The sequence below is a fragment of the Ricinus communis genome, chromosome 10, assembly GCF_019578655.1.
Source record: "Ricinus communis isolate WT05 ecotype wild-type chromosome 10, ASM1957865v1, whole genome shotgun sequence".
In the NCBI taxonomy this organism is placed as follows: Eukaryota; Viridiplantae; Streptophyta; class Magnoliopsida; order Malpighiales; family Euphorbiaceae; genus Ricinus; species Ricinus communis.
The window spans coordinates 4,884,749-4,955,930 of NC_063265.1; the positions used below are offsets into that span (position 1 = coordinate 4,884,749).

General features: G+C 33.5%; 7 protein-coding genes and 1 non-coding gene across 12 annotated transcripts; 5 read left to right on the forward strand and 3 right to left on the reverse strand.

The window, feature by feature from the left end:
- Positions 1–15,233: 15,233 nt before the first annotated feature.
- Positions 15,234–19,968, reverse strand: LOC8283901 (PRA1 family protein A1). Of its 2 annotated transcripts, none has more exons than XM_015725774.3 (8): positions 19,652–19,968; positions 19,467–19,507; positions 19,273–19,351; positions 17,581–17,667; positions 17,418–17,506; positions 17,244–17,315; positions 17,017–17,145; positions 15,234–15,678 (listed from the first exon to the last, which is right to left on the reverse strand). In XM_015725774.3, the coding sequence occupies exons 1-7, from the start codon at positions 19,807–19,809 to the stop codon at positions 17,042–17,044; spliced, it is 630 nt and encodes a 209-aa protein (XP_015581260.1). In that variant the 5' UTR covers positions 19,810–19,968; the 3' UTR covers positions 15,234–15,678; positions 17,017–17,041. The 2 variants fall into 2 exon arrangements, with proteins under 2 accessions (XP_015581260.1, XP_015581259.1); XM_015725773.3 differs by having other exon boundaries at positions 17,021–17,145; positions 19,652–19,966.
- Positions 19,969–20,022: 54 nt separating this feature from the next.
- On the reverse strand, positions 20,023–20,098 carry TRNAV-CAC. The gene has a single exon. It is a non-coding gene; the product is annotated as a tRNA-Val (tRNA).
- Positions 20,099–28,672: 8,574 nt separating this feature from the next.
- LOC8283884 (serine/threonine-protein kinase ATG1c) lies at positions 28,673–35,874 on the forward strand. 2 transcript variants are annotated; one of them, XM_015725785.3, is made up of 13 exons: positions 28,673–29,303; positions 29,901–30,018; positions 30,112–30,170; positions 30,503–30,567; positions 31,394–31,487; positions 31,567–31,647; positions 31,841–31,949; positions 32,690–32,762; positions 32,841–33,223; positions 33,345–33,694; positions 34,220–34,502; positions 35,030–35,130; positions 35,298–35,439. In XM_015725785.3, the coding sequence occupies exons 1-12, from the start codon at positions 29,061–29,063 to the stop codon at positions 35,125–35,127; spliced, it is 1,956 nt and encodes a 651-aa protein (XP_015581271.2). In that variant the 5' UTR covers positions 28,673–29,060; the 3' UTR covers positions 35,128–35,130; positions 35,298–35,439. The 2 variants fall into 2 exon arrangements, with proteins under 2 accessions (XP_015581271.2, XP_015581270.2); XM_015725784.3 differs by having other exon boundaries at positions 28,678–29,303; positions 35,030–35,100; positions 35,298–35,874.
- Positions 35,875–36,025: 151 nt separating this feature from the next.
- Positions 36,026–39,397, forward strand: LOC8283883 (putative receptor protein kinase ZmPK1). The gene has a single exon (XM_002529815.4). The coding sequence runs from the start codon at positions 36,797–36,799 to the stop codon at positions 39,212–39,214; it is 2,418 nt and encodes an 805-aa protein (XP_002529861.2). The 5' UTR covers positions 36,026–36,796; the 3' UTR covers positions 39,215–39,397.
- Positions 39,398–49,414: 10,017 nt separating this feature from the next.
- Positions 49,415–54,195, forward strand: LOC8283882 (protein RETICULATA, chloroplastic). Of its 3 annotated transcripts, XM_025159222.2 has the most exons (9): positions 49,416–49,616; positions 49,715–49,976; positions 50,052–50,326; positions 50,437–50,535; positions 51,364–51,584; positions 51,796–51,865; positions 51,949–52,028; positions 52,784–52,848; positions 53,685–54,195. In XM_025159222.2, the coding sequence occupies exons 2-9, from the start codon at positions 49,793–49,795 to the stop codon at positions 53,876–53,878; spliced, it is 1,188 nt and encodes a 395-aa protein (XP_025014990.1). In that variant the 5' UTR covers positions 49,416–49,616; positions 49,715–49,792; the 3' UTR covers positions 53,879–54,195. The 3 variants fall into 3 exon arrangements, with proteins under 3 accessions (XP_015581272.1, XP_025014990.1, XP_002529860.1); XM_015725786.3 differs by having other exon boundaries at positions 49,415–49,616; positions 49,735–50,326; XM_002529814.4 differs by having other exon boundaries at positions 49,715–50,326.
- A 5,281-nt stretch (positions 54,196–59,476) lies between these two features.
- Positions 59,477–61,458, forward strand: LOC8283881 (protein MIZU-KUSSEI 1). The gene has a single exon (XM_015725780.3). It carries the CDS (start codon positions 60,334–60,336, stop codon positions 61,069–61,071), a length of 738 nt encoding a protein of 245 aa, XP_015581266.1. The 5' UTR covers positions 59,477–60,333; the 3' UTR covers positions 61,072–61,458.
- An 800-nt stretch (positions 61,459–62,258) lies between these two features.
- Positions 62,259–64,274, forward strand: LOC8283880 (dynein light chain 1, cytoplasmic). The gene is made up of 2 exons (XM_015725779.3): positions 62,259–62,536; positions 63,938–64,274. The coding sequence occupies exons 1-2, from the start codon at positions 62,336–62,338 to the stop codon at positions 64,139–64,141; spliced, it is 405 nt and encodes a 134-aa protein (XP_015581265.1). The 5' UTR covers positions 62,259–62,335; the 3' UTR covers positions 64,142–64,274.
- A 3,175-nt stretch (positions 64,275–67,449) lies between these two features.
- Positions 67,450–71,091, reverse strand: LOC8283878 (mitochondrial substrate carrier family protein B-like). Its single transcript, XM_048370037.1, has 7 exons — positions 70,638–71,091; positions 69,903–70,079; positions 69,649–69,798; positions 69,397–69,498; positions 69,216–69,286; positions 69,038–69,105; positions 67,450–68,110 (listed from the first exon to the last, which is right to left on the reverse strand). Exons 1-7 carry the CDS (start codon positions 70,896–70,898, stop codon positions 67,872–67,874), a joined length of 1,068 nt encoding a protein of 355 aa, XP_048225994.1. The 5' UTR covers positions 70,899–71,091; the 3' UTR covers positions 67,450–67,871.
- Positions 71,092–71,182: the final 91 nt, after the last annotated feature.

Genomic DNA, 71,182 nt, shown 5'->3' on the forward strand with positions numbered 1-71,182 from the left:
AGTTTCAACAATTTTGAATGCAGATGGATCAGCTAGGTGTAAACATGGTATTTCAAAAACTTGCTTTTTAATGCTTTGGACAATCTTTATATGCTCATCGGTCCATGCATGGGGGTTTTTCTTTAACCTATCATGGAGGGGCTTTGCTAGACAGTTCAAATTTGGATAAAAATCCATTACATAATTCAAACTACTAAGGAATCTTTGTAATTGAGTTTTTTCCAAAATTTTGTTTGGAAATTTTGAAGTAAAGGCTAGAGATCTTTCAATTAGGGTGATAGTTCCCCGGGAGATATAGTGACCAAGAAATCTAATTTTTGTTTGGAACAAAGATATCTTGGATTTTGAAACCACTAAACCATTTTTCTTAACAACATAGAAAAATGTCTCCAAGTGTTTGAAATGTTGCTCTAGAGAATTTGAAAATATTAACACATCATCGATATAGACAATGCAAAACTTTGAATAAGGATTGAGAATGTCATTCATGATTTTTTGAAATTCAGAAGGAGCATTTTTTAATCCGAAGGGCATTACATTCTATTCGTACTGGCCAAATGGAACTGTAAAAGCAGTTTTGTACCTGTCTTTTGGATGAATTTGGATTTGCTAAAATCCTGATTTCATATCAAACTTTGATAAAATAAAAGCAGAATGAAGCTTTTGAAGAATATCTTTTTTGTTTGGAATTGGGTATCTAATCCACTTTAGGGCTTTATTTAAAGGTTTGTAATTAATCACCAACCTAGGTGTTCCTCTTTCTATTTCACTATTTTTATTGACATAGAAAGCTGCACATGACCAGGGGGATCTGGATTTGGTAATCAAACCCTTTTGCTCTAAATTTTTTATTTCTATTCTACAATGGCTTTCTAGGGTTTCATTCATTTGGATGGGTCTTGCTTTGGTAGGAATTTATTTATCAGAAAAATCTTTTTTATATGGTAGATCTACCATATGTTGTTTTCGTCTCCAAAAGGCATTAGGAATATCAGAACAAACTTCATTTTCAATCTTCTTTTGCAAATCAGAGATTTTTCTTTGGATAAAATCATTTTGCATTTGACTTTAGATCCTTTTCAAACCCATATCCTGTTTCAAGTGGAAAAGCTGGGTTTGTTTTCCTTTAATCAAAGCATTTATCTCAAAATTATAAGATTGAGATTTCTCTTCTTGGGTTTTTTTATAAAAGGAAAAACAATCTTTGAATCTTTAGCTTTAAAAATAATACCAGCAGTAGTTACTTTGAAAGGAGTTCCCAAGATAACTATTTGCTGTAAATCCTTTGTAAGAATAAAAATATTTTTTAAAGAAATATTATTATTTAGAATTGCAGCTTCAGTTTTACCCGCAATCCTAATCTTTGAACTATTGGCTGAAGTAAGCCTTTCTTTTATTTCTTGGTGATACCTTTTAGGAACCAGCTCATAATTGATACAGTTGAGGTCTGCTCCTGTATCAAATAAAGCGATAGTTTCTATTTAGAAATCACCAGGGAAAATGAGTTTTATTTGGATCAAATATTTTCTTGAGGTAATTTCTTTTAAAACATTAATGAAGTTTTCTGGAACATTTTCAGAAACCTCAAGATTTTGAAAATCATTTTCTTCGTCAGAATCAGAATCACTATTCTGTTTGAGAATCAAGCTTTGGAGTAAAACAGAATCATTTTGTTATTTTTCTTTCAAATCTTTGAGCTCTGTTTTGATGGCTTTGATTTCTTTCTGAAGTTCTTGGACAGTAGGAAGAGGGTTTTTTTGCTTTTTCCCTTTATCCAAGATCACAGTAAGATCATAAGTGTTCTTACTAGAAGAGGGGACAAGGGCTTCAGTTTTTAATATTTCTTTCAAAACTTGTTTTTGGATTTGAGGGTGATTAATATGTTTAACGGCTTCAAGAAGAGCTTTTTGTTGCCTAGTAAGCATATTAATATTCTTTGAAATATCTTTAGAATTTGATTCAGAATAATCAGATGAGGTTTTGATTTCATCAATTTGAAACTCTTCCTCACTATTCGAAAATTCTGATTCAGAGGAATCAATAAGAAGAGCTGAAATTTTGCTCAAAATTTTATCTTCTATTTGGAGCTCATGGAGTTTTTTAGAAAACTTACAATACTTTGAAGTATGACCCTTTTTGCCACACTTATAGCAAGTAATTTTGCTAAAATCTTTTTTGAAATTTTGTTTTGGAAATTTAAAAGAGGATGGCTTTTTATAGAAATTATCCTTGTTTTTTGGGAGTCTCCTATTTTTGAAAAATCATTTTTTCTTAAAAGATTTGGAAAAATCTTCTTTGCATTTTCCTTTGCAGGTAGGGGAAGGCTCTATGGGATTATACTCAAACTGGTTACAAAAACTACCTAGTTCTTGCCTAGTCTTCTTCATTTCCCATTTGAGTTGTCTTTGGAGTTTAAGGTCATGGGAAATCTTCAATCCTTCTTTCTGGGTAAGGCTTACTAATTCACCATAAGTATAGAAATCATAAGGGATCTGGCCATTATGGGCTTCTCTTATGGTATTCCTAACTCTTTCACCTAGTATGTTAGGTAAACCAGCTAAGAATTTTTCTTTCCAGAAAGGTTGGTTTGAATCTTCTCTAAGCATGGCTCTGGTCAGGAAGGTATCTTTATAAGCTTGAAAATTGCTAAGCTTTTTACAGGTTAGATTGCTAAGAAGCTCAGCATTCTTATCTTTTAGAAGAAAAGGGTCTCCTATGAAGTGGAGGGAAATCGTCAGGATTAAGGTTGACACAGCATCCTCAATAGGATTTCCTAGCTTATCTAAGATGGGGGTTCCTTCTATTGTGGTTTAGATAGCACCTAGAATTTGGAGCTGTTGTGCTTGTGTGAGATGGTAATCCCACCATCCTTTAAGCTGGCCAGAAAATCCAACTATAGGGAGTTCAGCAATGGCTCTATCAGAGGTACCACTTTGGGTTTTGTAAGCATTGGCTGCCATGGTCATCTGTTGTAGGAGAACAAGAATGTTATATTCTGACATTCCATCTATATTCCATTCATAGACGGAAGAGGCATTGAATCTAGATTGGGTAGGATATTATTCCTATTTTCTAATCCTAGATCTGGAGCAATATTCCTAGAAGTATGCCAGGTCAATCTAGGGGCTTGCCATCCCAATCTGTTGATGTTGGAGGATTTTTCAGTGACACTTTCAAGCTCTGAATCATTGGATTCATCGCATTGGGCTTGATCTATAACACTGATATTCCTACTGCTTTGAGGAGTATCTAGTACTAGGTTTTTGGAAGACTCATAAGTGGCTAATTTGCTAAGTTGTTCACTAACTGCTCTAGCAAACTCAGTTTGCTTCTGAAATTGATCTTGGCTAGGCTTTGAGATTTGGTAGGGTTTGAAAACTGGATTTTTGAGCTTTTCTGATTGGCTTATCTCTTTTGGATGATCAGTGTTGGAGATTGGAGAGGTGAAGACTATAGGAGGTTTTTGGATCTGGCTTTCTATCCTAACAAGCTGTTTTCCTATTGTGTTAAGATAGGTATTCAAGAAATTGTTCTGCTGAACAATATTCTTGACATTTTTTTCAAGATCTTCTCCTATCAATTTGTAAGGTGTAGCCTCTATTTCATTCTCTCCATAAGGAATGATTATTTTCCTAAGGGGAGGATGTTCGGACTGGATGGTTTGGTTTTCCCCGACCTTCCACTCTGGAGTCTTGTTCCTTATAGTAACAGGACTAATAAGTTTTTCTTTGAAAGGGTAAAAAAATACTATTTTCTTTGCAATAAATCTGAAACCAATCAAAAAATTTAATTTGGATCTTGTTTTGAATGCAAAATTGATAGTATCTTTCTTGAATACTGTCTTTTTCTTGTAAAAATGTTTAAAAAACTAAAGTTTTTAGAGTGGTTTTTCTTTGAATAGAAATCTTCATGTAAAAGCTTTTTATTGATTTGAAAATCTTTTGAAATCATGTTGATTTCTGCTTCTAGATTTTGTTTTATTGCAGATGGTGATGATGAAGAGGGGGTAGAGACGGTCTCTATTTCCTCATCTTCTTTCTTTGGTTCATTGTAGACGGGTCTGGGGATATTGCTTTGATAATCAACATTCTATAATATAGTATTTGAGCTTGGTATGTCAGATGTTGAAAATCTGGGTTGTGTTTGAGATAAAGTTGGTTCTTTGTAAGGAGTATAAATAAGAGAAGGTATTTTTGATACCCTTCCAATATCTATAGTTGATGTTGAAGAATCATCATCAGAAAATCTAGAAGACGTTGATTTCCTGTTGAATGTAAGCTTTACTTTTCCATCTGGAAACTGGGTTATATTTTTGAGATTTGTATTTGGCTTTGTTTGCTTTGGTGATTCAGGTTGGGTTGCACCTTCAAGGATCCATTCTTCTGAAAGAATGATATCTTTCCATTGAATGGTTTTTGGAACAGTTGTGTTGGATTTGGAAAGATCTGTTTGTAGGAATAAGGTTTCTCCTTTTGGTGAATGGAGTTTGTGTTTTGAACCAAAAGCAGAAATCATGGCTTTGTAATGTATTTTGAAAATCAATGCTATCGGAATAGATCCTTCAAGCATTTTGTAATTATGTGTCTTTATTTGAAGAACAATGCTTTTTAAAATATTTTTATCATTTAATGAAATTGTAATGTTTGGAAAACAATTGAAAGAAATTGGTCCTTTATTAAGGCTTGACTTAACAGTACATAACAAAGAATCATAAAAATTTGTAAACCTAGTATCTCTAAGGACTGCTAAGATGGAAGTATCTAAACCTTCTCTGGTAAGGGGTTTTATTCCTACCTGGACAAGGCCTATATGGATATACTTATAGTCTTTTTCTTTATGCTTCTGGAGGGTCTTTGGATTCAAAAGATAAATTTCTTCAAAAGGTTTTGAAATCTGAATATCTCTTTCTTCAGTTTTGATAGTAAAATCAGTTTTGAAGAGAGGAAACTTTAAAAACTCATAAATTTATTTCTTTTGAACTTTGGGTATTTCCCAATCATCAATATGCTTTGAAAAATCTTCAATAGTGATTTCCTCACTATTTACTAAACCTTTGTACCTTGAAGACTTAGAAGCAGAGGAGTTTGAGAAAGAAGAAGATCTACAGAAAAAAGGTTCTAAATTCATTTTAAAATAAACCAAGAAAACTTTCTAAACAAACATGAACCAAGCCACCAGTTTTACTGCCCTTACACCAAACAGGACTTACTACTGTGCATAAATGAACAAGTTTGTTTATCAGTGATATGATGCAGATTAAAATGATTTTAAATTCTTCTTTATGCAAATGATGTTTCTTTTCCGGAACCCAAATGGCTCTGATACCAATATGACTAATAAGTTTCTGGTGTGTAGGATCCTCAGATGAGGCAAGCACAGAGCATACGCTTGTTAAATCTTAAACAAGAATGGAAGATAAGATGATAAATTTTATTAATGGATGAACAAATTTGAACAAATTTATAAATTTTGGAATAAGAACTTTAAACAAAGAAAGCTTTAAACAAATAAATATAACTTACAAGAGGAAGGTGGTTTTCTCACTATATATATATATACATAGAAAGCTACACATAACCATAGGGATCTAGATTTGGTAATCAAACCTTTTTGTTCTAAATCTTTTATTTATATTCTACAATGGCTTTATAGGGTTTCATTCATTTGGATGGGTCTTGCTTTGGTAGGGATTTGTTTATCAAAAAAATCTTTTTGCAGTTTAAATTATGTAATGGATTTTTATCCAAATTTGAACTGTCTTGCAAAGCCCCTTCATGATAGGTTAAAGAAAAACCCCCATGCATGGACCGATGAGCATACAAAGATTGTCCAAAGCATAAAAAAATAAGTTTCTGAAATACCATGTTACAATATCCTTGGTCTCTTGCAACAGATGACCATGGCAGCCAATGCTTACAAAACCCAAAGTGGTACCTCTGATAGAGCCATTGCTGTATATATATATATATATATATATATATATAAATTTGGATTCAATCCAAATTTTTAATTAAATTAAGATTTTGCTGAAAGAAACTATATGGTCCAAAACCGACATTCTACTCTATTGACTCCAATACTCGGATTAGACAAATATGAGATATCTAAGAACTGAAAAGCATGGGATCAAAAAGAAAACACTATATATTAGGTTAAGATATATATAAGATTTCACAATAATGACAATACAACTGACTATATTCATTTAGACACTATGTTTAACTTTTTTCTTTCTACGCTAGTGCCTAGTTAGTCATTATCTATTATATACTAATTAGTATTTTAATAATAAATTTTTTTTTATTAAATTAGTATAATTAGAGGATCCATTTAGTAGAATAAAAACTGTAATAATGGGTTTGTTTTATTTTATCTATCTCGTAAAATGCTCATTTATTAAATTATTATATAATATATTTATTTATTATTTATTATTTTGTTGTAATTCTTACCGATAATAATAGCTTTATTTAAATGTTATAGTTATTATAATAATATTATTAATGTTATTATTATTATCATTATTATTATTATTATTATTATTATTATTATTATTATTATTATTATTAATTTCAATGTGAGCTTGAGCCTGTAAACGAGCTTGCTCACGAGCCTGCTTATCGAGCTTATAAATGAGCGTGTTTACGAATTTTATAAATGAGTCAAATTTCGAACCTATTTGCGAGCTTTATACACGAGCTTTATAAATTACTAATATAAAAAATGATTGGCCTGAGCGGAAAGATGCAATCCAGATAGAATTAAATTCATTAGAAATCTACCAAGTCTACGGACCCATTGTTTTAATACTTGAAGATATTAAGCCAATGGGCTATAAATAGATTTTTGTACATAAACGTAATGAGAAAAATAAAATTGTGAGATACAAAGCACGACTTATAGCACAAGGATACTTGCAAAGACTTGGCATTGATACGAAGAAACTTATTCCCCAATTGTGAATGCAATTATGTTTAGATTTTTAATTAGCGTGGCAAGTTTAGAAGGACTTTATATGCATCCTATGGATGTCGTTACAGCTTATTTATATGGATCACGTGATAATGATATTTATATGAAAGTTTTTGACGGACTAAAATGCCTGAAGCGTGTAGCTCAAAATCTCGAGAAATATATTCAATTAAACTATAAAAATCTTTGTATGGACTAAAATAGTCTGGACGAATATGGTATAACCGTCTAAATGAATATCTTTTGAACGAATAATATAATAACAATTCAATTTGTCCATGTGTTTTCATTGAGAAAAGAAATTTTAATTTTGCTATAATTGCAGTTTATGTTGATGATTTAAACATCATTGGAACTCCTGAAGAGTTGATAGAAATAATAACTTATTTAAAAAATGAATTTGAAATGAAAGATTTGGGACGAACAAAATTTTGTCTTGGCATGCAAATCAAACATTTATTTGGAGAATTTTTATTCATCAGTCAACTTATATTGAAAAAATATTAAAAATTTTAATATGGATAAATCTCATCCAATGAGTTCTCCCATGATTGTTAGACACCTAGTTGTTTCATCATCGAGAAGATGATGAAGAAATATTTGATGCATAAGTATCATATCTTAGTGCTATTGGAGCATCAATGTATCTTGCTAATTGTACAAGACCTGATACAACATTTTCTATGAATTTGCTAGCAAGATATAGTTCATCACCAAGTCGAAGATATGGAACTATGTGAAATAAGTTTTTCGTTATTTATGTGGTACATTAGATATAGGCTTATTTTATCCACAAGACTCGAAGTTAGAATTTATTGGATATACAAATGTTGGATATTTATTTGATCCACATAAAGCTCGATCTTTAATGGGTTACTTGTTTACATATGGTGGCACTTGTAACACCCCGAATTTTTATATATATAATAATGAGTTTTTATTTAAGTTAATTTCAACTTTATTTTTATTCGGTTTAATTTGAATGATTTAAATACAAATTTTGAATGTTAATGTTAGACAAATAAATGAATTATTTTTCCCTATCCAATTAGTTTGATTTTTAAGGAGTTAATTAAATAAATTATTTGAGGAATAAATTATATTTTTTTATTTAGTTATTCAAAATTTTCCCAAATGTATATTTATATAAGTAAAATTATATATTGGAAAATTATGGTAGAAATTGTAAGGGATGTTTTTATAAAAGAATTTTGGAAAAATTTGTATTATAATTGATAAGTAGTATTAAATTTTAAGTTGAAAATTGATTATTTAATTTAATTTAATTGTGTGTAGGATTTAATTGAAAATTTATTTTGGAATAAGGATTGACAGTATAATGTTATTTTTATGAGGGTTTAATGGAAATTTGTGAGCTTGGTATTTTTGTAAATAAATATGTCGGTCAGGGGTATTTATGTAATTATATATTTTCAATAATTCGGATTTGGCCCAAATTAATTAGTTAAGGGCTTAATTGAAAGGCTAAAGGAAAGTTTGGGGGTTAAATTGGAATTCTGCAAGATGAGATTGTAAGTAATTAAGGAAGTTGAGGGACCAAGTTGTAATAAGGAAAAGTTCGGGGGCCTAATGTCGATATTGAAAGGAATGGAAGTCGAGGAAGAAGAAGAGAGGAAGAGAGATGTCGGGGGAGAGAGAGGAGCGCGCGGAGGAAGGAGCTACGGCGTCGGGGCCATCTGTCCGGCGCGGCCGGCCGGGCGTCAGGCCACGGCAATGCAGACCAATGGAAGCTTCCTTGCCGGCTTCCGGCGTGGTCGCCGATCTGGTGCCGATCGACTCCTCTCTCGGCTTTGTTTTGGCGGCGGTGTCGATGGTGGCCGGAAACGGAAGATTCGGTGGAGAGAGAAAATGGAGGCAACCGAGGTTTTGGGTTTTTTCGGCGAGCTCCGGTGAGCTATGGAAGATCGGAGGACGTATCCCGACTCTCCTCAGCTCAAGCTTTGAAATGGCACCGATTTCGTGGCGATCGGGCTTCGTTTGCGAATCGACGGTCGAGATCGTCCGTAAATCTCTCCGGATGATCGGGTGTCAGATCGGAAAATCGAAGCTAGGGATCGCTCGCGTCGTTGTAAGTTCGATGGTGTGTTCGGATCGTCGATCGGACTCCGGCGGCCGGAGGCGAGTCGACCGAGCGATCGAGCGTCTCGGTAATTATCTTTGGCCCATTAATTTTGGAATTCTTGGTTTAATTGTGTCTATTGGATTATATTGAGTATTTGATGATTTTGTGAGTAAAAAATAATTGTCTGTCAGTTTGCATGCCTCGTATTTTGTGCTGTGTGGCGGAGTCGGGAAATAGTGAAGTTTGGGGACCCGACTCCCATTGTTTAAATTGTTGAATATTTGGAGTGTTTTTCTGGCAGATCCTGGACCCGTGTTTACGAGGGGTAATGTTCGTGTTGTAAGGGAGGTTCTACCGGATTTTCGGTAGAATTCTCCTGAGTCGAGATTCTTAGACAGTCAGTCCTAGGAATCTAGACCTAGGATCTATTGTAATTGTTTCATCGTTTTGATAAATTATTTTCCGTGACTAGATTGTCAGTTCGTTCGGCTCGCTCCTACCGAGGCACTGGAGCAGAGCTAGGAGGTCGCCAAACCTGTGAGTTAAAGTCATTTAATCTTTGCGCTATTGCTAGTCTGATTTTAATATGCTATTTAGAATTTGTGCTTAATATGATTATTAGTATCGCAAAATAAATGATTTCACTTGATTATTAATATTTGAAATAATATAAATATTATTATTAGTATGTTATAATAAAATAAACGTTATTATTTTTCTCCTCACAAATTGCACGTTGTTTTACCTTAAATCTTTAATCTTTATTTCGATATGTGTTGGTTGAATTCATCAGATAATGATATTTATTATATGTGATGATTGCGAATTGGGAAATGTGGCTTGTAGAACATGTCGCCTGATGGGTTACATCAGGACCGTGTGCGCACCGGTAATGATCATGGACATGTAATAAGATATTTATGGGTTTGCCCTGGTCGAGCATGGCTCTCTGGGCTGATTTGTGTAAATTGCCGGAGGTAAGGTCCCTGGTCGAGCATTGCTCTCGGGGCGCCAGTCTTATTGGATTAAGAGAGCCAAAATGGCTGTTAGAATTTGGGGTTAGGGTTCTACTGAGCCACTCGTCCCGTAAAAGTAAATATATATTTTTATTTATTTATTTATTATGGTATGATTATAATGTGGATTGTATTTATGTGCATGGTTTGATATACTGATTTGAATAATCTATATTTTCTGAGAAGAAGCAATAGTCTCTAGATTATTTGATTTTAACTCACTCTCGAGACGGACAGTCTCATTTTTACTGTTTTTCAGATTCGTGACTGTTAGTCCTCTCGTGGCTCTTATTCAGTAACCCGACTCCTTCATCATCGGGTGATGTATTTGATTTGGTATGTAAATTGGTAAATCTTAGATTCTCCGCAGTAGTAATTAGTAGATGTATCAGTTGTAAATTTTATGAGTTTCGGGTCTCGCCTAATTTTTCTGGCAGACCGAAATATTTATGTAGAATGTAACTATTAAGATAAATTGTGGCTTTAATAATATTAATTTGAGATGAGATTTGTTTAAATCAGTGAGTGTCAGGCTTACTACGGGTTTCGGTGGTCTTAAGCCTACCCATTCCCTAGTGCCGGTCACGGGCCCACGGGTGGGGTCGTGACAGCACTGCTATATCTTATCGTTATACTAAGCAAACTCTAATTGCCACATCATCTAATCATGCTGAAATATTGTCAATGCACAAGGTTAGTACATAATGCATATGGTTGAGATCTATGATCCAGCATATCAAAAAAATATGTGATCTCCCATTTGATAAAGAAAGCTCAATAGTGCTATATGAAAATAATGTCGATTGTATTGTCCAACTCAAAAGAGGATATATTAAAGGAGATAGAACCAAGCACATTTTGTCAAAGTTCTTTTTCACACATGAGCTTCAAAAGCAAGAAGTTTTAAATGATCATCAAATTTGATCTATTGATAATTTGGTATATTTGTTTACAAAAGGGTTCCTTACAACAACATTTGAGAAGTTGGTGAACAAAATTGGCATGCGTCGACTAAGAGATCTTTATTAAAAGTCAAGTTTTCATGAGGGTGAGATTTTGATGCACTGTACTCTTTTTCTCTTAGCTTAGGTTTTGTCCCATTGGATTTTCCTAGTAAGGTTTTTAACGAGGCATTGTTATGGCGACAATTTTACATGAATAATGTACTACTTTTCCTTTACTAAGATTTTTTTTTATAGAATTTTTCTTAGTAAAATTTTAACGAGGCATATTCATTATAATAGACATCCAAAGGGGAGTATTATGATAATATTAACGTATTTAGATTATATTGGATGTCTATCAATTATGTTTATAGATAGATTTTTATATGTAAATAGAAACTCTATCTCTCTAACTATTTACACCTATAAATATGTGTTACAATTAATGGAAGGCATATACATATATATACATATACAAATACAGAAAAATTACTTCCTCTTCTCTCTTTTATACTCCTTGTTCTTGATCTTTATTTTACAACATTATTTGTTCTTATTCTTTATTTTACCACAACTTTATATTTATTTTTAAAAATATTTTTTTGATAACAATTTTTAAAATTTTAAAATAAAAAAGATGAACTGGAAAGTCAATTATGCTTATTAAAAAATAACAATTATGAATCAGCAAAAATAATTTATTTAGACTTAATAATAAGACCATTAAAAATCTCATATATGTGCATTCTATTACACATTTATATCTAAATGTAATAAAAAATTTATTGACTCACAAATTTTTATATTAAATGGACTTGCTACATCATTTTTCTCGTTGTAAAATCTTAATAATTGTTATCGAAAAATATTTTTGAACATAAATTGAAACCATAAATATTTATTTTAAAATTTTAAAATAATTAGATAAAATTATAAAAAGTGTAAAGTTCATGATTTAATTAGTAATTAGGCTTTAAATTAAAAAATATTTTTGTTATATAATTTTATATTGATATTAGTAAAAATATAAAAAAAAATTCAAAAATTTCTTTTATAATTATTAAGTATTAATAATATTTTTTAATATTAAAACATTACTGAAATCTATAATATATATATATATATATATATATAAAGAAGGCCAAATTTTTCCATAAGACTCCATACAAAATTCTATGAAGCCATGTCATATTGTTTTTCAATAAAAAAAAATGATAAATGGCACATTCATAAAACATTATAAATTTTTATAAAAAAATTAAATGTGATCTTAAATGCTAATAATGAATATGGTATTTATGACTTATTTAAATATAAAATTATTATATAATATAATAATTATTATAGCTATTACAAATTAATAATAGATCTTATTATCTTTTTATAATATATATATATATATATATATATATAAAGAAAATAAAAAAATTAATAAAATTGTAAAGAATAGAAGTTTTAAAGTTGGATCATAAAATAGTGACATGTTAAAGAATTTATTAGTCTAATATAATAAATAGAAAAAATAATTTATATATATGTGATATTAAAAATAAAAGTAATAAAAATAAATAGCAAAATTTTGATAATTTTATTTATTAAAACTAATTATTATTTAGATGTACAAAAATTTAATAGTGCAATAAAATAAATAAAAAATTAAAATTAATAATTATATATACTTCTTATATTTATTTATCTTAGCATATAAAATAGAAATATTTCATAAGAATATATTATATATTATAAAATAAAAATAAAATTTATTTTTATTAAATATAATTTAAATTGAATTATATAATATATAAAAATTTATTTTTTAAAGATAAAATTAATAAAATAATCATATAATAGCATGAAGAAAAGGGTAATTTTATTATATTATCATAGTGATAGTTTCTATAAAATGAAATTTATGAAATTCTTTTATAATATGTTACTTAAATCTCAATATTATTTATCTCTAGTGTTTTTTATATAAAATTTATTTAACTTAGAATTTATTTTCGACATTATTTTTAATAAAAAATCAATTTTTACAAGTTCTATTTTTAGATATGAATATAATATTTACATTAAAAAAAATTTGAGAAAAGATTTATACAGCTTGTTTTTGCATAAAGAACGCAATAGAGGAACAGTATTATTAAACATAATAAAACAAGCAATGACCGGTAAAAATAGTATTTCTTTTGGTACTTGTAATAATTTTACAAACCTTTTCTGGTTTATATTATTAGGTCTACTTTTCTGGTTTATAGATCAATATTCATTTATTGTTTGGATCTATTTGGTCTATGCACATTTCAAGTGTAAAGTTGGTAAAAGTTATAAAAAAGAAATTGCAGAAACTATAAAATTATAAGACAAATGATTTTATAAATAACATGAATTATAAATAAATAAATAAAAGTGCGATGCATGGAAGCCAGCAATGCAAGTTTCCACAGAGCTGAATTTTTATTAAAAATTACATTTTAGACTTTGGCAGATAAAAACATATATAGGGAAATATTTTACATTAGATTATAGTTTTGGGCGGATCATCTCAGATGATTTAAATTAATTGGAGATGGTCGATGATCTATTATATTTCTTTTATATATATAAATAATTAGAACTCATGGTTTTAATGAGATAATTTTCGAGATAAGAGAGGCTTGAAGTTAACACTGATGATTAATTCTATAAGAAATTGCAATAAAAAGAATAACCCCAGTTCTACATATACACGCTTCTGCAAAACCTCCTACCAGAAAGATCAAAAAGCAATAAAAGAAAGAAAGAAAGAGGCAAAAGTTGTTGTATAAGAATGGAAATATAAAAACCAATGGCATCAGGCGCCAGCATAACCGCCATCACAGGAGCAGCTACCGGTGCCGGAGTTGATATCTCCATGCTGGCGAGGTTTAGTGCTGAGACAGCAACAAACAAGACCTACCAATAACATGAACCCCCAAGCCGATGCTATAGCTTGTGCCCAGTTCTTGTAGTGCTCCATTTTCTCTTATCACTCTTTTTACTTCCTTTTCTCTCTTCATCATCATTGCTGATCAAGAACAGGAAAGTTTATGGCTGGTCGGTCATCACTGAATATAAAAATGGTATTAAAAGTATCAGGCATGAGATATATATACCAGAAATGAGAAAGAGAAAGAGAAAGACAGAGAAACTGCGGTGCACATGGGCTTAGCTTGAAAGAGGCCTAACCAACATGGTCCAGCCTGTTATTTTAACTGTTACAGTGAAGTGGAGGTCTCTCTCTCTCTCTTTCTCCTTTCTGAAATGCTACTAATCAATACTTTGATTTTAATTTTGGGTTAGCAACTGATAAACGTAATTGAGTAGGGCTTCTTCTGTTTGCATTGCTTTGTGACAGTTGGTGGGTGATATTAATTAGGTAAATAAACATACTGAACCAATGAAATGAAACACTTCAAAACTAGTGACTCAAGAATCATCTTTTTAAAGTTTGAATGAACATCCCCAATTTCCCCATATAAGAAAATGGTTTTGAGATTAAATATGTTAGATAGCAGATGCTAGGCCAAAAAGTTGTCATTTGATTTTATTCTGGCAGCAAGTTTTGGCGACCCCACCCATGTCAAGGAAGATAATCATCTAAAATTAAATGAATTACACTTCATACATTTGGCTGGCATTAACTAACAGCCCTCACTTGTCCTGACAGTTATCCTCCTTAAGGAATCAGAATCTGTTGTGCGTCATTTTTGTAGATCTGCAAATGGGGTAGCTAATTGGTATTGCTGAAGCCACGCTCCCCAATTCCTCTAGTTTGAACTGGATTACCCTATCTGCTCCTCCTCTTATGAGGCTGCCCTGCCAGGATGCCTTTATTTCTAATGATAATAGTTCTAATCACTTTCAGCCTTGATAACATACCAACCAACCAGTGTTAACTTGCAGAAAGCCACAATGGAGTTATCATATATTTGCATAAACAGTAGTGAAAATACATAAGAAAAATGGCTTATGTAAAGAAGAAACCATCAAGGGTTGTGCTTACAGGCACAGAAATAATACTACATAAAAGAGTGCACGAATCGTTGTGCACCCCTTCCCACAATACCCAAGATTTTTATGCAAGTTCTTTTTTTTTTCTCCCATCTACAAATGCAGCAGTTAGATGATGAACTGAATGAAAGCAGCACACTCATATAGCTATCATACTCGATAGTGGCCATGTATAGCATTTAAAGATATCTTAAAGTTATTAAAATGCTTCATTTCACACAAATGAACATTTGATAGATATTGAGCACATCGAAACAACAACAAACTCAACTCTTTTACATCAGTAACTCATGCAAGAGGAATTACATGGTGCCATTTCTGAAGTAACAGAATCCTTGAGACCAAGAAGGGCTATTAATAACTCGCCCATAATTCTAAGAATGTTTTCTCCAATTACTTCCGTAGGTTTCTTCAGATATGAATATAAATGGCAACAGTTTGCTTTACAGAAAGAAGAGAATCTGACAATTTACATCATGTTGGACATCTATGAAGATTGGCAGCCTTCGCCTGAGAATTCCGGTCCAGTCATTGGGAGTTAAATTCTGTAGCAGCAAAACTATAAAACCAGCAGCTAAACCCAAGCTGAGAACAAGCAGCTATACTGAGCATCCCAATCATCAAAGCATCCCTATGAAAAAAACAGAGACCGCTCTTATGTTTAGAAGTTTTCGAAATTAAGATAACATATTAGCTTCTGCACGGCCAATTACTGGTAAATCTTAATAACAATAAGATTCTTTTGAAAAAATTTAGTTAGTTTATTCAAGAAAAATTATGCTTTTATAGACCATAAGATTTCAAGTTCCAAATATGCAAAATAGAAGTCAATATTATTATTTCACTTCACCAAGAACCAAACATAAAATGCCACTGATTTTGACAGATTTGAATATTTGATGGACAACATAATTCTGAATGCATGGAAACATACCAAGAATGAACCATGGAAAATATAAATGCTTCTGTACAACACAAATATTCAAAATAAAAAATGCACTAGTTTTTCTAATACAGATTTGTGCCACAGCATTAATGTAAATCTTATCATAAAGACCATAAGTCACTTTGTTCTTTATCTTAAACAGGGGAGCTTCATGATTTTGCATAAATGTCCTAGCTTACTAGTTTCTAAATCCTAGGAAATTTTCATAAACCTCTGGCTTAGAATGCATACAATAAATAAATCAAACGTGTAAAATCGAACTACAATCTCCATCCATAGAAGAGGCTATTGCAACAGATATGTCAATGACGACAGGAAGAGAAAAGAGAATGAAACTAAATAATTAGAATAATCATAACTATTGAGAGTATAGATGGAGGCCAAGGACATTAGATGTAAAAAAAATTGAGAAAAGACAGAAATATTAGAGAAACACATGAACACGCACACATATAGGGCTCAGAGAGGGAGGGAGGGAGGGAGGGAGAGAGAGGAGCATTCCTTGAGTTGAAATATGGACTCGCTAGCGTAATCGTAATCAATATTTCCATTTCCTACATTTCATCTGTCAAAGGCACACATTTCTTACCCTAAAGCCCCAAGTCTGGTGTGCACCTCATGTGCCCCTGAATAAATGCTGCAAGCTTTAAGGTCTAAGACTTTAAAGCACTTTGACCCCAGGGCATGTCTTGCAATTTACTAAATGATCAAATATTATAGAAATGTGTTCTTTCCTACTTTTGAACAACTAATGGTACTACCAGTCATGCAACCACAATGCCTTAAAACATATAGCATCCTAATCATGATAAAATATGAAAAGAAATTTCAAATGCAAAAATGTAAATACAAATATTGACTTCATAGTTGCATGTACATATCCCAAAGGCAAGAGTAATAAGCAGTAAATTCCCAAACAAGGGAAAAAGATGAATATTCACACCTGCTGCATATATGCAATGAAATAGAAGGCATAACTTTATATACATCCCCAGATTCCATAAAAAGTCAACCTGGACTTACTTACATGCTGTAAGTTCCATCAAAGCTACAGCTCACTGTAATTACGCCAAACAGTACGAAATTCCTCCCGGAATGTATTCAGACGTGCTTTCAGATTAGGTGTTCTAAAACTTGCATGTAGGATTGTAGCTAAGAGAGAGAGAGAGAGACAGGGAATAAGTCAGATTTGATTGAGAAAGCTCTCCTAATTATAAAGGAAAAACATGAAGCATAAGAAAGAAACAAACCAAGAAGACCGATAGCAAGCGCCCACAGAACAGTCAACAGGCCGCAAGATGCATACCAAAGGATGAAACTCACTACAATATGAGGAAAGAACAGGGAAAAAATTATCTAACCATTCAAAAACGATATACACTACTTTAAAAGAGAATAATCTGGACTCTCAAGATATGGATTACCAATAGAGAATATCAAAACAAACACCCAACGGGGCCGACCACATATATGAATCGCTCGTTTAGCTGATGGACGTCCACGGATAACAGGTCTGCCAATTAACATATAGTGAGTAAAGCAGCATCACAGCTGATCCTTACGAATAATGGCGACAAATATACTTACGTAAGAGGAGGTCTCATCTTAGCAGCTAAATGTGGAGAAAATTGCCTCACAGTTCTTGTCGCCTTTTCACTAAAAGTACCTGCAAAGCTGTAGGGGAAATTCTCAGCAACCATAAGTCAATAATCAAGGGATAAGCAGAATGAAGAAAAAACATTTCATGTTCCAAATGACCCCCAAACCAAAGTAAAGGAAGAAAGAAAAAGAATACATCACAATAAGAATAGTGAAGAAAATTTCCATGCAAATATGCACAAGACATCAGATGCAGATCATGCTTAATAATTTTTCTTCTAAACAACTTTTTAAGGCCAATCTCTCATTATATATGTCTGCATTAACATACGCAGATAATTAGGATAAAAATACATAAGATATAAGTGAATTACAAACCCTTCAAGTTTCCTAGTCTACTCTGAATTACAACATCATACAAATACGACTAATCCACCAGGTCACACTGCACCTAATTCTCCCAGCAATCGTCAATGACCTAAAGAAGATAACTGGGACACAATGAGTAGAAAAGAAAAGGCTAATTACACACATCTGTGGTAGGACAAAAGGTTGGAGAAAATATTTCAAATGAAAGACAAGATGAACAAACATGTCAAGCACTCACGGATTGACATACATATAGGAATTGGCCATGATTTTTCTTTGCACCCCACTTATTAGAAATTGAATTAATTAAGTTAGGAGTGAAGTGAATTGGTGAAATATAGAGCTCACTAATAGAATTGAGCTTGGGTCCAACCAATACCAAAATGACTAGTATTAGTCACTTGGTTAGTTAGCATATACAAGTTGTTTGTATATCTTATTCTTTAGCAATGTGGAATCTCTGACACCGCTCCACCCTAGTGCCTCATTATAGAAGGGAATGGCAACTGAATGTCTCTAGTGGCAGAGGAATCAAACTTAGGTAGGATCACCTACTCTGACTTTGCTCTATTTTAAATATAAATTCCTCAATTTTATTGGGTCCAACCAATACCAAAATGACTAAAGCTAGTCGTTCGGTTGGTTAGCATATATAAGTTTTTATATATCTTATTCTTTAGCAATGTGAGATCTCTAACGCCACTCCACCCTAGTGCCCCATTGCAAGAGGGAATGGGAACTTAATGTCTCCAATGGTAGAGAAAGCAAACTTAGGTAAGATCTCATGCTCTGATTTCGCTCTATTTTAAATATAAATTCCTCAAAATGTCCTAGTCTTGAAAATCAGCATTTTAGTCCTGTTTGTAAAAAATTTCTGCAGCAGCACAACCTACCAGTTTCTCCGTTTATTCTTCCTTCTCACAAACATGGGGACGCAACTATGCATGTGCTGTGCAAGAAGGAGCAATCAGCTGGAAAAACTTCATCAGTTTTCTTGTCCTTCACAATCATGAGTTTCTCTCTCCCTCTATGCACAATACCAACTTTATCGAAAGACCACATGCAGTTTTGATTCTTTTCTCTTCGTGGATCATTAGAACCCACAAACTTATCTAGATACTCTTGCTTTCTTAATTAACTTCTTTAACTCTAAGAAATACAAATAAACAAACAACATACGCTGCAAATGTAGCCTCACTAATAAAAAAACTTAACAGAAGTAAATTCTAAACCTTTCTCAACAATAAAATGCAGTATGACTTCACTATAACCAATAAAAATGTTAATGAAGTAAATTCAAAAAGAGGTTACCTATCATTAAGAAAGGCAATAGTAAGTGCTGTTAAAAGAGCAGCAACTATAGCAAGTGGCCGCCTAAGAAAGCCAATACCTGTAAGTTCAAAGAAAACATCATTAAGAAACTAATTAATCAATACTGATGGACCTCTAGAAAACATTCAAAATTCAAAAAAAAAAAAAAAGGAAAACGAAACAAAACTCTTTACCTAGAATGAAAATGATCATAATGAAGTAGTTGGTCCGATAGCTGTGCAAACAATATAATCGAGTTTAATAATTTTCAACAGAAATGGAAAAATCCCTTTAAAAAAAAAAAAAAAAAAAAAAAAAACAGAAATGAAAAAATCAAAAATTTGAAAAATGATAAGGATAGAGAGAAACGCAACGCAACTAGTAAAGATTGCACTTGAGGCGGCTATTCCATTTAGAAGAAGATTTAGGAAAAGTGAATCTGGAAAAGAATTCAGAGAGAGGACGTGGTGGAGATGACCAATCTACCTCCCTAAGTGCATCCATCAGATCTTCTGCTGTTACGTTTCCCCAATCCATCTCTGCCTCCTAACGCGAAACCCGAGATGCAGCAAAAACGATGAAGAAGAGCAAGAACAAGAAGAGAGCACAGAATCTATATAAGTTTTAGGCAAATGGAGCGAGCGATCGTGTGTGTGTGTTTTGGCTGTTTGCGTATATCAGCCAATCAAAACTGGAAACTGATTGCTTTTTAGGTAACGGAACGTGGAAAAAATAATAATGTTATTAAAATGTCTGAGCCCGGGTTCGAACCGGGGACCTCTAGTGTGTGAGACTAGCGTGATAACCAACTACACCACCCATTAACAATTTATTTGTAATCCTAGACGTGCATTTCACGTTAATCATTATATAAACTTGTAAATACTAGAACTTAAAAAAAAAAAAAAAAAAAAAATTGTAGATATTTTTCTATTATATTAATTTGATAATTGTAGTGTCTAGCATATTACATTGTTGTTTATACAGTAAATACGTAAAATTTTAAGTTACGTATCATTAATAAATTTTTGTATTAATCTATTGATAAATTAGTTTTCTAATTAAGTTATAATTACAATTTTAGAAAAATAAATATTTAATTATGTTTTGAATATAAAATTAAATAACAGAATGGTTTCTTATTATATGTTATAATTCCAAAGAATAGTATATTAATAATATTTCTATTATTAATTTTATATATAAAAATATTTTTTATTTATTACAGTAATTAAGTCTTAAGATATTATAAATTTGTTAAGAAAGGTATTTAAAAATATTTCAATTTATTGTTATTTAAAATGAGTTAAATAATTATAAAATACTTATAACATAAAATTATTTTTCATCTAAAAGATAATTTTATATCATTACTTGTAATTAAAATAATACTAGTAATATGCACTAGTGTTTTTTGTTTATAGTAATGAGTTATTATGTAGGGTGAGAGTTATGAATTTAGTAATTTAAGCTAGAGAAGTAGATTTACCTTAATATAACATGTTACTTGTTCTTTAGCCAATAATTTAAAGTAGGATAACGGAAGCACAAATAAATATTTATCAAGAAAATTAAAGGAAAATTATTTAGGAAATTTTGACTTTCCCATTTAATTTTTTATATCAAAGGAGAAAATGACAAATCTTTCCTGTTATTGTTTTTTACTAAATATTTTTTTTAAAATTATCGGTAACTTTTTATTTATTTATTTTAATCAATATATATAGATTTTTAATATTTATATTGTTTTATTTATTGTTATTATAATTTTCTAATTTTTCTTTTTATAGGGTCTTTTATAATTTCTATTAAATAAAAAAAAAAACAAGGAAGTCATCTCACTAAAGCATATTAAAAAAGAACAACGTTTGCTACTGCTGAAAGACAAGTACTTTGGGAATTATATTCAATTTTGGCTCCTAAATTCATCATTAAATATCAAATCGACCTTTTAACTTTATTTGAATCTATTTAGCACAAAACTTTATTTTCTTACTTAAATAAGAAAGAAGGAAAGAAGATAAAAAATAAAAAATAAACTTCACTCTCCATAAAAAAGGGTATGAATTAATAACGTCTTCTTACCTTTTCTCTCTCCTCTCGGCTCATCCTTCTTTTCTCTTCTTCATTATCATTTTCTTTTTGACTTTTTACCCTCTGTTTATGCTCTCACAAGAAATTCTCTTACGTATCTTTTATCTTCTTTTTTGTTTTGAGTTTAAGAGCATGGATTTGATAAATACGAAGTTCACTACTTTAGTACGTTTCATCCTCTAATAGCTCATATACTTTATGCATTAATAATTATGAAATATTAAAAGCATTCACTTATTAAGTTTATTGATTGTATCTAAATTAATAAGTTATTACATAAAAATAAATTTACATTCTAACCAAATTTATTTTGCAATTCAATAAGTGATTATTCAACAAGTGATTACAAAAATATATATATATATACTCTAAAGGAATTTTAATATCCTTCTATATTAATAGTAGAATTATTTCTACTTACTCAAATTTTAGTGCTCTTTGAATTATCTTCTTTAATAATTAATAATTATATATATTTAATATTGAAATTATATGATTTTCCAGAGTGAAAAAGAGTTGGTTTTTTCAAAATTTATAAATTAATATAGGTAAGAGGGTCAACTGTAGCTCTACATTTTATCTTTTTTTGGCTTGCTCTTTTATTTCTTGACATAGAACTTGTGTTTGCCTCATGATTTGGGATCTTTTATGGCTGGTAATATTGTTGCAGCAATGGTGACAGCCATTGGGGTGCAATGGTGGTGTAGTGGGAAGCATCTGTACAATTTCACTGTTTTCCATTGCAAAAGAACCACTAAATAGCGATGAAAATTAGTGACGGATACAATTCCTTACTAATTTGTGACAGAATAGCAACAAATTGATGACAAAACTAGAAAGTAAATTTCTTTGCACTACTTACAATAGAACACGAACGGATTAGTGATAGAAAATTAGTAACGTAAAGAATCTATCACTACATCGTAGGCATTACTTACGCCAAAAAATGGCACCATGGCTACCGAGGAAATGCCGACGGCCTGGTGATAGATGCTTAGCAACGGAAGATAGTTTGTTGTTATATTTGGCGACAACTTGGTGCTAAAGGTTAGATCCTTGTATCGATGGATTATGACGTTGCTTATTAGCAACAGACATCATGTCCATTGGCATTTAGCGACGGTGTTGATCCATCACTATGTTATTTTAACTCAATAACTTTTGTGATGCCATTTTGAATAAAGTTAGCGACAGACTAATTGTCGCTATACTTGTTCGTTAAACGATAAGCTTAGTTGCTATTTGTATCTACTAAATAGTGATAGATTGTATCCATTGATAGTATTTTAATTTAAATGCTAACTTATTTTTATCTCTCTCTCCCCTTCTTTATACAGACTCTTCCTTTATCACCTTTTCTCTAGCTCGCTTGCCCTCTCTCTCTCTCTCCAACCTCACTATCTTTAGCTCTTTTTCTCGAGTCTCTCTCGCTCATTCTTTTTCTCACACACCATCTCTCTCATTCACCCTCGCTATGTTCTACGTCTCCGATCCACAAGTAAGATTTGTTTCCTTTCTTTTTTTAATTGGTGTTTACATTTTACTTTTTTTATAATCATTTCTTCTTATTTAATCATTTTTTTTGTAATTGTTTAATTCTAAAATTTACACGGATGTAGGATTATAAGTAGATAATATTTACTTAAATCATTTTAAAAATATTTAGAATTACTTGAATAAATTAAAAAAACTTTAGAACTTAGTTCACATACTTTCAAGTTGGTTGCCTTTACTCAAAGTATTGTCTCTCTCTTTTTTTTTTGATAATATATAATCAAATATATAAACTTGACAAAGAGAGCTTAAAAAAAAATTCATTTAATAGGAATATAAAGGTGTTTTATTGGTTTATTATAATATTTAATTAACATATTTGTGAAAAATATTGCTAAAGGGGTCCACGGATAATAAAGGAAGAAAAGGTAGCACTAAGGAAAAATAAATTAATTGCATGACTTGAAAAAGAGAAGAAAGAAATATAGGGTTAGAATGGCTAAAAATTCAATTGTAGAAAGTAAGCAAGTGATATGGCTTCGATAGTATTGCAAGTGAGATGTTAAAAAGAATAAGTATTTATTTATTTTAATCTCCATTAAAATTGATGAACACGAATTAGTAGACTTTATTTTATAAACTTTGACGATTTAATATATAAAAAATTTATTTTGAGTCATCATTAAGAAAAAAAAAAGTATCTTATGACACTTTTAAAACAAAATATTCTTATTTTTAAACAAGATAAAGAGCCGTTAATAGTCAAGTAAGCCAATCTAATATCAAATAAAATCAGCAAATAAAAATAATAATTCTAGAGTAATAAAAGAAAGTTGCATTCACTAAAGTATGTATATTGGTTAGTTTGGCATTTAGTTGGCCATTTTTAGTTGAATGTAATTTATAATTTATTGATTATTTTGCATTTAAAATATTTCTTGTACTTTGTCGGATATTTGATGACTCAAGAAGAACTGGAGGCGAAGGATGCGAGGGAGATATGTGTAGAAGTGCTTATTTATGCTATTGTTAGTGTATATTATTATTTGATGTATATGAAATTAGATTGTTTATTAGGAAATGGACCTATTTTACGAGGAGAATATACGTGTGTATAAGGAAAGTTCGGTCGAATTTTTGGTAGAACACTTATCTTAATTTATTTAAAACTGAATTATTTATTAGGAAAGGACCCATTTTATGGGGGAAATATGTGTGTGCATAGGGGAGGTTCTGCCATTTGAGAGAACACTTACATTAATTTATTTAAAATTGAATTGTTTATTAGGAAATGAAGTCTTTTTACAGGGAGAATACGGAATGAATATATGCGTGCATAAGAAAAATGAACGTAATATAAGTAAAATGAAAATGAATACAACTATACACTATTTATTGATTTTTAGTACAATATTTTGTTTGTATATTTGCCTTATATAGTTTGATCATAGTTAGTATAAGGGGCCGAGATGGGTCTATACTTTTTGGCCATAGGACAGACAGGTAGGGGTGAGGGACGGACAACAAGGGCAATCCGAACGAGGATTAAATGGCCGAGGCTGAAGCTGAGGTGGAAGAAGGTCAGAGGCGTCACCACCATTATCAATTCCTCTTTGCTAGCTCTGTCGTCATTTTTTTGTGTGACCCCCTATATCTCCTTCTACATAATCCCACATGTAGCATCCTCCTGATCACAGTCACCCACACTATCTCCCACAACTTTTGATGCGGCATGCCACTCATAATTCTTGGCCTTAGTAGTAGAGTCAAGTGCTACTAGGCAGTCACTCGAGCTCCATTATGGGAGGTACACTTATATAGTTTATGATTTATTTATTTAGTGTTTGTTTATTTTTATTATTATGTATAACTTTTGTTTGTTTTGAAAAAGAAAAGTTTTGTTTAATCAAACGCTTGTTCATCCACCATATCGAAGATTTTTCTACACAAAATGCATCCTGCTGCCATTCATAGAAGAAAGTGCCACCAGCTATCAGAGAGTATTATTGGTAGGAGTTTCAAGTTTAAATTTTTTTAACTAATACTTATATTATTATTGTATTTATTAAATTATTTTAATAGGACATGGACCCGTTCTACGGTAGTATACATTTATTATATAAGAGAGATTCTACCGAATTTTCGTTAGTTTTGTCCATACTTTCAAGTAATTTTCACCTAATGTGTTTTTTTATAGAAACACTTTACGTGGCAGCCACATGTCGAGACCCAAATTCATAGGAGGTGGAAATTGCAGGCAGCTATCCAAATACACCAATAATCTATCAAGGTGGAGGAGATCCGGCAAGAGACTGTTGGTTGTCTTGCAGAATATTTAGGATAGTTAGCAACAAGAATGGTCCAAGCTTGAGTTTAAAGCCAAGTTTGTTATAATATTAAAGAACCAGCTGAGAGAGACAAGCAGCCTTGGATCTGGGCTTTCATGCCCTATTAGAGGTTCTATCTCTATAGTAAAGCATACTAGATGTATAGTGAGAATCAAATCTTAAATTGCATTTTTAATATTTATTTAAGTTTATTTATTTAATGTATAATATTTTATTTGGCAGGCTAAAGAATTAGGTTGAGAGCTAAACTGCATCGAGCTTTTCAAGGCTACGCACACAAGCAAGAAAAATAAAGACTGGATTGATAAGAGGTTTAAGAAAGTAGTTGTAAATTTATTAATAATTAATATTTAAGGTTAATATTTCTAATAAATTTTTAATAATTTTATTCTATTAATACTTTTTTTAAACTAATTGCATAATCGTTATCATGAGCTGAAGAAGAAAGCTAGTCAGATCCAAGACAGTTCGATAGAGACGCAAGAGCCAGATTCGAAGCAATTGTTCTTACAAGCGTTTGGTGGAGAGAAGAAGCATCATGTGTACGACATGGGTGCCAGAGCTCCAGACTTCTACAACAATTCCTCCTCCATCACTACTGTATCTCCAGATTTTGATGTCCAACATATGCGAGACGCTATTCACTAGGAACTACAGCATGAGCAGTGGGTAGTAACACTGGAGGAGCAGCAGGCAGCTGTGGAGGCTTAACAGGTCGCATTGAAGTAACAGATTCAAGAGCAGATATAGAAGCAAATGAAGGACATACGATGCCTCATTGTAGAGATAACACGTTTCGACTTGCTTGCACCTCCACAGGATCCTACTTCATCTGCCTATAATCTTGATCATTGACTATTTTTATTCTTTTCATAGTTTTATACATTCTATATACTTTATGATATCATATTTTGTATTTAAATTTGTTTATTAATTTATATATAATTTATCTTATTTTTTTATATAGTTTCTCTATATTATGTGTTTTATTAACACTAATAATAAATAAATAATATTTTTATATTCATAAAACCAACAATGTAGAGACGGACCAAAATTAAATATTATTAAATATTACCAACGGATAAATAATCTGTCGCTAATAGAAGCAAAAAGTGAGGGACATGTTTGTTGTATATTAGTGACGGACCAAATTCGTCGCTGAATCATTTCCGAGTTAGCAACAGATTCTGTTTGTTGCCATATTAAGGAATTAGCGATAGACAATATTTGTGGCTAAACGACAAGGACTTAACTAGGGACATTCTACTGCCACATTAGCGAGAGACTCAATCCATCGTTAAATGGATTTTCTTAGCGATGACTTCTCTCTCGCTAAGTTATTGCTACTCTCCCTAATTCCATCGCCAAGTTTACCTCTTTCTCACCATTTGCCGACTACAATCTGTTGCTTGATCAGTCGCTATATTAGCAATACACTTAAAATTTCAATTGGTATATGATTAGCACGACTTGCTTTCCTGACGAATATTATCCATCATAAGTCTGTCCTACATTGCCTTACCGATGGATTTAACCTCTTTAGAGACGGTTTCCATCTGTCGCTATTTCCTTATTTTTTATAGTGTGCTTTCCATGAGATTTAAGAATTTCAGTAATCAAGGTTACCGCAGCAAGGTTACCAACTGATGATCTTTTAAGAATTTGGGCAATTTAGATTACTATTGATTGACATAATATAATTGTTTTTAGTTGAATGAGAAGCAAGAGCATATGGAAGTTAGAAGTTTATGCATAGATGATGTATGTAGAAGTTGAGTCAAAAAGTTTTTGAATAAGTGGACCAGTAATTTTATTTTGCACGAGTTAGATTATTATCCTAAGAAATTAAAAGAAAAAAAGTGAGGGATAAATCTATTACTAGAGTGTTTTGTTTTCATACAAAGAGTTTAATTCACCCACTCTATTTAATGTAAATGAGGGATTATTAAAAGAAATAGACAAATGGTTAAATATATATAATTTAAATTTTTTAATAAATAGTCTCTGAACTTATGTCACAAAATTAAATACATCCAATTTAAATTTTCTCAATAAATAGCCCATGAACTTGTATTTAATGGTCAAATACATCCAATTTAATTTTTAAAAGGTAAGATAATATTAAATTTTTAGAATTTGATGAATTATAAAAATTAAAAATAATATTTATTTTATATATTTACTAATACAATATCTAGTAATGCGCTATATAAGAGTATATTTGACAAAATTTAAAATTTAAATTTAATAACCTGAAAATAATAAATATTATATAAGTTAAATTTCAAATTTTTAATAAATTGGCCTATTAAAATTATTATTTTTAGTTCAATTAAATTCAAATTTTAGATTTTCTCAAACACGTTCTTGTATAATGCGTTATTAAATATTGTCAGTAAATTAGTGATAAATATTATTTTTAGATTGAATATATTGATCATTGAACCAAATTTAAAAGACTATTTATTGAAAAAGTTCAAATTGGATGTCTTTAATCTTTAAATTTAAATTCATAAGGCAATTGACCTTTTATCCAAAAAGAATTATGCGCTAAATTGATCTAATAAGGTTAAAAGTGTTGATTTTATTTTTATGGATAATTTTGAAGCCAAATTGAATCTTATTCCTTTTAACCAGGCTAAAGAAGGTACAAATAATTAAATGTAACAAATAATTAAATGTAACAAACATCATATAATAATGCCTTATGTAAAATTTCTTAAGAAATAAAATATTGTTATTATTTTAATTCTGCATAATAATGTAAAATGAGTTTATTAAAATTTTATAATTATTTTTTATATTTTTAAATAATTTAATTTAAAATATCTAAAATGCTTAGTAATTTTTTAGTATTTTACTATTAATAATAATTTATTAAATATATATAAAATGCTATTTTTAGGACTAGAAATCATGATAAATTAAAAAAATTAACTTATTAATTACTATAATATTAAAATACAATTAAGATCATATTTGTTAGAGTAATCACTTTCAGTTATTAAAATAATATAAATATTAATTAGACAATAAATATAAATCTATAAAAATATGTAGATAAATATATATTTATGAATTGATTTATTTATTTAAGAACATATTATTATAAAATATAACTTTTTAATATTCAATAGGTTTTAAGGCATTACAATTTTTGGATGTTTATTTATTTGTGACCGGTAAAATTTAAATTGATATATAATTTTATAATTTTTATTAATTTAGTAATTATAATTTATTTTCTTTATAAAGATAATTTATAAATCAAAAGAATGACATTTTAATTATTTTTTTAATATTACATTTTAGAATTGAGTCTTATTTGAATTATTAAGTAATTTTTAACTTTAATATGTAGTTATTAAATGAAACATAATATTGGGGAAGCAACTATCCCAAGCAAGTAAACAATTTTTACCCAAACAATTTTCTCAAGTAAAAAGATACGTTTGAGCTGGCTCGCCTACTCTCCTTGGAATTTCGTTCCCCTTTTCGGCTTTCGTTGCTGTTCACCCTCTCAGCTTCCTAGAAAAGGAAGAAAGAAACACTCAATCATGCTTCATTAATCCCAATCACAAACAATATTTTAATAACCGAATTCTTGTATTTAATTCATAGTTGAAAAAAGAAAAAAGAAAAAAGAAAAAGCTAATTTAATTCTAATCATGATAATACAATAAAACCACATAATACATACAGACCAAACATTATACATGAAAAACCTACTTTGACCCTCTCTCCCTCTGTCTCTCTCCATCTCTCTCTCTCTCTTATAATTTATCTTAATTAGGCCAGTCCAATCCGATCTCCGGTTCGATTTTAGGGTTTACTAATTCTGACAATATTATGGCTCAGGCACCGGGAAGGGGCAGGGTTGTTGGAGAGTACCTGGTAGGTAGGCAAATCGGGTCGGGTTCCTTCTCGGTGGTTTGGCATGCTAGGCACCGAGTTCATGGAACTGAGGTGGCGATAAAAGAGATAGCCACGAGTCGACTCAATAAGAAGTTGCAAGAGAGTTTAATGTCTGAGATCTTTATTCTGAAGAGGATTAATCATCCTAATATTATTTGCTTGCATGATATCATTGAGGTTTGTTTTACTTTTTATGTTTCTTTTAATTTAATTTTGAAGGTGCGTTTGGGTGTTGATTATTCTTTCCAATAATTGGCCTCAAGAGTTTTTTTTTTTTTTTTTTTTTAATGGGACCTTTTGTTTATTGTAAAAAGCATTTGGAATGTTCGTTTATGAATATACTGATTTTGGGCTTTTTGGTAGTTGCTAAATTTACTAGCAAATGTTTTGACATAGCTAATAGGTATAGTTTTAAATCAGCTAAATTAACCTGCAAATGCTTGTCTTTTCCTAAAATTGACCAGGTATCATGCTCAGGAGTCTAACTGTATTTACTTTAGTTTGAAGCTTTTACTTTTCTTCTTGTTTGGAAAGTCTCAAAATGCAAGAATTCAATTTAATGGATTTCTATTTAGTCAATTCTCATGTTTGGAAAGCTCATAGTTGCTATAATTCAATTGCTTCAAATTAAAAAAGTCAGGTAATTTGAAGAAATTCTAAAAGAAATAAATTATGCAAAAGTGAAATGATTTTGCAAGAGTTCACTTCAATTCAATTGAGCTATTTCACATGATTTATTTATTTATTTATTTATTTTTTGTTAATGTGAAATAGGTCCCGGGGAGAATAAATATTATATTGGAATATTGCAAGGGAGGTGATCTTTCTATGTATATTCAACGGCATGGAAAAGTTCCTGAAGCAATTGCTAAGAACTTCATGCAGCAACTAGGTATCTTCTTAACATTTCCCTGTTTGCTTTCCAATTTAAGCATCTTTAGTGGCTAAATCGGATTGTATGAATTGAAACTATTTTATTTTACAGCGGCTGGTTTACAAATCCTCCGGGATAATAATCTTATACATCGGGATCTGAAGCCACAGGTTTGCCTGATTCTTATTCTCGTAAAGTTTGAATTTGAATTGGTAAAACTGCAGCCAGAAGTTTGCTTCCCGGATATTATGTTCTCTATTTGATTGATCTGGTTAATCATAATATGCAAATTAGAGCTTAAATATAGGAAATAGTATTGGGTAATTAAGTTTCTATTTATAAGGCTAACAATGGCTTGTGAAATTGGTGAAAAGAAGTAATTTTGGTATCTATTGCTGGAAGATAGATTGGGACGTTATTTGGTGTCTATTACTTGTGTCCAAGTGGACTGGTTTTGTATCTAGTGTATTACATACGTGATTTATACTGGTTTTTGGAACAGAATCTCCTCCTTTCCACCACTGACAGCAATGCAGTACTGAAAATTGCTGATTTTGGATTTGCTAGGTAAATTATTGACATTAAACATTATTTTATTGTTCCTATTTAAATTTTTTTTTAAACAATTTATCTTAAATCTTACTTCTGATCAGCTATTCTTGTGAATTGAGATGGCTTGCTGCTCTCTCCATCCTGTATCTGTGTGTGTTGCATACTGTCCCACATAATTAAGCTACCTATATTAGGTTCCTCTCTTCGCCACTACAATTAGATAAATCACGACTCTCAATAATTTTAGGTTACGGACCTTTTGTATATAAAATGAATTCTTAGTCACCAATTAAAGTTCTCAGAAATCTCAATGTGCATAGTATCATAAATACTAATTTAACTTTAAAATCTTAAAAGTAATGTTGATTATAGCTGTTATCTGGAACTGATTTACTTGAGGTGATTCTAAATGGGTCTGAATGTGTGGCATATGAGAAAAAGAGGAGGATCAGGGTGTTGGGGTGGATAGCCAGGTAAGGACTGGGGAATAAATAAAGCAGCTATGGTACAGTATCTAGTCATCCCTTAAATAATGCCATACTACAAGTTTTTCGAATTAATACCATGGTATTTCCTCTAAATAATTTTCTAAACTTTTACCTCTAAATTCCAGTACTGATGTCTTGATTCGATAAAAAAATGTTGGCATCTGTTTCTACCAACCTTTTACTTTGTTCATTTACTATGATCATTGTTATTCCCTTTGAACGGCTAATGACTTCACTAAGATATTTCAACAATACTGATTTCCCATACAATGATGGTTTAATACTTTTTGGCTGTGTAATTTTTTCTTCTTTAACTTATATTTTAAAATTTCGATGTCATACTTTGGGGTCAGATCTCTGCAACCTAGAGGCCTTGCAGAAACCTTGTGTGGTTCACCCCTTTACATGGCTCCAGAGATAATGCAACTTCAGAAGTATGATGCTAAGGTGATATTTGCTCCACTGTATGAAATAATCATGATAATTTCGTGAAGTACTTCCTGTTAATCCTGAACTGTATACGCAGGCAGATCTCTGGAGTGTTGGTGCCATTTTATTCCAGCTTGTAACTGGAAAAACACCATTCACTGGAAACAATCAAATACAGGTTTGACTAGCTTCCTTTACATACATAACTAATTTGCTTCTATACTTCTATAGACTGCGCTGTACTAGGGACTTCTGACTCTATGGCTTTGAATCTAATTCTCATTTCTTAGTTAGACTAGTATTTTTTTGTTTTATTTTTTAATTGTTTTATGGTTACCTTAACCAATGCGTTTTTTTTATTGTGATTGTAGTTGCTCCAAAATATTGTGAAGTCCACTGAACTGCAATTTCCTTCTGATAGTAAAGATTTGAGTGCTGAATGCAAAGATTTGTGCCAAAAATTGCTGCGTCGTAATCCAGGTATTGCATAAAATATGGCTTGCACTTAAAGATGTATATGTTTCACAATGTAAAAAGCTGCAAGGAACTGAGAAAAGAAACATATTTGTGCCAGTAGATCTATGTGGTTTGATTGTGTTTTTTATAAGCTAATTGTATAAACATAAATCTATAATGTCTTACTATGCAAATAGCAAATTGCTAAATATTTGATGCATAGGTTTTATCTTTCTACAACTGAAAGAAAATGCATTTCTGAGTTACTTTTAGAAATTTTGGTAGCCTAATCAGTATTTTTTTTGAGGTTAAAAGATTTGTACTTCATGTTAGAACATTGTCCCAACTCTAATTGAAGACACAACATTTATTAAAAAGATTAATCTATGGTTACCCTCTCCACCTTGGGTTCAATTGGGGTTGAATGGTTGTGTATTTCTTTGAATTATGGCAGGCAGTCAAGCTTCTTGGTACTTTATAGTTAAATAACTGGTATGTGTGCTTAGAACAGTTGGCAATTTTAAACTTAACTTTCCCGCTTATAAAGGTCATGTTGGCATGATCATACTAATTGACTGCTTGCATAGCATTTAGTATTGTCATTATTTCCTGTTATCTGGGAATGTGATGCAAGGATAAAGCATTCTCCATTTTTTAAAGATTATGTGCAATGGATAATGTAAGAGAACCGTAACAACTTTTACATGCGAAAAGACTTTTTACAAATACTTAATTTAGTCTCCATCTTTGTGACTTTTGTCCAGTGGAAAGGCTGACATTTGATGAGTTTTTTAACCACTCATTCCTTTCCCAGAAGAATGTGGATGAATCATTGAGGTAAATAAGACAAATAATTGGTCTTCTTGATGTAATGTATGTTATCTCTCTGTTTATAAAGTATCATGTGACATGCAGGAATAGGAGGTTTGCAAAATCAGTTGAAAGTTTTCCATTGTGTGAAAGCAATTCTGAAAGGAATATGGAGGACATTTCTCCAGAGGATTGTTTACCGTTCTTCCTGGATGATGATTCTAGTGGTCCTGATGGTAGCCCTTCCTTTTCTAGGAGGAGGTCCTCAATGAAGTCCACCTATGGATTTTCTTTAGATACAAGAGTTGATGGAAAGGAAGCTAAATCAAATGTTTTGAATAACACAGTTTTTGCTCATACATATTCTAGTACCAGAAACAATTTGGAAAATACTAGTCTTAAGCCTGAAATCAGTAAATTTCCTGATGATAATCTACATGAACCTCCAAAATTCATGAACCAAAGGTCAATAAATGCCCGATCTAGAGGTACTGAGAGTTCCATCTATTATCTTCTTTTTTTATAGTTATGTGTATAAATGGGAATCGGAAAGAAAATTTACCATTATTTGTAGTCTTTTTCTTTTCACATGGATTTTGGGGTGTGCAGTTGTGGATTCATTAGAGTTGATAGATCAAGATTATGTTCTTGTATCGGGTCCACCTTTGGATGGGTCTTCTTCGTCAGCAAGTGCTTCCAAACCAAGCCATATACCGTCGAAGTTGCCCAGTCCTCAAGCAACTATCAATTTAAATACTGCCCCCATGCCTATAACTTGCACTGTTAACAGTAATATGTGCCATGTTGGAAGCTTGGACAGTCCAAGCTCTGCTCCCGGGACTTCTCATGGATCAACAGATATTGGAGATGTTTTGGAGCAGCCATCAACTCATTGCATGACTAGGATTAAATCATTACAACAGTGTGCAGCTGCCATCTCTGAACTAGTTCATGAAAAGGTGAGTTGCTGCTTTTCATGACCAACGTGTAATTGGTCATTTTATAAAATCTAGGGCAGTTTGATAGTTATTGTTTATATTAGTGCAAGGTATGTATCTTTGATGAAAACATTATATGCTTCTGTTGGCGACCAATTGAGTGGCGGTTCATTGATTAATCATGTGGTTGGTTTATTCTTACCTTGGGTTTTCTGTGTCCAAGTTATTTGGCTGGTTTTCCACTCTGTCGCTTTGACTAAATATGAAGAATAATGTAATTTCAGTTGTTTTGATGGTTGAGAAAATGCTAGATTTTTCTCTATCACCACCTTATAATTGGGCTCTGATAGGTTCACTGTAGCGAAATAGTTAAATGGTGAGACAGATGTGCTAGTTAATGGTCTCTGCTTGTGTTTAGTGCTGCACAGCTATCCTCTCTACTTTGTGATTTATAATTTACTGCAACATTTCTTTGCTGCCTGGAGTTTAATTCATAATGGTCCTTTGTATTCTCAAATCAATTCATCATCATTGTTCATGGATTAGGTTGAGTCAGGTAAGCAACTGGAAGCATTCTCGATACAACTTGTTATTCTCGCAATTTGGAAGCAAGCACTGCATATTTGCCATACTCGAGCTGCCTCAGCTATTGAAGACAGCTCAAGCCAAGAAAGCACAAGGTTAAGAAGAAGTGGCAGCAAGAAGCATGGGACTCCAGATATAGAAGATTGTCCAGATAGTGTGACAGAAAATATATCCACTCAGATTGAAAGGGAATTTTTACGGGAAGTTGAGCATGCAGAAGAACTTGCCAAGGCCATCAAACCTGGTATGAGTCCATATTTTTATTTTACTTTGTGCATTGAGCTTAGTGTTCTGATTTCCTTTTGCCTTGATGGTTGACCGTGCATGAGCAATTCACATCTATATAAAGATATTTTCTCTTCTCTGTAATGCCTCTTTCTAGCTGAATTTATAAAGCAATGAATTTCTTCAACCGCTTATTCCTGATACAATTTGTTAATGCCTGATTACTTGTTGATCAGTACCAGTTTCCTCCACTTGTCATATAATGGTACCGTTTGTTGGTTGTAGTATTAACTGCAGGATTGGAAACTTATTGTTTGGTGATTGAATTAGGAGTCCTCATAAAGAAGCTCTTTGGCTTGATAGTTAATATTTAAGAAGCACGCCAGGATCTATGAAGCTACTTGTGCATAATTATCTCTAAAAGATGTTAGGGACTTCATATGTTACTAGGCACCTATTAGCTGGAATTTCTTTTATATTATAAATTCAATAAGTTCATCTGATGTTTGATATTCTGAATGAGGAATTTTTCCATAATCATTGCAGGAAATATCGAGATGCCTGATGCAATGGAGACAATATTTCAATCTGCCCTTGCTGTGGGAAGACATGGGGGAGTGAGTGTTCAAATCTATTGCATTTGAATGGTTTGTCTTTTGTATCAGTTAACCAAATTTAAAGTGTTTTTCTTGGATATATTCTAGCTGAGCTTACCAATTAATTAGGCACTAATCAAGTGCTAGAATTTCAAAGTAGATTGATAGAATATGTTAGTATGAGTAAACTAACTGAATTTTTTGTTCAAACCTGGCAGGTTGAAGAGCTGATGGGTGACATGGAAGGTGCATCTTTTTTATATTCAAAAGCAGTACGTTTATTAGTCTTTCTTCTGGTGGAAGCGCCTTCCCTCATTCTTAACCCGCCCTTTTCTCTCACAAACTCAGACCGGTATAGGCTCCGAACATACATTGATTTTCTCAATAATAGGCAGAGCCATTCGAGGTGTCAAAGGATGGCACTTCTCAAATGCGAGGAACAATGCCCACCGTAGGAAAGACAAAATTCTTGCACTCTTCCTGGTGACTTGCTCTTGTTTACCATGTAAAATTATTTGTTTGTACAGCTATTCTTTGACTGGCTGGGGTTGGGTTGTTGTTAAAAGGTCGATCTGTGCAATTGGGGGAAGGTTGTTGTAATGTTTTCATTTATGCGATTTAAGGAATGAACTGACCAAGAAACAAAAAGCAGAAGAGGAAGAAGGAAAAGGCCAAAAATAAAAAAGAGGGGGAAAAAGAGGATATGGAAAATGACGCACTGTACATATGTTGTGCGTCAATTTGTTTGCTATTTGGCACAGTAGTTATAAAGATAAAAAATTCTATCTTATCATATATTAGTTAAAATCCGAATAGCTAGCATTCTGGTCATTGATTCAATTTAATGGAACTTGGTAAAATTGTTCAACAATCTAATTTTTGGGATGAATGGGGAGCCTAGAGGCAAGGAGCAAGATACCTGAAATAGAGTCAGGATGCCAAGTCAGGACACGTTGCATTTGTAAAAGAATATGGGTGCACTTGTTCTTAGCATTGTTAGCTGTGCAATTTGTTTGCAGATATCTTTTAGCTTTTTTGGATGAGTAAGTTATTAGCTCATCCCAGCATGCAAATTTGTTTTTAAATCCCTTTGCTCACAAAGTCATGGGTTTTCTGCATGGTTTTCTTTTATTTTCCTTCTGCATCTTTTACCCTTCTTGAAACCATCCACCTTTATTCTCTTCTATTCAATTCAGTGGTGACGTTTTTGGGTCACAAGTCACAGGTCTGCCTTGTGTCGTGTTTTCTTTTGCATTATTCTGTTGGCGTTGTTGCCTCCACAAACAAAATTTCAAGAAAAAGCAACTGTTTATAATCATCTTCTCTCATTCACACATAAATTCTAAAAGAATCCTTTTCAAGCATAGAATTTTATGGAACCAAGTGCCCGACTTAGACTTTTGTCAATAGAACCGTTTGACGCAAGGCAGGGATGTGTTATCGCGGTCGCTCTCGAGCCAGTGTGAACAAGGGTTAAATATTCGGTAATAAGGATTTCTGGAAAAAACTAAAGCATCAGGCACCACATGTACATAATCATTTTCCAAGACTCCAATTTGCAATTTTTCTTTCAATGGAGATGTCATAGGAAATGCAAGAAGGAACTCTGACTATTCTTTCCATATAGAATACAAACCTACAGCCACAGCTAAGTTTTAATACTGGATGTACTCATGTACTAATATTACCAACCAACAGATGCAATCCCTTTGCAACTATGACTTCTCCCCATTTCTTTTCTTTCTTCATTATTATATTCCCTGTACTCTTTTCTTCATTATCTTCGAAGACGCAGAATTTTCTGCCCAGAGGCTTCTCCTTATCAGTTGAACATGATTTGGACTTCTTAAACTCACCAGATAACACTTTCACTTGTGGGTTCTATGGCATGGGACAAAATGCTTATTGGTTCTCAATTTGGTTTACCAACTCTAAAGAAAGAACTGTTGTTTGGACGGCTAACAGAGACAAACCTGTCAATGGCCAAGGTTCAAGAATTTCTTTGCAGCGAGATGGCGCCATGGTCTTGACTGATGTTGATGGCACCATCATATGGGAGACTAATACCACCTTCGTTGCGGTTAGCAGAGCTGAGCTTCTGGATACTGGCAATCTTGTTCTTAAAAATGCTAAAGGTAAAATTTTGTGGCAAAGCTTTGATTTTCCTACTGATACGCTTCTTCCAAATCAATTCTTTACTAAGAGCACAAAGTTGGTTTCTAGATTAGGCAGGGGGATGTATGGTTCTGGTTACTTTAGTCTCTTTTTTTATAATAATAACGTGTTAACTTTGTTGTATGATGGGCCAGATATTTCTAGCATTTACTGGCCTAATCCTGATAATAATGTGTTTGCAAGTGGTAGAACAAACTATAATAGTAGCAGAATTGCTGTTTTTGATGAAATGGGTTACTTTTTATCAAGTGATAAGTTGGAATTTAGTGCTACTGACGCGGGTTTTGGGATCAAAAGAAGATTAACTATGGATGATGATGGGAATCTTAGGCTTTATAGCCTCAACAATAAGACAGGTTTGTGGGTGATTGCATGGAAAGCTATGCTGGAGCAATGTAAAGTGCATGGAATTTGTGGGAGAAATGGGATCTGTATGTATGCACCTGAGCCTAAGTGTTCGTGTCCTCCTGGCTATGAGGTCGTTGAGCAAGGTGATTGGAGCCAAGGCTGCAAACCCAAGTTTAACCAATCCTGTTCACAGTACCAGCAGCAGGTGAACTTTGTGGAGGTCTCTCAAGTAGATTTCTACGGATTCGATCTTAATTATAGTCAATCCATTTCAAGAGATTCTTGCTTGAAAATCTGCTTGGATGATTGCCGGTGCGCAGCATTTAGTTACAGGCTATCAGGGGAAGGTCTTTGTTTCACAAAAAGTGCACTTTTCAATGGTTTCAGGTCTCCAAATTTTCCAGGCAGTATATATCTAAAACTACCAGCAAGTTTGGCAAATTATGGACCCGCTATTGCCAATGGAACTGATCTCAGATGCGCGTCCACTGAATCAATCCTCATGTTAGGCTCTCCTTCTATGTATAACAATGCTAGTAGGAGAGTGAAATGGGCATATCTTTATTGGTTTGCTGCTGCCATTGGTCTTATTGAAGTAGTCTTTGTAGCAGCAGCTTGGTGGTTTCTTTTCAGAAGGCGAGGAGTGGAAGATCCTGCGAAGGAAGGGTATCATGCTTTAACAAGTCAATTCAGGAAGTTCAGTTATGCTGAACTTAAAAGAGCAACCAGGAATTTCAAAGAAGAGTTGGGGAGAGGAGCATCCGGAGTGGTATATAAAGGCGTCTTGATAGATGGAAGAGTGGTGGCTATGAAAAGATTAGGAGAATCATATCAAGGGGAAGATGTGTTTTGGGCAGAAGTGAGCACCATTGGCAGAATCAATCAAATGAACCTAGTGAGAATGTGGGGTTTCTGTTCAGAAAAGAGCCACAAGCTCTTAGTGTACGAGTACTTGGAATATCAATCGCTAGACAAGCATCTATTCTCTCCAACTCAAAACTTCCTTGGCTGGAAAGAAAGATTTAATGTGGCCTTAGGTACAGCTAAAGGTCTAGCATATCTTCACCATGAATGTTTAGAATGGGTTATACATTGCGATGTGAAGCCTGAGAATATTCTTCTCAACACTGAATTTGAACCCAAGATTTCAGATTTCGGGCTGGCAAAGCTGTTTCAAAGGGGTGGAAGTAATTCTGAATTCTCTAGGATTCGAGGAACAAAGGGTTATATGGCTCCAGAATGGGCTTTAAATCTTCCCATCACTGCCAAAGTTGATGTTTACAGTTACGGAGTATTGATTCTTGAGATGGTGAAAGGAATTAGGCTTTCGAATTGGATTACAGAGGACGGAGAGGAGCAGGAATCAGAGCTCAGAAGGTTTGTCAGAGTGGCTAAAAGGAACCTCGTATGTGGAGAGGAGTCCTGGATAGAGGAATTAGTGGATGCCAGATTGAATGGGCAATTTAGCAGAAAACAGGCAGTAAAAATAGTTGAAGTCGGGATATCTTGTGTTGAGGAAGATAGAAACGTGAGACCATCAATGGATTCAGTAGTGCAAGCTTTACTGGAATGTCAAGATGAATCTAGACTTCACTCTCCACAATCTAATTAGTCAAGAATTGCACTTACATGCTAATGTTAACATATATGTTTGTTTACAGTAGAGTAATGTTACTGCTATGTAGTTTGGTCAGGTGAAAAAATCTGATTCTAATGTCAAGTGGAACTGTGCTGTGGCTAGAATCTAAACCACTTCTTGGAACTTATGAATTCTTACATTTTACATATTTTGGTATAGAGGTGTTTGATTACATGTATCAAAATCATAATAGACCCAGACTATAGCACCCCACTATCCTCAACTTTATGATTCGATTAAATCTAAGGTAATAACAAATGTTTTGGAAGTCATCATGCGTCTTAGATGAATACTTGATAATTTAAGGTCATTTAACCTCTTTTATGAAAGACCTAACTTAAGTGGTAAGAACAATTGATTTTGAAATGTGAAAATCTTAAATTTAAACTTTCATCATGAATTCGCTTTTTATGATGAGTATAAATAGATGGCTAACCTTACCTTTATAACGAGTGTAGCGATGGTTATCTTGTTGTGTAGCTCGAAATTATTGAGCCTTCTATGGATAAAGAAAAAGAAACATAAATAAAATAATATCTGTAACAATAACATAATAATTGTTTGATTATTCTATATTTAATTTCTGTTTTATTATACACTGAGTTAGTTAATTAAGAAGAAATCCTAAATCTAGCTTAAAGAGAAAAAATTCACTCCTACTCAGATGCCGCAATACTAACGAACTCTAAACCACAGCTCTTTAACAAAACTCTATTGGAAAAAGAAATTCTGCAACATCGTTACTAAATCCACCCTTTTAATATTATTGCTGGAAAATAGGAAAAAGAAAGTAGATCTAAGGCAGGGTTTAAAGCTTTGATTTAATCAAAAGGCAAAAACACTGAGGTTTAATTATTACAAATGACAACATCGAAGCAAGAAGAACCTATAATGACAATTGATTTTGTTGTTGGTGGTTGATGATGAGCATATGCATTTAAAATTTTTTATTTTGAGAAAAAATAACAAGTAAGAAAAGATTGATGAAATGGGTACCTACATTGTAAATTTGAGAATATGGTTGTGCTGGAGTTGATAGGTTGATGGAAGATGAAAGTTTGATTTTTCTTTTCTTTTATCTTTTTGTGTTTTGTGGGTTAGATTTGATAAATTCATCAAATTTGTACAATGGTTAGTAATGATATAGAGATTTACTGCTGTATTTTTGTTTTATTAATATGAATTCAAGATAAAGACAATTAAAATGAGAAGTCTAATTACTAATTAATTCTTAAATATTATATTTTTTTAATAATTTTATTTAATTATTTTATTATTTTAAAATTTTAAGCTAAATATTCATATTTTTAAAATTATTTTTAATAATAATTTTTAAAATTTTATAATAAAATAACGACGTTGAAAGTCAGTTTTAATATAAAAATTAATGAATCAATTAAAGATTTGTTACACTAATGTAAGATATAGAAAACATTCATGTATGTGAAAGTCTTAATAGTTTAGGATAAATTATTTTTTCTTATTCATAGTCGTTATTCTTTTAATAAGTATAATCTACTTTCTACATTATTTTTCTTTATTTTGAAAGTTTAAAAATTATTATCAAAAATTATTTTTAAAAATAAATTAAAAATAAGTATTTATTTTAAAATTTTAAATAATTAAATAAAATTATTAAAATATATAAAATTTAAAATTTAATTTGCAATTAGACCAAAATAAAATGTAATGTTTGTTTACTCTTTATCATATACACACAAAGGTGGAACTAATTTGGGAATGGAGTGGGCCCTACTCCGAAAAAGATTATTTATTTTTAAGTCTGTCAATTTATTCTAATTTAAAAATAATTTAGAAAAAAATGTAAAAGTAATCATCATATTTATGTATTAAATACAATATTTTAATAGCATGGAGTTCCAATAAAACATGCCATTATCCTCATTGGCTCTGTGATTATAAAAAAAGCTGATTAATTCACCATATATATACAAGTAGGATTGACCCCATCAAAAATTATCATATATATATATATACATATATGTTATTGTGGAATCCACACCATCTCCTACTTCACCTTAGTAACCAAATTTACAGAATTATGAACTGTATTCCAAGACATTAGAGCCAACTAAAGAGTCGAGCAGACAGCATGGAAAGAAAAGCATCTCCGTATTTTGACTCTGTTAATAATAGGACAGGTTTGAAAAGACAGAATAAAGTTCTTAAACAGGTGTTAACAACTCACCTTGTAGGAGCACAGACCATATCTGTCTCTAATTGCCTAATCATTTAGTATAATAGAAGTCTTGATATATTAATCATAATCAAGATCCCCAAACACTGTTTGAGATTGTAATATTAAAATTTTGGAATTCTTTTATTCAATAAAATAATTTTTCTAATAAAAAAACATTGATTTTGAAATTTTTCTCAGGAAAAAGAAAAAATAGAAAGGACTAACTGATTTTCTGGTTATAATTAGAATACACGCACTATCGGATTAAATGACCTCAAATTAGTAAGTATTTGTATTAAAATGCTCCCAAAAAGTTTGAAAGGGCTTATTTGATCTCACGCCTAGAGTTCAATGGCTAAACCGGACTTTATTCAAAAAAATATATATTATATTATGGAGTTGTAGCCGTGGGATATGATGGATTGTTGTTTTATTTTATTTTATTTGTTTGCTTCATTGCAACAAAAGGCATGGGAGATGAACAAAACAACACACAAAATTGCTCAAATTAAGAATATTGTGATTTAAATTTTAAGCATAAAGAAAGAAAAACAGAACTTATAATTATAATATTATGACTTTTACCCTTTAAATTGGGATCAAGATTTTTCAATACTATAATATAAAACTCACCACTAATTACTGGAGCTAACCAAGTGATTGATGCTCACTCTCCGCAACCCTGCACCACTAAATTATTTACAGACTCCAAGATCATGCATTCAATTTATAAATCCCAAGCTTCCAAGCCACTTCTGATGCCTTATTTATTATGGCAGATTCTGGCCAAATCCTTACAATAGTTCAAGCCCCAAGGCAACTGGGAAGAGAAGATCTACAGAAGCTAATTTCAACTAAATGGGTGACAAATTACGAGAAACTCCATGCATCTCAAGCCAAGCCTGTTCAGGCTATTGATCCTCTTTTTGTCACATAAAAAGATGGTACTGTGAAAATAATTTTTACAAAAACAGAAGAATCTTCTTCTGCTTCCTCTATTTTCCAGGCTTCGATGATTCAACCTGTGTCCAGACCTAGAGAGAAGATTCCCATTCATTCTTTCCAATCTTTTGCACATCATATCTACACAACAAGGATTAAGGGATATTTCATCTGGGATATTGACCCAGAAATGTGTGAACCAGGCTGCACCTGCAAAGATGACCTTGATTTTGCTGAACCATATTATCAACACCCCAGGAAAACCTCAAGAGCCATGTCTCCAGGGACTCCGTGTTCAATCAAGAAACTCAGGCAAGATGACCGAGATCCAAACGGTCCTTGGATTGGCATCCACAAAAAACAGCAAAAAGAAAAGCAGTATAAATCTCCTCTTCCTATGTATAAGGAAGCTTTGGAACTTCTTGTAAAAGAAGGAAAGACCATCCTTGACATTACCTATGATGAGATGAAGATATTTTTGGCTCAAAAAGGAATTGTCTTTGGACAGAAGCCTTCTACTACTTGCAGACAGGAGATTTACTCTGATTTGCCAGCAATCCAGGCACCCCAAATAATTCAAAACTATTTCATGTTCCAGCCTGAAGATTTCCCTCCTCTAGGGAAGTCAGAAAATAAAAGATCTGAGATCACCCCCTCAAAGGTTACTTCATCAGGAACTTTAGAGCTTCTTACTCCGCCAGAAGAAGTACTGAATTGGCAGACTTCTAATTCAATAGTCCAGAACTCTTATTTAAAGAAAATTAATAGAAAATTATATCAAGCTCTCCATTTGGCTCACAAGATAGATCAAAAGCTTGATAGTTATTCAACGGAAGTCTTCCAATTGTATTCTTTTCTGCAAAACAGATACCAGGCTTTAGATAAGGAATTGAGAACTCCTCAGCCGATGTCATCAGCCTTCCGACAAAAGAAAAAAGAGATCATGAACCTTAAATGTCAGATAGAGCAGATTGAGTATGATCTGAAGAAAAGGTCTCCAGAAATTCCTATATTTTCATCTGCAGCCTCATCATCCTCAACTGTTACTCCTCCATTCCGACAAGGTTTCTCTCTATTCTCAGCTTCACTATTAGAACCAGTGACCAAGTTACCTTTTGAAACTTTCCACCATCTAAGTGCAAGACCATAAACTTCTGCCCAGAAAACCCAGGCTCCAATAAGAGCAAAGCACCACAATAGTTGATGATTAGAGCTTATGGTCTGACACTTTAGAAGATTCTGAAATGGCTGATATTTCAGAAATCTTAATGAATACTTAGCAATCACAACTTGAACCTATAGTTGAAGATCCTTTTGATGATTATTCTACTTTTATGCCTACATCGACTCCCAAACCTAGTGCCTTCTCAGGACCATGGTTCACATTAGATGATATTTCACCTTCCAAATGGAAGTATAGGATGTCAGAATTTCTATCATGGATTGACTTACAAATGTTCTACGAGAATGCTAGCCTAAAAAAGGTCCTTACTGAGTTTACCGCCAGGTTTACTGGAAGTCTCAGAGATTGGTTCCAGAACCAATATGAGTATATGCAGATGCAGTTCACTACTATGCCTTTAGCAGCGACAACAATCGCGTTACTTCACAACCAATTTCTTGGAGATGTTGATATGATTATCAAGCAGTAGAAGCAGGAGTACTTTGATCGAAGGTGCTGTTCTTTGAAGAAAAATGATCTAGAAAAGCATTATATGGCTATGTCAAAGCTGTATTATGCGATTAGCAGAAATGAAAGTGATGATACTTTAAAGTATTCTTTCATTTCGTCCCTTCTAGAAGAACTTCAGCCTGAAATTCATTCCTCCATCAATGCAACGAAAAGAGTAGTAAATGCTATAGCTTTTGGAGAAATATGGCAATTTACACTGGCAGCACTCAAAAGACTGTGTGAGTTATAACAATTCTTCAAGTCATTACAGTCTCAAGGTACTCTTACAAAGCAGGCATGTAATAGAGATCATCTAAAAATCAAGTGCAAATCTTCAAATTGCACATGTTCAAGGTGTTCCAGTACGAAAAAGTACAAATCCTCTTCCAAACATTACAAAGAAAGCAAGAAGAGGAACAAGACTCATTCTAAGAAGTTCCGTTACTTCAGAAAAAAGAAAGATAAAAGCACCAAGTCCTCCAGATGCTACATTTGCCAAAAGAAAGGACATTTTGCAAAAAATTATCCTAAAAACCCAAATAAGGCAGTTAAGATGGTCCAGCATGTAAGCATGACATAGTCATTGCCAAAAGATTTCGAAAAAGATATTGAGTCTCTCCTCTCTGAACAAGATGTCCCGACTAGTGATAGTCTTCTTGGAGTAGAAATATATCAAGATCCTAGTTCATCGGAAGATGATTCTTCTTCAGGATCAGAAAAAATTCCAGTTCTAATGATGGATTTACAAATGAAAAGTATTGCTAACATCCTAGCGGATATAATGCAATATCCATTATCTCCCAGCTTGGCTCTTGAGTCTACCCAATTTGTAGCTCAACCAGAGCCTCCCATTCCTTATGTGCATGTTCAGGTCTTGCCTTCAAAATACGCCAAGCCAGTGACAGTAATTGCTTTCTTTGACACTGGGGCACAAAAAAGCATGATGAACCCGTTTATTCTTCCACAAGAATGTTGGCGATACCAAGAGAATAGATTTAAGGCAGCTAATGGAGAGATCTTTAGGACAATCCTGATTACAAGACAACGAATAAGTATACAGTTTTTCCCAAACTGTGTTATCTAGACACATGTTATTGGATCAGAATTGCCAAACAAGGACCTCTTGATCGGATTTGACATTTATCATCAGGCTGCAAAGTTACAAATCCTCCCTACAGGTATAAATTCAAGAGGCAATTCCATCCATATACAGATATCAGTAATCTGTTTGCTATCTCAGATATAGAAGGACCTTTCCTAAAATACAGAAAAAAGTTCTTATCATTTTGTCCTGAATCACATGCTCATTTTCAGCATCCTCAACCACTCTGGAAGAACCCACAATTTTTCATTAAGCTACCTTTCAAACTTAATAAAGATATGAATCCTACCAGGGCGACCCACCCTGGAATGTCTCCATCAGATTTAGCACTTGCCAGGTCAGAATGCTTAGTGCTCTTTTAGCAAGGTCTCATTGAACCCACAACATCTCAGTGGGCTTGCTAAGCATTTTATGTTGAAAAAAGATCAGAGAAAATTAGAGAAAAAAAGCGGTTTGTTATTGATTACAAGCCTCTAAACTATTTTCTGCAGTATAACAAATTTCCTCTTCCAAGGATCTCAAACCTCAAAGTCCACATCCATAAAGTCCGATACTATTCAAAGTTTGATTTAAAGGCAGGCTTCTGGCAATTGGGCATAAACCCAGCTGACAGGCATAAAACAGCATTCTGCATTCTAAATGCCTAATATCAGTGGACGGTCATGCCATTTGGGCTCAAAACAGCCCCATCTCTGTCCCAAAGGACCATGGTGCAAGTATTTCAATCCATTTTACATTCGGCCCTAATTTATATTGATGACATACTACTATTTTCAGAAACAGAGGATGCTCATCATGAACTTCTATAGAATTTTCTGGCAATTGTCCAAAAATATGGAATCATGCTTTCTGAAAAGAAGAGCATTATTGGACAGAAGAAAATTGAATTTCTTGGCATGCATTTTAAAGATGAACAATACACTTATGGTCCCCATCTCACTAAAGAATTGAAAATTTTTCCTGACGAGAATCTTTCAGTAAAGCAGATCCAGCAATTTCTCGGGATTCTTAACTATGTCAGAGATGTCCTACCTCATTTGTCCAAATATACATGTCATCTCTCAAAAATGCTAAAGAAGAATCCTCCTCCATAGTCTGTAGAGCAAACTATAGCTGTTAAGAAATTAAAAGAACTGGCCCGGGATCTGCCTACACTGACAATATCCTCAACGGGAAAATTAATATTCCAAACAGATACATCTGACTACGCATGGGGAGCAATATTGCTCGAGAATCTTGACGGACAAGAAAGGTTGTGTGGATATGCATCAAGAACCTTTTATAAAGCATAGACACATTACCATTCAACGTACAAGGAGATTCTTGCAGTCAAATACGGTATAAAAAAGTTTGAATTCTTTCTCATCAGCCAACATTTCACTGTAAGGATGGACAACTCCTCATTTCCAAAGATTCTTGAATTCAATCAGAAAACTATTCCTGAAGCACAGTTGCTAAGATTGAAGTCCTGGTTCAGCAAATATGACTTTGAAGTCCAGCATATAAAAGGGACCAAGAATGTGATTCCGGATTTCTTATCCAGACTCTAAGCCTAGTCCCTAACCAGTGATTCACCTGATGTCCACTTTTGATCTTCCAATCATCTTCATGGCCTCACTAAAAAATAAAGGATCATCTTCATCCATGCCAACTCAGCCACCATCTCCTCCAACCCTACCTCCAGGACTGACTTCAAAACAAGTTAGTAATTTTGCCATAAATATGATGTTCCATTACCTCTCAGTCATTCAACAAACTTTCAAAATTCCAATGAGTTCACATTTCTTTTACCCTGATCACCCATGGAGATTGGTTTATCACCTCACCCCCTCACATCCTCAGATACAAGAAGAACTTTGGTTCTTATGGTACATCTCTATCCTCTGTTATCATGCAATTGAAGTTCCTCTTATGGACCTCCTGTACTTTTTTAATCTTGACACCAATAACGGAACATTACCTTGGCAGTATCTTACCTGGTTTTGGACTGAATATCAGTGGAAGGTTGACCTATTAAAATTAATCCACGAAAATAAACTTTTCACTGATAACAATGCTCGAGCATCAGAATACCGAGTAATTTTTATTATCCACAGGCCCTATTTCCAGATTATTGAAAGAGCATATGCCACTCAAAATATATGTTACCATTGGAAAACCATTGATCGGCCTCTGCATCAGGCACCTCAGGTTATGGCGGAACTGGATCTTGCACTCAGAGTTAGGAACCAGCAGGAGGACATGGTCATTTCCATTCCACTCATCTGCACACAGCAATGGATGGATGTTGTGTCACGATCTCCCACATTGCCGACACCCCGAGATGACCCCACACTCTCTCAAGAGCAGTAGAATGCATTAATGCAAGATTTCCAGCCACTAAAAGATAATGAAGAGCTAGACGACATCAACACTGGTCCATGGTACATACATCTTTATGGTGATATCAATAATAAAGACTGGCAGAATCTGAACCTTTCTCCCTCTCACCCTATGTAATACATTAAGTGTTGTTGTGTCTCAGTTACAGCTGTCAAAAGTTGGGGTAAAATTATGTATTAAAAAAAAAGGGTGTATATGCATTGTATTAGTTGTATTTGTGTCATGATAGTGACGTCTCAAGAAGTATGTCCTAGAAGCCAATCACGTGGTGAGAACAGTTAGGCTTTCTTGAAATGTGTGATGTACAAGCCTGTCACTTAGTGCCTTGGGTGAGCCTCAAGTCCCTATTTAAAGAGGCCCTGGTTGTAATGAGGGAGCAAGCTTCCTTCCCTCTTCTAAAAAATAAAATCTCTGTGTTCTAATGCTTATGGCTTTCTAAGCTCTCTCTCTTCTCTGATCCTTTGGCAATGGTTCCTTAGCTAAGCTACTAAGATAAATTCAAAAGTAGTTAGTTGATTTTTGTTGTTGATATTAGTGAAAATTTAGTATATTTACAATGCATATACTCATTCTAATTAAAAAATCAAAGGCAAAACTACAGTATGATCAACTTTATAATGTTATTTTTGAAGTTGGGATTCATATAAAATTAGGTGAATTGACCCATATAAAATTGGGTGAATTAACTGCCCCATATTACACCAGCATACCCAACAATAAGGTTGAGCAAAATTCCAAAAATTGAATTTAATTGATTATTGTTTGGTTTAGTTTGATTATTTTTTTAAATTTGATTTATTCGATTTAACTTTTTAAAATATCGAAATAATATTGATTTGATTTGGTTTTATGCTAAAGAATCTGAATTAGTTGAAAAATTAATCTTTATTTATTTATTTATTTTTATTTTTATTTTAATATAAAATTTTATTTTTAAAGTGATTTTAGGTTCAATTTAATTTGTTAGGTTCGGTTAGTGATTTATATCCAATTTAGATATATAATTCAGTTATTTTGATTTATTTTAAAAGTCGGTTTTAGTTTGGTTCATTTTCAAAATTAATTCAATTTATTTAGTAACTTAATTCGGTTTGGTTCAAACCGAACCGATTTAATGTTCATCCCTATCCAAAGAAGGACCGAAAAAACAAATACTTCCATAACTTAAGACTGCAAATTCAGTAAAAAAAAGAAGAAAAAGAAAAAAAAGAAAAAGAGCATCATGTATCACGCCCGATAGGAAGAAGCAAAATCCACCCCTCCGAGGATTAGAATATGAGGAGCAATTTCAAAAAGAAAAAGTAACAAACTGACAATCGGGGAAAATAGTTAGGGTCATAAATAAATTTACACCAGTTATTAGAAATTGGGTCCTATATTAGTATTTCATTAACAGGTACAAAAAGAAAAGTCCTTCAACTTTTTCAAAAAAGGCAATTAAGTATCTTATTATATATATTTTAAATTCTACACACTCTTAATTAGTAGGAAAACTCATAAAAAGAATTTATAATAAAATTTATTTATTGTGATATTTAATATAAAAATAATTTTTATACAGTAACAATTCGAGCCAGTTATAAATAAAAATAAATTCTTTATCAAACTTTTAAAGTCTCATCAATATCAGCAGGAGTAATAGCCATTTGATTATATGTTAAATAAAGGGTATAAATGTTATGTTTTAGCAGTTTTTGTGCTTAAATGGATAAGAAAAATAGTTTTTGTGCTTAAACATGAGAGGAAAATATGTGCCTTTCCCAAGTTAAAATATCCTAAACTCAAGGCAACGCGTAAAATAGCAAAACCCTAAAGATGTATGTGCGCACGCTTAGAGTAATCAACCCACACGTGCCACGACAGCATATATCCCAAAACGAACACTTCCAAAAGCTCTTACAAAGCGCCACACGCAAACACCACCACCTCCCCTTGCAGCGGAGGTGAGAGACAGAGAGAGAGGCTAAAAGCTCAAAACTAACTTCTCCGTTCACTAGCCTGTTTCCTCCTCCACCTTCTCCGCCACCCAATTCAAAAACATTTCCACTTCATCACTCTTTCTCTCTCCCTAAACGAGGTATATATTTCTTTTTATTTTTCTTATAAAAGAGTTCAAATTTGAATAGGTTTCTAATTCTTAAATTCTTTTTAACATATAATTATATTTTCTAATAGACATATTAAGTGGAAGGCAGGCATTACATACAGACGTACATTTTCACTTGTCGACTTCTCCTTGCTGGTTAGCGGAAAATGGCGGGCAGTGCATCCAGTTTCATGAAGCTGCAATATGATGCCGTTTTGCTGAACCGGAGCAGTTCAATTATGATCCCTTCTTATAACAGTGTTGGATTCAAACAAGTAACTTTCCACGTGCCTTCGGTTAAGAAACAAGGGAGGCTTATTAGAATCAGGTGCTCACATGAGCCTGAATCAGGTGCGCTCACTACCACCACAGTAGTTACAAATGAAAGCGATGAAAGTGTTGTAGTTAAGGATGTTAAAATTTTAGAGAACAGGAATGAATTAGACACTGATATTGTCGGCGATTGTGGGACTGGTGGAAATGGGAAATTTCCTAGCGGCGGCGGCGGAAATGGCGGCGGCGGTGATGGTGAAAGTGAAGGCGAGGATATAGAAGAGAAAGAGTTTGGGCCGATATTAAAGTATGAAGAGGTTATGAAAGAAGTAGAGAGGAGAGGGGCGAGCCTGCCTGCTGATATGTTAGATGCTGCTAAGGGTCCTGGGATTCGTAAACTGCTTCTTCTTAGATATTTAGATTTGCAGGTAAATACGTTTGATTTTTTCTTATTTGAATTTCTGTTGCTATGTATTTGTCTGTTTGCTAATTAATGCTTCTTCTTCGTTCTATTTATTCGTTTATTTTGTTACTTTAGGGGTCAGGTGGGATTTTGGGGTTCTTAATGAAGTCATGTTCTATGCTTCGAAATAGAATGTTGGCTGATCCGTCTTTCCTCTTCAAAATTGGAACCGAGGTTTGTTATTAAGCTTCTTCTTCTTTTTCTTTTTCTTTTTTCTAAATTTTTTTTTCTTTCCTTTTAATACTAAATTATACATGGGAAGTCTGATTATAATCGTGAACCGCCCTATCTATTCAGATTAATTATGTATCTCATGATACTATACCTATCTCGGAGATATTGTAAATGAATTTTTCCTGAATTTCAGTGTGCTCACTAATCTCATTTTGTAAATCAATTAAGCTTTTTGTTTCAGCATGATCATTATAGACAGACATATTCTAAATTTAGATAGATTTTCTTTAAAAAAGAGATTTATGTGAAAGCTACGTGAGAAAGTTTTAAGATCCATCTTTAACTTCACCAAAAGATTACAACTACTTTATTAGGCTGTCATATCAGAAATCTGGCTGATTCTTTTTCCCTAAAAGATTCTGGTATTAGATTGACCTTATTGATACACAAATTGAAGTTACTGGTTGTTATATACAAATTGAAGTCAAGTACCTGAATTTAATGGTATGTTCAGTCACCATAAGTGAAGTTAAGCCTAAATACTCCCTCCTTTTATCACTTGAATGATAAACTCCAAGAAATGAGGTGTAACTCAAATATTACGTAGTGGCTTATAAGCATTTAAAGCAAGTATTCATATTTGCTCATATGATTTAAGGCTGCAATGATTTAAGATTGTTGCAAACTTCTTATCTGGGCTGTTGGTATCATATATAATGACCATTGTGCATATGACATGGTAACATCTGAATACATCTTTGAGTTGGTTTTGGCATTGTCATGCTCTTCGTGCATATAGCTTACAGCTATTGGCTTAACGCAATGCAGATAGTTATCGATTCTTGTTGTGCTACATTTGCGGAAATACAAAAGAGGGGTGAAGACTTTTGGGCGGAGTTTGAATTGTATGTTGCCGATCTTTTGGTTGGTGTGGTGGTAAATGTTGCTTTGGTGGGCATGTTAGCGCCTTATGTACGTATTGGACAGCCATCTGTATCTAAGGGGTTCCTTGGACGGCTACAACATGCTTATGGAGCTCTTCCTAGTAGGTTAGTACATGCTGCTACAGTATTCTTTTGTTATTCTTATAAATGATTTTGGCATCATTTCTCAAGTAGTTTGATCTAGATTACTAGATATGTAGGATTTAGCTTATGTTGCACTACTATAGTAATTGTCATGTCCATGCTATGGCACAATCTCATTCAGCTTACGCATGTGGTAATGAAATTAATTTTCTGAAGTACTCATCTTATGCAGCGTATTTGAAGCTGAAAGACCAGGATGTAGTTTTTCATTAAACCAAAGAATAGCGACATACTTCTACAAGGTAAGGTTCTCATGCTCATTAAATTGATTATTGCTCGAGCTGTTATGGATTTAATATTGACAATCTACACCTTTTGTTTTCAGGGAGTCTTATATGGATCTGTGGGTTTTGCATGTGGCATTATTGGCCAAGGAATTGCAAATCTCATCATGACTGCCAAACGGTATTTCTAATATCTAGATGCTTTATTTTAAAGAAAAAACAGTCTCTTAAAAGGTTAATTGTGCATTTAACCTTTTATTTGGCATGTATAAACTTCAATGAACCTTAGATTATTAAAGCCAGTACATGTTTCATGATGTCAGTGTTAATCCTTAAAGTTGAAAACATAAATTATTTGCTCATTACTTATAATATTGGTAGCTTAAAAATCTAGATGGTAGCCAATCTGTTATAACAAAAACGGACAAAAGGAAAAAGGAAAAAGAAGGATTTTGCTGTTGGTGGAAATCTTCAGTCTCTCTGTAGGATTTTGCTATTAGATATTTATCTTGAATTGGTGTTATTTCTATAGCTGCTTCTTTGCCTCCTAATTTAGACTTCTTCAATCTTTGTCTTAGATGGTTCTAGAACTGTGCAATAGGTCCTATGGTTCATTTTCAAGAGATATTTTGCGTTTTAAGTCGGTGTATGAGACTTATGTAATTGAAACATTTGATTAAGAATGCCATGTGCAATATAAAGTAGTAGTGTATGGTAAGGACATGGTCTATTTGACATTTACTTCATTGTTTCTATTTTCTGATAGGAAAAAATCTCTGCATCTGTGGCAGTTTTGTCTTGTCCATTGCATTATATTTTATTCTTAATTTCTAGGATTATTAGATCTTACAATAAACAACTTGCTCTGATGCTTTTTCTTAAGCTTTTCTTTTCTTGAAGTATAGCATTTACTATTAAGTAATTTGCATGTCTCAGGAGCATAAAGAAATCAGAGGACGACATACCTGTGCCACCTCTTTTGAAAAGTGCAGCTCTTTGGGGTAAGCTTTATTCTGATGTTAGAATTCTTGTAGGTTATCTCATTCATGGATCTGACATGCTTTTCAAACATATCTTGATGCCAAGGAACTTGCATAATTACAGCAAAGGCTTTTGTCTTAGGTGTTCTTGTGATGTTTTACTCAGCTTTTTGATGGCCTCTTCTGTGTATTACTTGACCTAGCATGTTGTCCCAATTCATTTGGTTGTCTCTTAAACTATATGTATTAGATATTTATTGCATGCAGTATAAATGTGGATTTGTTTAGTTAATATTTTTATCTCTTTTACAGCTTTAAGCAACTCTCTGCTGGCTAATGTTTCTTATCCTTGGTATCTTGATCTTGAGGTTGAAAGCTCAATATTGTATTACTGAACAGGTTGGGAAAGATGGAGGATTGAATGAGAGATTCTTTTGATGCCATATTTTACTACAGAATACTTCTGTTGTTTTACTAAATTTTTCCTAGCTCTTCTATAACTTGAACCAAATATTTGCCATCCCCAAGTAAATCTCATACTTCAAACAAATTATAAGTTGATATTATGATAAAACCTTGGAATAGTACTCCATGCATTTCTTTGTAATTTCTTGTATCTGGAATGTGCACAACATCTATTGGAATCACTAGCTTTTATTCTGTTTTAGCTTGCTTTACTGCATTGTAGATGTTCTGTGTTAATCATCAACCATTTTGTTTACTTTTAGTTTACCTATCATTAATGCCTTAGCAGTTATAAAAGCTTGGTTGCTTAAAGTCATTTTCTTACTTTCTTATGGGAGATCACCGACTGTTTTATATTATTCCAATAATTGGTTCTGTCCCTCGGCTTGCAGGAGTGTTTCTTGCAGTTTCATCCAACACGCGATACCAAATTATTAACGGATTGGAACGGGTTGTAGAAGCATCACCTTTAGCGAAGCAGGTTCCACCTGTTGCAATGGCTTTCACAGTGGGTGTGCGATTTGCAAACAATGTGTATGGTGGAATGCAGTTTGTGGACTGGGCTAGATGGAGCGGGGTGCAATAAAAGTGCATCTCCTACGCTTATGCTTATTGAATGTGTTAGCTTCTAAACTGTTAAGTCATGATAGGGTTAATGTTGTAGTAGTTGCGTCAATCTGGGGGTAATAATTTGATGCTCGGAAAAATGTCTTTTCATTATTAGATTTCTGCAAGCAAGGGATAGTAGATTACAAAGTGCTGGTAGGGTATATTTTGGGGCTTATGTGTGGGAACCGCATTGACAATTTGGAAATTCATGTTCTCAATCTCTACCTTTAATGGAGTATGGAAGCCTACTCTCAATTTAGGGCAAAAAAACATGGTCCCTTTGTTTCCTCAGAAGTGAACATGGTCCTCAAGTCTTCATTTTTTCTTAAGCGAAATCCTTCTGCTGGGTTTTAAAATGTATACTTTAAGTGAAACCCTAATGTCAAAAAAGAATCAACAAATTTTTAGTAAATTAGATATGATGTCATGTAAGCAAAGTAAAAAAATCACTATTGGCTCATCATTGGGGTGATTACTAATTGAGTTTTGTTTTTGAAAATATTTTTCTATGTTAGAAAAGAAGCCATTTCAGTTCACAAGCATGGTTCCAATAAAGCAGTGAAGTGATTAACATACTATTAAAAAATGAGTAGCACCCTTATTTTTAATTCTCCAATCTTCTCAAAATCCTGTAGTTGTCCCTACATTTTACCCTTCCTCTCTAAACTCCCCCACCTCTCCCTTGCACATTCTACGATGCATATTCAGAAAAAGAAAACAAAAAAAGAGTGGATGGCAGGGAAGAAGAATAAAAAGGCGGTGGACGGAAGGAAGTGATAGCACTAATAATGAAAAATCCTATTGATACAGCCATCAATCAAGAGATTTGATTGAGTTAATTTTAATTATATATTATAATCATGTACAGATATTAGTTTCCTAATTAATCACTTTGATATCTGTATATATACTCATTCATATCAATGAATAAAATTATCTTCTCACAATATCAAATTCTTTATGGTATTAAAGCCCAAGCTGTAAAAGAAAAGCTTGCAGGCTCACCACTTTCTTCTTTTCCTTCCTTTTCTTCCAAAACTCAGCCAACAACCATGACTTCTTCTAATATTTCTGACACAAACTCTTCGTCCTCTACCTGTCTCCACTCAAGTTACTTTATCAGAGACTCTTGTACCCAACCAAACCTCATCCATTATAGCAATTAACACAACACAGGTTCCCATCAAACTTTCAAAAGGTGGGAATTATGCTGCCTGGCAATCTCAATTTGAGAATCTTCTCTTTGGGTATAGGCTCGTGGGATTTTTGGATGGCACTCATCCCTGTCCAGCAGAAAATATTGAAGATGCTGCAACCAAACATTTGATCCCAAATCCAGATCACCTCACCTGGCTTCGACAAGATCGGTTAATTCTCCATGCCATTCAAGTCTCATGCATGGGTACTGCACAATCTATTATTTCTCGCTCTAGAACATCTGCTCAAGCGTGGACAAAGCTTAAAGCCGCCTACGCAAACAGATCTAATACTCGTAAGCTTAGTCTTCTAGACTCGCTCACAAATGTCAGTTTAGAAGGCAAATCAGTTGCCGAATATATGCAGGAAATCAAAACTATACTCGACGATCTTGAACTCATTGGTCATCCGGTGGATGAAGGCGTTGTTGTCATACACATCCTCAATGGTCTTGGCCCCTCTTACATGTCTCTTGCGTCTGCAATCCGTGCTCGAGACATTCCAATTTCTTTTGAAGAACTTTATGATAAACTACTAGATCAAGAGTCAGTTCTTCGGCGTAATGAAGTGAAAAAGGGAGGTACACCAATCACAGCTCACTATAATCAGAAATCTCCAACCGAAAAGGGTGAGGCTACACTACCAACAATCTAGCCATAACAGGTCACTCTCAACAAATTGGTTCTTACAATGATTTCAGTCCATGCTCTAGTAATAATGGCAGTTGTGGTTCCTCATCAAATCAATGTGGCTATCATCGACCCAATAACAACCATTTGTCTAACCAGCAACATTGGCGTCCTCCTCTCTCCCATGGTACTTCCCAACTTATTTGCCAACTTTGTGACAGAGCTGGTCACACTGCTCGTACCTGTCGATCTCGTCCTCCTCCAAGATCCTAACCATGGCCTCAAGCTAATCACATGACTGTCGAGCAATCTACACCTTGCAACAATTGGATACTTGACACGGGGGCATCTCATCATATGACATCAGATCTGCACAACTTGTCACTCCACTCTGAATATAGCGGTACTGAAGATATTATGGTCGGGGACGGTAATAAAATTCCTATCTCACATATTGGTTCCACTACTTTTTCTACACCCACTAATCAGTTTCAACTTAGCAATGTTTTATGTGCTCCTCACATTTCACAAAATTTAATTTCAGTCTCTCAATTTTGCACTCAAAATAATACTTCAATTGAATTTTTTCCTGATTGCTTCCTTGTGAAGGATCTGACCACGGGGGCATCCTTGGTCCGCGGCCGGAATGATGGGAACCTCTATGCTTGGCCAATGTCAACTAATATGGTAATACAACTCCTCAAACTTACATAACCTTGTCCTCACCTCCTACCTCATTGGATTAGCATCATCATTTAGGCCACCCATCTCTTCCAATTCTTTAACAAATCCTCTCCTCTCACAATCTCCCTGCTTCCAAATTAAACTCTAAGTTTTCTCATTGTAATGCTTGCTTATGTAACAAAAGTCACAAATTACCATTTGGTGTTTCAACACTACACTGCAACAAACCATTAAAAGTTCTATTTACTGATGTTTGGGGTCCTGTTCATTTATCGTCCTTCAACCACTATCAGTACTATATCATTTTTGTAGATTGTTTCACCAAGTACACATGGTTATATATGCTTAAAAATAAATCAGATGTTACTCAAATCTTTCCTCGATTCAAAACACTTGTCGAAAATTTCTTCAACTTTAAAATCAAAACTATTTACTCAGATTCTAGTGGTGAAGCTCAATCACTTGGCCATCTTTTAGCTGCTCATGGTATTCAACATCTCAAACCACCCCCTCATACACCTGAATATGTTGGCCTTGCAGAACGAAAACACTGCCATATAGTCGAAACTGCCTTAACTCTGCTCCATCATGCTTCAATGCCCCTTAAATTTTGGTCACTAGCCTTTCAAGCAGCTATATACTTAATCAACCGAATGTCCACTAAAACTCTCAATAACAACACCCCCTATTTCAGCATTTTTCACAAAGAACCCAATTACCAAAAATTACGCATATTTGGGTGCTTGTGTTATCCATGGCTTCGCCCCTATACAACTCACAAGCTATAACCACGATCAAAACCATGTGCCTTTGTTGGGTACTCACTAGAAAACAGTGATTATCTTTGCCTAGACCCACAAACTAATCGCATCTATATATCTCGCCATGTCGTGTTAGTCGAAAGTATTTTTCCTTTTACAAAGCATACTGCAAATTCAATCACTGATATCTCTACTACCATCCTAAACTGGCTACAATCTCAATCTGTCTCATCCCCATCTAATGATTTTCTATCTCCTACCCCTGAATCCACCTCTCCTCACCTAATCTTAAATACCCATTTACCAATCGCTCCGTCCACATCATCTCCTTCCTCAAATCAACCATCACTATTGGAAAATTCACTCCCTCACTCCACTGATATCACTCTTGAAGATGCTGCTACTACCCAACAACCTAACAAGCATGGAGGCGCCACTGATTCTGTATGCGGACCTGACCTCGATCCCGTGCAATCAACGTCACAGGTAAATACACAAACCCATATCTCTTCACCTCCACAAACCATCCAAATCCGTTCTAAAAACAATATATTTAAACCCAAACCCATTTTTGACCTCCATACTACGAATTGATTTTGTCAAGACCTTTAGTCCTGTTGTTAAATCTGTCACTATTCGTTTAATTCTAACAATTGCTGTGACTAACGGCTGGTCTATCCGCCAGCTAGATGTTAATAATGCCTGCTTGCAGGGGACTCTTACGGATAATGTTTACATGGAACAACTGCCAGGATTTATTCACTCCCAACTTCCAAGACATGTTTGCAAACTGAAGAAAGCCATTTATGGTCTCCAGCAGGCTCCTCGTGCATGGTACCATGAGCTTCGCACCTTTTTACTTCAATCTGGGTTCATCGATTCCACCTGCGATGCATCTCTATTTGTTCGGCATTGTTCAGATTACACCATGTACTTACTGGTATATGTCGACGATATCATCGTCACTGGCTCATCCATATCAAGAATTCAAGACTTTATACATACTCTGGCTCGCCGGTTTTCCATCAAAGATCTTGGCATATTGATCTACTTCTTTGGTGTTGAGGCGTATACCACAACTCGAGGGCTGTTCTTATCTCAGAAAAAGTACATTAGTGATCTCCTCCACAAGACCCATATGCAAGATGCCAAAGCTGTGTCCACACCACTCTCCTCGACTGAGACCTTGACACTCAATGATGGCAGTACTCCCACAGATGCCACTCAATACCGCCAAGTAGTTGGATCACTTCAGTACCTCTCATTAACTCGCCCAGATGTCTCATTTGCAGTAAACAAACTTTCTCAATTCATGCATCGCCCAACCAGTCTTCATTGGAACTCTGTCAAACGTGTTCTTCGTTATCTCAAAGGCACTCTTGATCATAGCTTGCTCATTCGATGAAATTCTACTCTCAACCTTCATGCGTTTTCCGATGCTGATTGGGCAGGTGACTTTGATGATCGTCGATCCACCGCAGCCTATATTGTCTTCATGGGGCCCACTCCTATAAGTTGGAGTTCCAAGAAGCAAAATACTGTTGCTCGCTCTTCCACCGAAGTAGAATATCGGGCAATTGCGTCCTCTGCTGCAGAACTCAACTGGCTCAGCCATCTTTTATCGGAACTTCATATTCAACTGCCCAGCACTCCTGTCATTTACTGCGACAATATTGGTGCCACATATGTCTGTGCCAATCATAGCCGAACGAAACATGTTGCTATAGATTTCTTCTTCATTCGCGACCAAGTGGCAAGGAATCAGTTACGCATCTCTCATATCTATACCAATGATCAACTGGCAGACTCATTAACAAAGGCTCTACCTCGTCGGAAATTTCATAATCATCGGTCCAAGATAGGCATCCTAGAAGGACGCTCTATCTTGCAAGGGCATGATAGCACTAATAATGAAAAATCCCATTGATACAACCATCAATCAAGAGATTTGATTGAGTCAACCTTAATTATGTATTATAATCATGTACAGATATTAGTTTCCTAATTAGTCACTTTGATACCTATATATATACTCATTCATATCAATGAATAAAATTTATCTTCTTACAATATCAAATCCTTTAGGAAGAAGAAGAAACATACATGAATAAAGGTTTGGGAAGGAAAGGTTGAACATTGCCAATGAGTTATTGGTCAGACTATGGCTCAGTTTGACAGTTTCATTTTCCCAATTGCTTTTGGTTTCTATTTTTCTCTAATATTTTTAAAAAAATTATTTTTTAAAATAATCAGATTAAATATGCTTTTGTTTTTTTCAATGGTAAATCTAAAAAAAGCAGAGTAAATTTTTAGTAACAAGGTGCCCCGTAGCAATGCTAAACAGTGCTGTCACTAACGATACGTATTCCCATACCTTTCATTTGGGTGGAAGGAGGAAGCAAATTTTTTCTTTTCTCTGAGGAAGGAGGTAGCAAATTAGATGGGTGTTTTAAATCAAGTTTTGAAGTGGGTAGTTACCCAATGACATTTTCAATTGGTTTCTCAAATTCTGATGGTTTAATTGTCTCCCTCTTCAAACACTACCAACATGAAAAATCTCTTGGCAATTGGGACATAATAGAATTGCTTCCACAGCCTAAAAGTGAATGGGATCCCACTGGGTCACTGCCTCTGCCGTTTTCAGATGTTAAATATCCATACTTGGAATAATACCTCTACTTTTATATTTCAATGAACCTTTCAAATCAAAAGTTGCTCCTATTCTATTTTACCTTTTTTTATTCTTTTTCTTTTGGAGGGTTTTAAATTACGTTTAATCTTTTTTATTGATCTGAACCTATCTGGAGAAAAGAGTGAGACCATGGAAATTTAACAAGACACAAGACACTGCTATCGAGTATTGCAGTATTATCAGTTCAGTACGTCCTTACTCAGAACAATAGATAGGGGCCTGGAGTTCCAAACTCTTTTCTTCGCTTCCACGTGTCAACTCATAAAGCAGCCAGCAAAGTTCCAACGGCTATTTTCCCTTTCCCGCCCTCTTCTTAAATATATATTATAACAGAAACACGAAACAGAGAGGCAGAGTTGCATTACAATAGCACCCAATCACACTCTTCTCTTTTTTCCCTCCCCCAAGAAAAAAAAAAGAAAATAAACCATTTCTTTAATCAAGAATCTCATTTTCTCTTATCCAAACCATGACCAAGATCGACGCCCTCCGTCGATACCTCCTCCCTTGCTTCTCTCCTCCTACCACCTCGACCACCCACCACCACACCGCCAAGAAACGCATCAGCACCTCTCTCCGCGACGATCTTCTTGGCCCAACAGTAAATCAAGAATGCCAAAATCAAGAAAACCAAGATTCCACCTCCTCCTCCTCCGCAGAATCAAGAATCACTGCCACAACCACTGCATTAGCACCAGCACGCCCATCAAAAACAATGGTGGTCGGTACCATCTTCGGCAACCGTCGCGGCAACAAAGTTTGGTTCTGCATCCAATTCGATCGTTTCTCAACTAAATCTCTTTTCCTTCTTGAACTCAACATCCCAACCCCCCAGCTCGTTAAAGAAATGCAATGTGGGCTTGTCCGGATCGCTCTTGAATGTGCCAGACCCGAATTCAATTCTTGCCCGCTCCGTTCAATTCCGGTTTGGACTATGTACTGTAATGGGAAAAGAACTGGGTTTTCTCTAAAAAGAAAAGCAACTGATCAGAACCGACTGATGTTAAAGACCATGCAATCAATGACTGTTGGGGCGGGTGTTATTCCAGCCGGATTCGGGTCGTTGGGTAATACGGAAGAGATCATGTATATGAGAGCTAATTATGAGCACGTGGTTGGTAATGCTAATACGGAGTCGTTTCATTTGATTAATTTGGATGAGTGCGTTGGTCAAGAACTGAGTGTTTTCTTGATGAGGACCGGGTAAATCTGAAGTTAACTTAATTTCTTTCTTTTTTTCCTTTACTGTAAAAGAAAATTAGGGTTATTCTGTTGTGATTTTAGTGGGGATTTGAAAACTTAAGTGTTTTCGTTCATTCTTGGGAAATGAATTCTTTATCAAGAATTTTTGTGAATTGGGGTGATCTTGATAAAGGTACTGCTCCATTTAATTTTGTTCCAGGGAGTTCTATTATAGGCATGGATTAAGGAGGAATTTAAGTTCAAGACTAGCTAGGCTAGTTAGTTTCTGTGTAAATTTTGAAAAATGAAAAAAAGAAAACAAGTCATAAAAACTGTTTCATGGTTCAATGGCAGTGGAAGTTCCACTGTAATTTCTGTATCTGCACAATCTTAATGAATTCCAGATGCTTATTTTGACCAATATTTGATATTTTCTTGTGTGTTCTATGATGCTGAAGCTCTCTATAAATTTTAAATTATTGCATTTACAATGCTTTGATTGTCTCAAGATTCGTCTGCTAATATTTAATCATAGTCTTGAATGCATCTGATTCTAGAATTGGCTCCTTTTCCTTTTGGGTGGTGCCCAACCTTATAAAAGCTAGAAATAATTTTGCCACCTAAGGGAAAACAGGGCATATGTTCCTCTCATTGTCCAGGATCAATTGGAAATGGACAGCAACAAATAGGCTTCTGTTACCACAGTCGGATTTCGAACAATTATAGGTGCTTTAGTGCAGGCATGTAGTCCCTCTTGTGGCTAGATGAATGGTGAGAGCTTAAGAACAAAGATTATCCACAACACATAAAGCTTCAATATTTAATGGCTTTAAATATTTTGGAATTTCAGGCTCACCTTTCCTCCAAACCCCATTTGGTTCCATCAATTGTCTGATGTAATATCGACCACATAAATTGGCCAAATATATGAATATATATATAATGTTTACAACAAACAAGCATTTGTGGTTGCCTCTCCTTTGTTTTGACATGTTCAATTTGGCTGTTGCAATACCGACAATGTAGAACTCATGATAATCATTACAAAACAATTCATTTAATGAGTTATTCCACGTATCATTACTCTGCTAAAACAAAATGTTAACAAAGATATTTCTGCGACAACTGTTATTTTGGTATTTGAAAATAAAGAAAATTATGTATTCTGTTGTTTCAAATTGTTTGTTGACCTATATATGAAAAAAAATATCAAGGAGGTCTGTTTGTCAGGGCCACCAGATATTCTGCTATTTCAAAATAATAAGAAACTTCAACTTCAGTAGTATATAATGAGGCAATTTAAAGCCTTTAGTAATAAGCATGAAGCTGTGGCACAAGTAAAATTGCTCAAGATGCTAGAGGGAAAAGCTATAGTGCAAGAGACAGACATGCCAGAGGTGATGCAGAGCCAAGTGATGGAACTAGCTTACCAAGCTCTTGATTTGCATGAGGTTTCTGATTGCCAATCCATTGCTCGATACATCAAACAGGTCTTTTATTTCTTAACCCTTTTTAAATGCAGTGATGCATGTTACAATTTGACTGTAATTTGTAAATGTTAAGTGAGAGCAAACCCCACTGCAAAGTACAATCAATCATATATGCTGCATAAAGGTGCTTTTAAGAAGCTTTTGGCCTTTTAACTCTTGTAATTGTGTGTCCATATATATATATATATAGTTGAAGTTATGGGCTTTCTATAGAAAGTTTAACAGTTGCAAAAATCTTACAGGTAATGTAAGTTTGTTTTATTCCCTGCCTGTTAAACAGTTTTTTCTACATAAGTTTAGAGGTTTACTGTAAGCTCTTTTTCGAGATACTTAAAACTCCACGTCCGCAGCTAAACCCAAAAAAGACCATTTACAAGGCCAAATTAGAGTTCCTATTAGACTCTTCGATAGTCATATAGTAAGTCACAGAGAATGGTGGGTAAAAAGAAGGGTTATCAGTGAAGTCACAGATCATATGAAGAATTTGGTTTTCTCCCTTAATACCTTTTGAATGAGTTTTGTCTTGAGATATATGTCTTCCACCCAGTCAAACAGTTTGTTGCAGGAAAAACCTTTTTCCTTTTCCAAAACAATATGCCAGCATTAGATTGCAGAGGCTCTACTTGCAGCTACTAAGAATCATTTCTCCTTAAAGGGAAAATTCAACATCATCATGGTCTGATAGGAAACAGAAAAAAAAAAAAAAAATTAATATTAAATTAAACATAATCATATACAAAATTCACATTTTCCGTACAACTATTGGTTGTAGGTTTTAATAAATGACATTATTATAGGGGACCCAGAAGAGATCTAGTGCAAAAATCTTTCTTAAAATAGCATGTCTTGTCATTCTGTAGATTACTTTGAATCTTTTTCTTCAAAGAATAAACCTTGGAATAGGCTGCTAAATGAAGGAATAATGCTTATTTCATCTTATGAGTCTTGGATATGCCAACTTAGTGGGGCCTGAATCATAGAGAGCTTCACCTTTACAAGTCATACAGTGAACGATCATATGACTGCATCACAGACAACTCATTGAACTCTGAATTGCCTCTCTGAACACTCCTGAGGCACACTGGCATGCGGCCACACTGAGCACTACAAGGAAAACACCTGAGCATTGAACTGTGGGGATACTTGCCTACTCCAAGAGTAACATATATATATACACACACACACACACTATATACATCTGGAGTCAGCAAGTCTTATCTAACCCAGTAGCACTGTCAAATTTTAAAATTAAACTGCTAAAAGGAATATGATTTTTCTGAACCCTATTAGCAAAGACATCAATGCTGGCCCTAGAGCATTTTTATCTAATTAATAAAGTGCTTTTACGGATGACAATTTCTCTAATCTACAAGCTGTGCGACTTCCAAACTTGCTGAACAGAAATTTGATGAAGCTCATGGAGCAGCATGGCATTGTGTGGTTGGAAAAGAGTTTGGTTCTTGCATTACCCATTTATGTGGAAGTTTCATTTTCTTCCGGGTGGAGATGTTAGAATTTCTCATCTTCAAAGATGACACAGACTTTAGCGAAAGCAAGGAAGAAGCGATTGGGGTGGTGCAGAAACCCAAGAAATTCGACCAATAAATTCGTTTTTCAAGCTTCTTGAATTTCACTTGTCTTAGTGTAAGAGTTTCAAGATGTTGAGAGAATTTTGAGCTAGTCAGGACAGAAATCATTTAAAGTACTGATTACTCTCAATTCAACTAATTCTTGGAAATCTTCCTCTTTTCTTCTTTTTTCTTTAAGAATACTCAGGTTAACCAATGACTAAAAATTTACTATTTTATATTTCTGATTGCTAATATACTAGGATAATATCTTTATATTTTGTTTAGTTGAAATGAATTTCATAGAATTTTATGAAATTTTATTTGCAAACTTAAACCTTACGTGCTCAATAGAAATAGGAGTTATTTTTATTGTTTTGGTTAAAATCATAAAATTTATTGATTTTATTTACAAATCCAAAGTTTACATATTTTAATTGAGATGAAAGTTATTTAAAATTTTACATAATCAAATTTGTCAGAATTGGTTATAATTAAACTAAATTTTAACAAAATAAGTAAATCTTTTAAATAAAGTAAGTCAAATAATATCGAAATATCTCTTTCAATTTTTTTATTTTTATTTTATTTTCTCTCAAATGAAATATATTTTTTAGTAGATTTTAACCAAACACAGGTTTCTATTTACTTAAATCTATAGATTTATTATAACCAAACAAAATTATGGCAACACATGTAGGAATTTCAAATGAATTATTTATTTCAAGACAATTAAAATGCTCCTTTCAACTGCACCATTTTATTATATTTTCTTCTATTTTTCTCTTTTTTCTTTTCTAAAACTTTTGAATAACCTCTAATCTAAATATAACATGTGAACTTCATAGTATTTTTTTAATATACCAAACGTAGAAAATCATTTGCAAAGGAACTCTATTCAAAATTTAGTCGGAAATAAAATAATTTTTTTAATAGATTTGAGAAAAACAACATCATAACTAAGGAATGGAGAATTTAGAATAAATAAGATGGACCTAGTTGGAGGCTTGTGAGACAGGTTGATCATCCAAGTAAAGGATTAGAGGATGAGCAGGAAATCAGGTGAAGAATGAAAGGTGGTGGTGTTGTGAAGGGCTGGGGTGCCGCCTGAGTGAAGTAGAATTGGTTGCTGCATTGCATTGGCAGTGAGGAGGAGGTAATCTGCAACCCGAGGGCTAGATCATCCCAAACGGCAATCTAAACCTCAGGATGCAGATTACCCAGTCCCAACTCAAAAACAGGATAATAATCTAACCCAAAACAAACAAATAATAAGCATAAGCTGAAAAAATATATATGAGTAGAAGGCTGATGCCTTATATTGTATGCATGAATTATCAGAAATTTATAATGGTTCTTAAAGCTGAAACTAATATGATTTTTATTCCCAGTATAAAGTGATGATAATATGCTCTCACGCTGGATTCAAAAGATTGATTCTTGTTCTACTCACACCAATCATAAGCAAGCAAGCCAACTTTGCTTTCCCAGGACAATGATATTTGATTGATTTTTGACTGCTTTTATATATATAAAATAAATAAATTCAACAAGACTAGACATCTCCATTGCTGGCTCATCATAATATATATCTCTCAATACCATTGTTAAACTACCTACTTGAGAAATATATACATACAGATTGAAAATTTACTAGTAATATTCTTATAAAAAATCAAAACCAGATGATCAGTTTTTTTTTAATTTTCTAATTCTAATAAAATTAATTAGAGATTAATATATTTCAGTTCTAATATTATTATAATATATTACAGATATAGAAAATAAACTAAAATATCATACTAAATAAGGAACATCATATAAGATTTATTTATGAAAGATTTTATAGCATTATGAGCCATTCAATGTAAGGAATTCAATGGCTAAACCCTTCTAAAAAATCTCAGCTTAATCACTGGTTTGTATTAGAACTCTAAGAAGGCACAATTTCTTTAAAATAAGAAAAGTTATTAGCGATAAATTTTTCATTTTTTCCTTATAAGTTCCAATTTAGTTTTCCAAAATCATTCTCTATTTTATAAACTCTATTTAACATATATGCACCATTTGGTTAATTTTGATTTTGAGTTCCCTCTTGTAGGAGGAAGGGAACTTGTTTTGCTTTGGCTCTTTGCAAAGGTAGCCTTAATAAAATCTCTATATATAATGATATTCTATATAAAAATAATTTTTATATAATAATAAAAAAATTTGGTCTTAATTTGAACCAATTGTTAATAGAAATACACTCTATTTTGTAATAAGTTGTACGTTTATACATTAATTTATCAAATATTTTTATATTATGAGTTCTGTTATATTAATTTGCGAGTGTGACGAGAAGTATATATATATATATATATATTTATCATCCTAGGCAAGTTTGCTTCTCAATATATTAATTTGAAGTTTATATTTAACAATCAAATAATTACTAGAAAGAGCGTGAAATGTGCATCATTACAGTTGTGAGGAAGATGTATTTAATCAAATATGCAAGAATAAAGTTAGGTCAGATATTTGATGTTTAAACCAAAAAGAAAAGGGAAAGACCCCAAAAAAAAAAAAATCTGCATCACAAACTTGTCTTCATGAATAGAGGAATAGATTTAGTATACTTGAAGCTTACGACTTTGATTGAATTCCAAGAATCTAACACTTTATGAACACATATTTCATTATAAATTTATGTGGGTAGAGTGTCATTCAAAGATTGTGAATTGAAGAGGAAAGAGTTGCCTCGTTTACATGTTGTATCTGATTTGATTTGTCTCTATCAGGCATTTATCAGAGGTAACATATATTCTATTCCCCTTAAAGCCACCCCATTGTCCCCAACCTTGTTCCACTGCAGACTATTACATTCTAACTTACCAGGGCCTGCCTTTGTTACCAAGTTAATGTGCTCATTACATTATTAACATCAAATTCTACGTCCATGCAACTTTCAGTTTCCCTTAAAATCTTTAGGCCAAATGCATAGTTATATTTTTGAATTTTGATCATTTAAGAACTCGTTTTATCCTGATGTTTAATACTTTTTTACATGTATTTTCATTTAATATATTAAATTAAATTGAAAGTTAAAAGATTTTTAGTTATTAAGAAAATAAAATTTAGATGTGTTCCTCTATTGCTCAAAAAAAGAAATAATAGAGGTCTTTCCTGTCTCCTGCAGTGTTAATTTCTCAGGGTATAAAACCCATAGTGACCCATCTACAGCCCTGCCACACTTTGTCATCACAACTTATTAGAGCAGCCACATGGTGAATTCTCTCTTGGGAGTGATTATGTTTGTGTGCGCATGGTAGCTAATTACAAATTAACAAGTACCGAACAAAGATATAAGCCAGTAATGTTAGCACTTTGTATTTCTACAAGTTACAAACAAATTGTAAGCAGAGCACAAGAGGATTTGTCCTTGAGAAAGTACAGCTTCATAGATGCAAGTAACAGAACACATTATGACAGCAAAACTATTATGACGACATGATCGTCAATGAATGCTAACTATGTGGATGTTAATACCTAAATATATAGAATCACATTACTTAAATCACTCCCCTTGGTCACAATACATCTATACATCAAAAATTACGGTCTCATGGCAGCAACAGCAAAATTTACCACCATAGAGTACCAACCTCCTTCTATAGCAAAATTGATTCTTCTTGCTCTTTTCTCCATTTTCCTCTTCCTTTGATGCGCCCAGATAGATGATTCTCATGGGCAACATTGAAAAAGAATGTCAAACTGAGGTGCAGCTACTAACTGGTTGGGACATGAGATAGAAGCATCTTTAGTGTCTCGTATGTCATAAAGACAATGCCAACACTAGGAACTACTTTGTAGTATTCTGGCAGAATCCCTCTATATAAGCCTCGCAAACCTTCTTGACGTATTATATGCCCAAATGTCCCAAACAAGCCGGTAGTGTACACACGTGCTCGCCCGCCTGCCCCTTCCAACTGCATTCTTCTCCTCACAAGATCCAAAGGAAAAGTTGCTGTATATCATAAGAGCAGTCAAGTCTCAGAGCATATGATTATGATAATAAGAATTACTACATATATAAATGCTTCAATGGGCAGGAAATGGCACTAAGGGTATAGAATATAGTTTATATTGCACAAGAATGAAAGTTTTACTATAATTAATTGACAATTTATGTGATTTCTATCAACAGCACGTGATTTAATTGGCCATGTCGGGGTCTGCTGAATTCTCCATATGCAAAGTAGTTGGTCATATTAGCAAATCTTTCACTGAAAGGCAGTACGACAATAAATAATTCCCAATATATTCAAATTTCTTGGTAAAATAATTGTTACAAGATCAACTCTCTGTTGAATTCTCAAGTTTGACAGGCATTTTATTGCCAATGAAGAGCAGCCTAAGAGATATAACACATAAATCATGCTAAGAAAATTACAAGGAATTTATGTCATCTTTGCACAGGTCATAAACAATTAACTCTAGTGCAGACCAGAGGAAACTATTACTCCAGCATTCCAAGAATCAAAAGAGTGTAAAGTTTGCACCAGCAGTTGTTTGAGTGGAAAATGTAGCAATCTATGAAATCACATCCAATTTAGAACTCAACAAGCAACACATAAACGATATATATGCTTCCAAGTAAATACGACATGATACATTTATCTTAAATTAAAAATTTCCATACATATATTGCATACCTACTTCAAGGAAGTGACAGTCATACAGATTAGGGCATATAAATAGCCCCTTGATATTTGGCAAAAGATACATCAGGATCTTCACTTTTTTCAAGGGTAAAGAGCAAAATGTATGAACATTCAGAAATTATGCCATTTAAACTCGAGGTCTAAAATTAAAGGTATTTTGAAGAAGAATTATAGCAAGCTAAAAGCCATATAACTCGGGTAAGATCTTTGGACTGGATCAGGTCACTCACCTGTCGATGCTGCAATGCCTGAAAGACTACCGCAAGCAAGACTAACCGCAATAGTAGAATCATTGGGCCTGCAGTTAATGTGATAAAATAAATTTATCCAACATAAGCCCACCAAGCAAGAAAGACTAAAAACAACACCGTATAATATTCTCAAATGGCTCATTCAAAGAGTTCATACCTTTTTGACCGCCAAAATGATCTGAGAGACTCATAAACAGAAAAGCTTATTGCTATACTTGGACCCACACCCTGAAATACATAAGGGTTATAATTAAACTTAAACTAATAAGATCAAGCTAGAAAGGGGGAAAAACAAAGGAAAGAAAATAATAACAATAACGATATATAACAAATAATACCAGTAGTGTTGCTCCAAGTCCTTTATACAAGCCCAAAAATCCTTCTTCTCTACATATGGTATTAAATGCATGCCAGATGCCTCTGTAGTATATGGTGTTCCTCTGCAAAGTTTGAAGCCGTGTAAGGACAAGATTTCAAAGAGGAACTGCATATTTACTGAGCAGAAATAAACCAAACCCGCATAATAACAGTTGCTAAAAAATTCCCCAACCAAAAGCAGCTCTTTACTCACCCAAGTATGCTGGAGTTACCTGCGTTGCAAGGCGCGTCCTCACTAGATCCAGTGGATATGTCGCAGAGGCAGCTGTTATTCCTGCCAACCCACCAGCTACAAAGTGCACAGCAAGGTCAGAAGTTACATTACCCCTCTGTTTTTCCAGGCCAAAAACAGACTGTAAAAACTGCAAAAGATCAAAAGACAACATGAAATTTTCAGGGACAAAAGAATCACATATTGCTCAGCTTCAATTTCACATAGGAGATATTAAAAGATGTATTATCTTACACTCTTGTAGCGTTCATATGCATAAAAGTTAACTGAAGAATAAGGAAGTCGGTGAACAATGGTAACCAGATTGCCTTTCCAAAATGCTCTAAATCCTTCTTCATTAATAACACGAGTAGCCTCATGCCATAAGCTAGCCTTCGCCAATGCTGTAACATCAGAATGCATACCTTGAACCTATAGTAGATTAAGACAGATATTAAAGTCAGCAGAACAAACAATTAGTAGCAAAGAGACAGAAGTAAGTAGAAAACTAATGCAGCCCAGTTTGGCATAACTGAAAAGGTTGCCTGCCTATTCAAGATTAAAGCTAATGTTAATTACTAGACATATATACATAAAGTACATTGCAGAATATAAATTAAAGCGACAACAAAAAATAAAAATAGGAAAAAATGGAAACTTTATAAGGACACCTCCAAACATTCAAGGCTGTTTATGCTATTTACCATAAAGATTAGACATAGTAACCAGAATTTTAATGGGTTCAGCCAAAATTAAGTTTCTCTTCCACAATCCCAATCGGGCACATAAAATTCATTCACTTACATTAAGAAAATGTTTAGAAATCAAGCTAATTCAAATTCCAAACCAGGCCAATTAAACGAAGTTGTTTTTTCTTTCAACATAAACCCAAAAATTTATATATATATTAAATATATATAAAGATAGAAACTTTCTCATAAATCCCATAAAAAAATAAAGAGAAAAAAAAGAAGAAGAAAAAAAGATTACCTGAAAGAGAATAGTAAGGCGAGCAAGAGGAGCAGTGCAGGTTTTACTAAAAGCACCAGCAATACCACCAGCAAGCAATTGTTGCACTGTACCAATCTGGGCTTGCTGACTATTAAAAGATTGTCGCTTGTTATTGCTATTACTACAACTATGCTGTTGAAGAAATTTTCTAGCGCCTGCATCAACAACACTTCCATGAACGGCAGCTGAATTCAGAGCCCTTTGTCCTCCTTCAACAACCACACCAACCCTAGCATCCATTTCTCCTTCTCTCTCTAGACTTGATAAATTTATCTCCCTAGAGCTTTATTGAATTGGGTAAAGAATCAAAATAGTAACCATGGAATTTTGCGGAAGAAAAGAAACCCTAGAAGAAGAGGTAAAAACTCAACCCTAATTTTAATGTGCTGTGGATTCTTATAGTGTTGGGGTTTATTAAAATTTAGTACTTTTATCCGCTCAAAAGAAAAATCCTTATACAGTTAGGTCTCTGAAAAGGTAAATAAATTGATATTTCTTTTTTTCTATTATTGTTTAATTTGAGA

Bases quoted from the DNA above. Each gene is read 5' to 3' on its own strand.
- LOC8283883 (XM_002529815.4), top strand. From the start codon at position 36,797: ATGACTTCTCCCCATTTCTTTTCTTTCTTCATTATTATATTCCCTGTA.
- LOC8283882 (XM_015725786.3), top strand. From the start codon at position 49,793: ATGGCGGGCAGTGCATCCAGTTTCATGAAGCTGCAATATGATGCCGTT. The intron at 50,536-51,363 runs GTTTGTTATTAA...AACGCAATGCAG, and splicing joins TCTTCAAAATTGGAACCGAG to ATAGTTATCGATTCTTGTTG. The intron at 52,849-53,684 runs GTAAGCTTTATT...CTCGGCTTGCAG, and splicing joins GAAAAGTGCAGCTCTTTGGG to GAGTGTTTCTTGCAGTTTCA.
- LOC8283881 (XM_015725780.3), top strand. From the start codon at position 60,334: ATGACCAAGATCGACGCCCTCCGTCGATACCTCCTCCCTTGCTTCTCT.
- LOC8283901 (XM_015725774.3), bottom strand. From the start codon at position 19,809: ATGGATTGGGGAAACGTAACAGCAGAAGATCTGATGGATGCACTTAGG. The intron at 17,668-19,272 runs GTAACCTCTTTT...TTTCCCCTACAG, and splicing joins ATTGCCTTTCTTAATGATAG to CTTTGCAGGTACTTTTAGTG. The intron at 17,146-17,243 runs GTTTGTTTCTTT...TCTCTCTCTTAG, and splicing joins GCTTGCTATCGGTCTTCTTG to CTACAATCCTACATGCAAGT.
- LOC8283878 (XM_048370037.1), bottom strand. From the start codon at position 70,898: ATGGATGCTAGGGTTGGTGTGGTTGTTGAAGGAGGACAAAGGGCTCTG. The intron at 70,080-70,637 runs GTAATCTTTTTT...AATCTACTATAG, and splicing joins GCCTTACTATTCTCTTTCAG to GTTCAAGGTATGCATTCTGA. The intron at 68,111-69,037 runs GTGAGTGACCTG...TATGATATACAG, and splicing joins AGGCATTGCAGCATCGACAG to CAACTTTTCCTTTGGATCTT.
- LOC8283884 (XM_015725784.3), top strand. From the start codon at position 29,061: ATGGCTCAGGCACCGGGAAGGGGCAGGGTTGTTGGAGAGTACCTGGTA. The intron at 30,568-31,393 runs GTAAATTATTGA...CTTTGGGGTCAG, and splicing joins GCTGATTTTGGATTTGCTAG to ATCTCTGCAACCTAGAGGCC. The intron at 35,101-35,297 runs GTGAGTGTTCAA...CAAACCTGGCAG, and splicing joins CTGTGGGAAGACATGGGGGA to GTTGAAGAGCTGATGGGTGA.
- LOC8283880 (XM_015725779.3), top strand. From the start codon at position 62,336: ATGAGGCAATTTAAAGCCTTTAGTAATAAGCATGAAGCTGTGGCACAA. The intron at 62,537-63,937 runs GTCTTTTATTTC...CTTGCTGAACAG, and splicing joins TTGCTCGATACATCAAACAG to AAATTTGATGAAGCTCATGG.